Genomic DNA, 72,089 nt, shown 5'->3' on the forward strand with positions numbered 1-72,089 from the left:
TCTTTTTACTATTTTTTTGTGACTAGAGGGACTGCTACTAAAGACCCTATGTCACTGCACCCCTTTTCCTGGAGTGATGCTTTTAGTCACCCATATCACTTCCAGGGAAGAGCTGATTATTAAGCACCAATTTTGGTCCAAGGGTGATTCTATCAGCCTAAACACATGTTGTTGAGTAAGCAGGTGGCAGCTATAATTTATTTCAGGCTACATCATGGTTGTAGCCACTGTGACAAATCCTTCGATGCTTTTCCTTCTCCCATGGGGTATGGCCCTTCCCATGGGGCCAGGGTGATGCAGGCACATTCCAATAATCCCACTGGGGGTGATGCACCAGGGGAGGATCAAAAGGGGAAGGAAACCCCTTATGGGACATGGGATAAGTTTTCAGGGAGAATGCAGTATCCGCCCACTCTATCACAATCTCCCTCACCCTCTTACCCTACACACGGTAACATAATTCCCCACACTCCCATGTACCTCTGTACGGTCGAACATTCTACCTCCCTAACAAGTACTGAGAAGAGGGAGAGTAAGGAAGACCCATGGAACCATGTAAAAAGAAGAGCCCTGGAGCAATGAAGAACGCTCCATAGAACCAAGAACAACATTCTAGTCGATATGGACAATTTGTCTGCCAAATGGGTATAAAAAGTGAAGAAGGACTTAAGATGGAGACAAGCACTCCCTGGAGGAACCACAAGAGCCTGAGCAGTATGATAAGCAAAGGAAGCAGTGATGGCTAGAAGGGAGCAGGATGCTTTCAGTTTGACCCTGAGTGCATAAATCACTTGGTGAACTGACAGAGAGAATCCCCAGGTCTCCCTGAAGTCTGGAAAGTGCACAGGAAGAGAGCCGCACAGCCATAGCTCTCAACCATTTGTGTTGCAAAGGCGGGTGAAATCACCCGATTTTGTTTTTGGCGGGTGAGACGCCCATTGAAATGAATGGGAGTGCTGAAGGCTTGGCGGGTGAGTCAGCCTTTTACAAGGCGGGTGACACCCGCCAAAAGCGTGTGAGTTGAGAGCTATGGCACAGCCCAGACCAGGACCGAATCTGCAGAGCCACCTCAGACTGAAAGCAGCCCCCGAGAGCCGAATGAAGTTCCTGGTTGGCTGCTAGCACCCAGGAGATGTCAGCACCCACGCGGACCACAAAGCAAGGTACGCAGGTTACCAAACCGGCACTGGGGAACTGAGGAACTGAGGAACTGGTGGAAAGCAGAGAGCGCAGGAAGAAGCCTAAGTGATCGGATTGGGCACCTGAAATAAATAAAGAAGCAGAATCACTGGTCGTGGTGGTTAACCGTGCATGGCAGGATCGTGAACTAGGTTGGTTCAGTACTCACAGAAGAAGCACAGACAAAAGCAGTACCTGGCACAACAGTAAACCAAGCCTGTTGTATGGACACTCGAGAAGCATTAAAAAAGGAGTCATTCCCCCCCTGGTGTTGTGTGACAATTGCTGAAGTAAAACACGTGAAGGTAGCCATTTTCCCATGCGTTGTGAAGTCAAGAGGAACCAGGGGAAGGAAGTAATTCCCCCTGGCATTGTGAAGTCAAGAGGAACCAGGGAAATTGAGTCATTCCCCCAAGTGTTGTTGGACACTGAGAGTTTTGCACCATCTATCCAGAAGAAGGAAGACATTCTTCTGGACTCAGAAGAGACTTTTTTTCCTTAGTTGTTTATAAATGTAAGGGATGGAAATAGGACTTTGACATGACGGTGGACATTTAGGATTTTGGACATTCAGAGACACTCCTTAGTTTATTATTCCTGACAGGGAAACCCCCCTCTTACTATTAGGGATAGGTAGATTTTCCCTTTTCTTTTGAAACCAATACATGTGTATAGCAAACACTAGGCCACCTTTGTGAAAGTCCCATACTTGTGTACCTTTATACCACCTTTACATGGTAGCCATTCTGCATTCATGTTTTCAGCCCTGCTCGTGAACAGCTTGTTTTGTGATCTGCCTTTGTTTGCATTGACCTTGAGGCATGGGCAAAATTATCATGTTGCTGATGTAGGCTCACCCTTCAGAGCTGCCAGAAGCACGGAAACTGCTCTCCTGAACATCTGTGAAGATCTGCTCTCCAACCTTGACTCTAACATTCCCTCTGTCCTCATCCTCCTCAATCTCTCTTCTGCCTTTGACACGGTCAACCATACCATCCTGCTCAACCGTCTCTGTGAAAAACTGGGTATCACTGATCAGGCTCTGGCCTGGCTGACCTCTTTCCTCTCAGATCAACCCTGCCAGGTCCAACTTGGGTCCTTCCTTTCATATATCTTCCTCTCTACCTGTGGTGTTCCCCAGGGGTCTAACCTCTCGCTCTGGCTTTTCAACCAATAACTGGCAACTCTTGCCCACTGCATTGCCACTTTCTGCTCAAATTTCCAGTGCTACGCTGATGATACTCAACTCATTTTCAGGCTGCCCTCTCTCACCTCCACTCCCTCTCTCATCTAAGATTGCCTAAATGCCATTTAAGATTGGTGTGCAGGCAATGATCTTTGTCTGAATGCCAGCATGACGGAGATCGTCCTCATCGGTACACCTTCACTATCCTTTCCCCTCACTCTCTGGCTGGCCTCCCTTGGTCCACCTCCTACCCCCACCTGCAAGGCTAAGAACCTCGGGGTCATCTTTGACTCCACCCTTTCTTCTCTGCCCACATATCTGAGGTCTCTAAAAAGTCAAATTTCCCACTGCCCCTCCTCAGAGGTACTCTGCCTTTCCTCTCCTTCCCCCAGAAGCTCATGGTATCCCAAGCTCAGGTTCTCTCTAGCTTGGATTATTGTAACAGACTCTTTCTAAATCTACCTGCCTCTACTCTCTGCCCTCTGCAACTAATCCATAACAGGACTCCGAGACTTGTCCTTGGCCTCAAGCCCTGGGATCGTATCTCTCCAGCTCTGAAATCTCTCCATTGGCTCCCAGTGGATGCAAGGATTAAATTCAAATCCCTCTGCATTGTCCACAAGGCTTTCTGGGGCCTGGGTCCAAAATACCTTCAGCTATCACTCCGCAAATACCTCCCCTCTTGATCTCTTCGCTCCTCTACCTCCAACTCCCTCAGGGTCAGTTGTTTTCAAAGAAATGAGCTGGGGATAGATCTCTGTCTTTGGCTGGGGCATCCCTCTGGAACAGCCTTCCTATCACTCTAAAACTTGAGGAGAACCATCTCTGCTTCCGGAAGCACCTCTCACCTGCTCACCCTGCCACCCTCCCACATTGCCTCCGGGCCACCCCTTGCACTGGGGTCTGTATCTGTACCCATACAACCCCCCTTTTTCTTCCTGCATATATCAGACCTATCCTGTCTGCTGCCTTAAACCTAGCACTTGCAAATTGCTGGCTGCACTGCCACTGTTCGTTGCCTTTATTATTTATTTATTTATTTATTTATTGTTATTCATCTGTTTCTCCTCTGCTTCACACTTTCCACTTCTCCCCCCTTCCATGCACTTTTTCCCTCCCCCTCTCCCATGCACTTGCTCGTTCTCTATGTCACTGGCCCTAGTAAGAACACTGTTTTGTTCTCCCCTGTTCCCCTCCCTTGCCTTGTCGTGCTCTGAAACACTTCTGTACGAGTGCGATAAAAATAAAATATGAATATCAACATCAATACCCTGATCCCTGAAAGGCACTTTCAATTTAGTCTTATACAATGCAACATGGAAAACATACCACTCTACATTCTGTGTGAAAGTGCCTGTGTGTTTGGCCTTTTGTAAAGCAATCCTGATTGGCTTTCCACCAGTATGCGTGTGCTCTGCCTACAGTGTGCTAGATTGGATGGGTTTGACTGGCCCATCAGGGAGTATTTTGTTGGGGTTATGCCCACCATTCCTCAAATACATCCATAAGGTTCTGGAAGACTGATTCTGAGATGGGCTGCTGTAGCTTATCTAAATTGGGCCCAACTATCTGAGCAATTCATCCTTTGCTCTTGCAACCCTGCTTCTCCTGGCTGTTGAAATCTCTTGCTGGGCTTTAGCCTAACCTCCTCCAGTCTTCCTTGCTTGTCCAACTGGGTTTCTTTGCTGGACTTTTCCCTGCCTATAGCGCTGCATACAAGCTTCTTCTGGCTGTTGGAATACCTTGTTAGGCTTTAGTATAACTTCCTTTAGTCTTCCTTGCTGTTTGGACTGGCTTTCCTTGGACTCTTTCCTGCATATAGCGCTGCATCCCTGCTTCTCCTGGCTGTTGGAATCTCTTGTTGGGCTTTAGTATAACTTCCTTTAGTCTTCCTTGCTGGTTGGGCTGGCTTTCCCTGCAACACTCTTCCTCACCTGCAGTGATGCATTCCTGGTAACATAAAAATCTGGTCTTAGTGCGCAATCATAGGGAATCCTCCTGGCCTTGAACAACGGGTGGCTTTCTGCTGCTCCATCTCAGCTCTATTATGTGGAATGTTGGTTATCTCTAGCCATTGCCTACACAATGGGACTATGTTTTGGTGGCTAACGGGACCCTGTTGCTCCCCTGGGCAGACCTGCAACCTTTAGTGGGTCCTGGAGTGTGCTCCTGTTGCTGACGTATATTCTGCCAATGTATTCCATGCGTGCGCCTCTCTCCAGGTGTCTTCATTTTTGGACTTACCTCATTTGGATTCTTGTTGGGTTGTGGGCTCAAAGAATACCAACTAAAGCCCTCAACCTCCAGTAATTGGACCTAAACCTGGCACCAAAGTTTGTCTAAACACTGGCCATTCAAATGTAAAGCTGTCAGTGCTATAAGTACCTTCTACGGTCTGACACTGTAGTTTGTTCTATAATTAAGGGTTTGCCACCCCCCTTCTACAATTGATATGCATTCTTGAGAAGGAGCCTTGGGCTCCCTCTGTATCCCTCTGTATCCATCTCTTATAGGCCTGCTGATTCGTGAACTTTTGTTGGAATTGCCCAAGTCCCTCAGACCGGGCGCTCACACTGCTGCACCTCTGGGGTAAAACAGGAATTTACCTCACTTTTCTCCATAACTTTTCAGGCTTTTTGGGTTTGTACCACTAAATCCTACCTTACAAACTTTTAAAATCTTTTCGAACACTGTAAGAACAATTTGTAGGATCCTTTCCTGGCGTTACTTGATGCCTTCAGCCGGAGGTTCTGCCAGAAATTATTTTGCCCCATTTGTAATTCAGAAAACGATTCGAAGTGAGCCAAGTCAAATAGTCAAACAGAATTGTATGGTCATGTACAAACAAAATTTCCCAGAACCAAGTACCCAGCCCTACTTCTAATTATGCATGAAGTGTGGCTGGTGAACTGCTTGCACCCCTGAAGAAGACTTGTCTAATGTGCATGGAGTCGAAACATTGGGATTTCTGAATGAAGATGAATTAAAACTATGAACTAAGAATTGAGAAAAATGTGTTTGTGCGAGACTTTGTGTCCTCCAAAAAATTGACTGATTGATTACACAAATTATACATTCTTGAATGAGTCATCTGTAGGGGGTTTTCCGCTATAGGCATATCACATTTGGATCATTTGATTCAAAACCTTAAATTGTCATTTGAAACTTAAATGTTGTTATGTGTGTCTTCTTGTATGTGATGTGTGTGTCCTTAAAGGTAATTTCTTAGTGTAGGGTATTGCATTCACTTTTGTTTATATATGTAAATGCAATAATATGTTTTCTGGATTAAATATGCAATACTTGTCCGAATTGTTATACACATTCTTTAAGGCAGCTGTGTACTTCATATCTATTTGGAGGCCTCTTATGATTCCCTCTTTCAGAGGACACACTAATTTTAGAACATTTCTGGCCCTGGAGTTTCTGCAATAGAAAGAGAATCTTAGCTTGCAGCAGTGGTATTCTATAGATTCTTGTATATCGCTTTCCCATAGAATATAATGGTTTTACTGTAACCATCTGTGATCATGTACTTTCTAATTATTTCCTGGATTGCATTGGGACTTATTTAGACCTGGTCCTATGAATCTAATTTGTTCTAATGTTTTGTAGCACATTGGGCTGTTCCCTATGCTGTTTGAAGTCTGGTCCTCGCTCCCTTCAAGGAACCGTATAGGCCTAGTTCTTCTCTGTTATGGTAGTCCAATATATTTTGTTTCATAGAGTGAGGAGGAATTAATGCCTTTTTTTGTTTTTCTGTTTGTTTATACATACTTTCTTTTGTGGTATAATTATAAGTAAATTGTTTACATGTGTCTTGTTGTAATGTAGTACTACAAAATATAACTATATTAACAGTATACAACAAAGGTAGCAGGCGCCCCTCTCTCGAAAGAACACGGCATGATAACCTGTTCAGTGGTTTGTAACCACTTTGAGAGTTTGTTGTGCAGGTGGATGGAACTCATTGTACTTTGGTACCAGTTCATCCCCACCGACGACTGAAGGAAGATTGCTCTGGTATATTACCCATTGGCAGAGCTTGGTCTAGCTTGGTGGACTCCATGTTACTTCACTGAGGATAGGCCTCTTAACACCCCTCACTACTGGGCTATGGAGAGTCCTCCCTAACCATGAGAGTTTCCTTTCATAAATAACAAAGCACTCATCCCACCAGGGATGATGGCATCACACTTATTTGATGAAACTGCTTCTCGGAGCTGAAGCAGATGATTCATGTTCTCTCAACTTTTTGGGAATCACACTACCTCCAACTCTTAAAATCTATAGATACTATTTTGCTTTAAAAACCTGGGCTATAGATGATTTTTGGTTTCTGGCTCGTACATTCAACTTTTAGTGTTCCCAGAGAGTTTTGACTCGCCACATTGTTTGGGCTGCGCGGTGTATACCTCATGGGCAGCACATAGTATAGACAAGAATCCTTGGGCACAAGTACCACGGTCTCCTAGAGAAAGTCAACACTACTCTCTGAGCACCCATTCTGGGAGCAGGTCAAGGCCGGAGGAAAAACATAGTAAAATCCGAGCAGCTGCACATGGTTGCAGAAGGCAATGTGATTTTGATTTTAGCCACTGTGTTGCTGAAAGATGTCTGCCTCATTGCCCAACCCAGGTAAATACTACAAAGGTGTGCATACTCTGTGGTCAAAGATCCAGCCAGAGGAATTCTGCTGATTTTCACTTAAATCATTGATATTGATATTTTATTTGTATCGCGCTCATACACAAGTGTTTCAGAGTGTAACGAGGCAAGGCAGGGGAACAAGGGAGAACACAAACAACGAGCTTACTAGGCCTAGTGACATTGAGAACGCTCAAGTGCAGGAGAAACCTAAATAAGACTCTATGGCCTTCATTATGTTCTTGGCATTAATGATAATAGCCAATAGTATTTCAAATACTGTTTTTATTGTCTGCCTGAAGATGTAGACTTGTTTAAGTCATGTTATGTCAGTTTATATGATCTCATGTTTTCCTATGTCATTAGTATTATTAGTGTCATGTTGCCCTTTGCACAGCCAAAAGGTGACAGTGAGCACACTACACAACCCAAAAGAATAAATAATAAGAGTGAGCAGCACTCAGTTGATTGAAAGGGTCATATAGCTTGATGCAAAGGTGCTTCTGTTGAACCTAAGATCCTGGTGCTGCTCTTTTCTTTTTTAAATGGACAAGGTAACTCACAAGATCGAGAAGGGTAGAAAAGCCTGGATCATGCAGAATAGATCATAGAAGAGCCCGGCTATAGCCTAGTAGGAATCCTGCCCCCCTCCCCCACACCACTATTATCACCTCCAAAGACTCACAAATGAACTCAAGAATTGCCAAGAAGCCCGTTCCAGGGCAGTTTGAAACTGAGCACATTTGAAGGATCCTCCCACATTTCCCATCCATAGAACCTGCTCATAAATAGCCTCCGGGAGTGTGTAAAGGGGCGTTGGCTTTCCTGCTCTCATCTTCATGGGTTCCACTCATGCATGCTCCCAATGACAGCGTATGCAGCGGCCATCTTGAAAGTTGACCACCTTGAGCCAAAGACATTCATGCCTTATAAGAGCATTGTAAACAAAGGGGTTCAGGAATGTAAGTGCGTACAGAAGAATAGACACCTAGCTCATCTCTCCCCACTACCCTCTTTCCCTCACATTCACATCTGCCTTTTTACACAGTCTGTTGAACACAGTTTAAGGGATGTTTTCTCACTTTAGGTGATTTTGTGTTACTATGGCATGAAAGCCAACTCTGAGGTCAGGCACCACCCGTTCTCACAACACCTACCATTGATTAATCAATCTCATCCTTCATTACCTTATTACCTTTCTTCACCTACCTCTTCACGTTTTCTGGTCCCAACTCTCACCTTTTCATGGTCAACTCCTGATTCTGGAATTTCTGGCAGGTGACTTGTCACCCCAGAATAAGCTCTGGGTGCACCGGAAAGGGCATTTAAATACTTTATTTAAAGATGCTAGCACACTTTAATGACATTCTTGAGCACAACTAGGTCCATCACACAACCATCCACTGACTAACTCCAGTGCCACAAAATCTCTGCACTAGAAGCTGTCCTGGCAGAGGTCTTCTAGGCACTGCAGGTGGGTTTCAGTGACTCTTTCCGATCAACATTCGTTTGATCAACTACCAATGATTAGAGATGAGCTGCCAGTACCACAAGCAGACACTGCCCCCTTCATTGCCCTTCTACCTTCCATGTGTTTGCCTGTTTCCTTTCCAGCCTACCCATGCTTCTTTTATCCTTTCACCCCTTTGCCACATTTCCTTCCCATCACAGACCGTAGTCTTGCCCACCTCGGGCATGAGTAGAATATCTCACTCTTCACATAAAACATGGTGCTGTGAGACCACTGTAGTGGTGATGAGCTGAGAATAAATGATTTTTACCATGACATGCAGATGTCCACTTCCTCCCTCCCTTTGCAGTGCAATATGCAAGTGAGTCGTTACTTATACAACTGTGCACTTCAGCATATGGTATGGTAGCAGTATTTGCTGCCAGCTGTATCAAATCCATTTACATCTCCTCAAACAGGGATGGATATTGATTATGTTGGTGTGCCAATTTATATATGTGATTGGTAAAACACAAATCTAGCTGGAACCAATGGAGTGCTGTACATAGAGGATACACTCCTAAGTAGTCACTTTGTAATGTGATAATGGACAAAGGTTTATATGTAGAGCCCTTCCCGAGGCCTCATTACTGCAATGAGCTAGTTTCTCTCATGCTTATGAGATTACTTGGAATGCCCCTTACCTCCCCCCCTCTGTTCCTATCTGGGTGATATCCCCTGAACATTCCTTCATTCCCGCGACCACATCCCCTTTCCCTCCTCCACCCACCAACCATGTCTCTGTACTTCCCTCCCTGGCTCTCTCCTACTATGTTTGTTCAATGTACTCTTTTTGTTTCTTCTCCTGGATACAGGATTGTCCAGGTTCCCTTTGATTGTTCTCCTCTCTTCCTTGTGGAGAACCCAAGAAATCCCCCTGCTTCATCCTTCAACCACGCTCCCTGTTCCCCTCCACTCATCAGCCATGTTGCTGCGCTTCTATCAATATTCCTTCATTCTTAGAAAATAATTGCAAGATTTATAGCTGCTCTTCCAATGGGAGATTTGAGTCTTATAGAACTTGTTATGTGCAAAATCATGCTGCTCAAAGTAGGCCCATTGTCCGTGTCCTAGCGCAGGAAGACATGTAACTCTAGCGTTCATTGTACAAATACTATGCTCAAAGGTGACAGTAGAATAGAAGAGCGACTTTTGGAAGATTCCTGGAGGTCTGGCTATACAGAGGAGGTGTCTGATTGACATGTGACATGACAGTCAGGGGCAAGCACTTTGCACTTGCACTTTGTGTAGAGGAATACACATGAAGTGGGTAGGTGGACATGAGGTTTTCTAAGAAGACAAAGAGAGTGAGGCAGGGTAGTTTAGTTTTTTCTGGGGGTGTTGGCTGCCGAGTCTGAGAGCAGGAGGGAGAGATTAAAAAAAGGGAGAATTCTGAGGCCTGGGCTCTGTGCTGAGAACTGCAATGGCTGTCAGAGAGGGGAGGGGTGAGAAAGGAGCTGTTTGTGGAAGGGAGAGCTGCAGTGACTATCTGAGAGTGCAAGAGAGAAGCTTCCGGAGGGAGCACAGCAACTTCCATGTGAGCTGACTTGCCTTTGTGGACGAGGTGAGCATGCATTTCGGGAAAGATATTAATGTGCAAAGCAACTTATTAGTAAGGATCCAGGCCTTGGGGAAAGATAGAGGTGAAATAGATAAACAGATGATACGTGGATAGCTATTTGGTGTGTTTTGCTCCCCTGTCCAAAAGGCCAATTTAACATGCTTACAATCCTGTCAAAGTAGCTAACAATTTTCAAGGTCACAAATAGCAGTGCATTGCAAGCCAAACGGTAAAGTACCAGTGAAGTCTGTTACAGGGGAAAGGACGTTATCGCACGGAGGCCAGTGGCTATGAACTATATTTGCATTATTCAATTGAAAAATTAGAGATTGCGACTTGCACTTTCATTCTTGTATAATTGCAAATGTTACGCTGAGCTTATTACATTATGTGGGTTGCTTTGTTTTTCATGAACGCTGTGCGTTGAGATGAAAATCTCAATTGATTATAAAAAATATGTGAAATAATTGGAGTCGTGCTGGTCTGTTTCTTGTGAGCTCTATTTATTCAGGGCAATGCTTTTACAGATGCTGAGCTAAGAGGGTCTTTTTCCATGCTGCATGCAGTAAAAAAACGTTCACCAAAGCACTGTGTTCTGAGTGAAATCATTCCCCATGTTATAAACACGTAGTTTTTCAGGTGACCTGGTAAGTTTACTCTGGGTAATTACATAGCAAACCAATGTAGTAAGGTAGAGAAATTATGCACCTAGTGCAGCACTAAGTCTTATTTTTGTTTTCAGCAAATGATCCCAGTGTACGCCTAGCCGTGTGTTTTGTGGCAAGCTAAGAAACATCATAAAATACCCATCAATGTGCATATCTGGACCCATCTGTTAATGACATAGTGAGGGCTTATGAGTCAAGCTGGTGTTCTGTGACTAAGTACCATGTGTGTCCCTAAGGGAAGTGGGAGGGTGTGCAGGGGGTTGTGTGCTACCACCTGCATCATGATTTTAAGCCCAGAGGAGATGCATTGGGGATCCCCTGCTCCATGCCACTTCCCCACGTCTAATGCAGGGTACTGTCACTGGCTCCCTACTTAATGAAGCCCCATTTAAGAAATAGCCTTGCATGTGATACTAGTGTGAGTCCCGTTGATTCAGTAGAGAGTAATCCTGCTTTGAATGGATAATCCTGAAGACACTTCCAGGCTTGGGTGGCTTTCAGTATGGTGGGTCCCTCTTGAGGATACAGTGCTGAGGCTGTTGCCCAAGCAGTCTTTGCTCTATGCCAGTAAACCTTTGAGAATTCCTGAGTTGTTGTTGAGACTGGCCCCCCTTAGGCAGTTGCTGCGCTCCTCTGGAAATAATATGACTATACATAACCCATTGTATGAGATGAAGTTTCACAGTTGGGTTAAAAGGTATCAGGAACTCATACATTTCTATAGCACTGCACAGTATTCAGGCCCAAGGTCCAAGAACAGTCTTCTGATCCAGATCAGAGAGTATGTTCTTGAAACACATTTATTTGAAACACAATTGACTTAGTGGCAAGGGAAATGACAATCTGGAAGCTTAAACACGTGTAAACCTTTTTAAAGCAATGGACGGGTTTGCATTAAAACCTGTTTCAACACAAACGATTTTACTGCAAAGCATTTACCTAGGCCTTTTGCCACCAACAAGATACATTGGGGTTTGGGCAGTAGATAAAAAGGGGAATACTTAAAAAAAACTTTAAAAATTCAGACATGATTACATTAAAACCTGTAAGCAAAATACACTTCTTTATGTTCTTTTATAATCATCCCACATATCACAAATGGACATGCCAAAGAAATTAAGCAAGGACCTTAAAGAGCCAATAACTTTGACCAACATGTGTAGTATTCTTATTATAAACCAATTAAAAATAAACATTGTAAAATGTTTAAAAAAGCTAGTTTACAATGTTAGTACAATGACAAAATGTCCTCTTTTTAAAATAGCTGTTTTTGTAAAGTAGCACAGCCACCTCTCCTCATGATATCTGATATATGTTTTTTTTCTCTGGCCACGTGGCTGTCAGCAACAGTGAGGGTAGCTCTTGCAAATCCCTCCTGACTACATGACTCTCGAGCAGATAGAATGACAGAGAGAGATACAGAAAGAGGGAGATAGGTAAAGTAAGATAGAGAGTAAAACAGAGAGAGAGAGAAACAGAGAAAGAGAAAGAGAGAGAGGATGTGAGAGAGAGAAAGAAAGTGAAAGATAGAACGAGAGGATGGTGAGCACTAGATTGAAGTATGATTTCTTTGTACAACTAGTGTGTCATTATATCAAGTATGCAATATATATTAGCACTGCCACTCCATCACAATTGGTGTCACAGTGGGATCCAAAGAGTCAAATGAACAGGTTCTTACCCAGTAAATAAAAGTGAGTAACGTTCTCTTGCCCCGATCCGGGACCCACGAGTGCTCTCCTCGACACCCTGTGTGCCAGGGCGGGTGTGTCAGCAGGCCGCCCGCTCACGAAGACGCCGACTCCATTGGCGTATTCCGTGGCGGTTGCGAGATTGGCCTCGCTTCCCGCTTCCGCGTCACGTGACCAACGCCTCCCGCTCACGTGTTACTAAAGCACGATCACATGATGCGGGTGCGGGTCACGTGACCGGAAGATATTCGTAACGCCAGTATTTAAACACCCACATCATAGCACTCGGTACTTCGCAGCTGTTTTTCTTGGACACTGTTTGGCGCTTCGTCCGTTCATGTTTGGATTGTGTGGAAACTGACCTCGGATTGCATTACGGACTGTTATTGGATTTCCCTGACTTCTGGCTTTTGGATATTTGGAACTCTTGACACTGGGGGGTCCCGGAACCCCTTCCATAGGTTCAGACGAATCTCCGCTGTCACCCATTGGTAAGACCGTTCCACTTCTTTGTTGTTTGGTTTGTGGATGTTGTTTTGGCTTGATACTTAACCGGTGATTTTATTGCAGTGGTCCAGGGGTTCCCAGAAGTCCGCGGCTCCGGAAGAACATCTCCCACCTGTGGCCTCAAAGGTTGTACAGAGAGTGATTTGGACTCTCTCTGTGCGGCACTTGTGGACAGAGTTCTCTTCTGCCTACACGACAATCAAGACACAACAGTTATGAGCTGTTACTTGAATATCAGCCCAATTTGGCCTGTGTTACCGAGACCTGGCTAGTTGATGCTTCTCGCCCCTGCCTGGTCCAGCCCTTAGCCCTGGACAGTATAGCATTCTCTGGGCTGACAAACTCTCATCCAAGAGGGTTGTTGCCCTGATTTATCGCACTTCTTTTAACTGTGCCCCATTGCCTCTTGTGCACGATATCAAGATGGAGGCCCTCCTGGTTTGAGTTGTTTTCTCCCCCTGCAAATCTCTTCATATTTCAGTAATGTATCAGCCCCCATCTGTGGATCCATCATTTGTTCTTTTTTGGAGCTTATATCAGATCTAAAACTACATTTTTCTGAGTTGAACATCATTGGTGATTTTAATATGCATCCTAATGATTCTTCTGATCTTCAAGCGGCCCGTCTCATTTCATCGCTGATTGATCTTAATCTTTCCCAGCTGATTATGAATTCCACTCACCTTCTCGCAGCACAATTGATCTGTCCTTCGCACAATTAACTATGGTATCCGAATTCCCAGCCATTCAGGTTTCTTGGACAGATCACTTCATCATAACGGTGTCCATCAAGTTTCTTTTTTTCCCTGTCCCTTCTTCAACTGCTGGTCCCGGTCCCGCTGCTGGCACTCTATTGAGCCATCTGTCATCACCTCTCATATTACTGATGCTTGCAGTACATTGTCTATGACTGATCTCTCCTCAATTGCTGCTGCTTTCAAATCTACTGCTGACTTATTGAACCCAATTAGAACTGCTAAATCTCATAGTCATCTATCTAAACTGTGGTTCACCCTTCAACTGGCCAATTTACTTCTCCTTTGCAGGCAAGTGGATCGCAAATGACTCTTATCTTATTGCCCTTCAGCTAGATCATCTTTGCGTAAGACTACAGCAACCTATATGCATGCACATTTTGCTACTAAGTGGTTGTATGATCCCAGTCGGCTTGAAGCTGTAGCCAACCAGTCTAAAGAACTATTTAGGACCCTAAAGGCACTTTCTGCTGACTCTTCTTCTTCCCGTCCTGCTTGTCCTTCTCAACCTATTTGTGATTTTTTTCTTCTTTTTTTTTCGATAACACTTCCGGCTCCCAGTCGGAGAACATGATTGTTCCTTTGGCGGTAGTCAATCACTCACATGTCTGGTCCTCCTTTAGATCCATCTGCCATTGGTACTGCTACTAATAGTCTTACATCTGCCTCTGCCTCTGATGCTATTACCCTTTTAGTACTGAAGTAGGTTATGCCTGCTCGTGTCTCTGTTGTTGTTTTTGTGGTTAATCATTCTTTTTTGTCTGGCTCTATTCCTAATGCTCTTCAGCACACTTCAGAGATTACTCTGCTGAAAAAATCTTCCTTGGATCCCCTTCTTTCTTCAAATTTTCACAACTTCTTTTCCTTTCCTCATGCAACTTCTTGAATCACTGGTTACCACTCTGTTCAGCTCTTTTCTTGAGAATTCACCTTTTAAAATCCGTTTCAGTTAGGGTTTCGATCTGGCCGGGTTACCAAAGCTGTACTGGTCTCAGCCCTGGATGACCTGCTGTGATTTGCTGATCAAGGTGGTGTTGGAGCACTGGTTTTGCTAGACCTGTCCACTGCCTTCAACACCATTGGAAATTCTATTCTGCTCAGCAGGTTATTCTCAGCTGGTTTATCGGGCTCGGTCCTGGCCTAGTTTCACTCTTTTCTTTCTGACTGTTCCCAATCTCTTTCCCTTCCTCCTTATCCTTTGTCTCAGGTTCCCATCTCTTGTGGGGTTCTCCAGCGTCCTTCTCTTTCTCCTCTGCTGTTTCATGTCTATGTTCAGCCTTTGGTTGCACTTATCCAATCTTTTGGTTTCCATTGTTATTGATACACTGATGACACTCAAATCGTCATGCGTCTTGCTCTTGCTCAACATGATACAGAAGAGCATTGCCGCATGTGTCTGCAAGCTGTTAATACCTGTGTGAGTAATAACTGGTTATGCATCTATGGCGACAAATTGGAAGTGCTAGTGGTTGGTCTCCCTTCAGCTGCCTCATTATGGACCCTAGCCTTCTGGCCTTCCTCTCTTGGGCCTTTGCCCAAGCCAGCCGCTGTTGTTAAAGGTTTCGACTTTAAGCTCTCCTCCTCTCTATCTGTTGCGGTGCAGATGAGCGCAGTTTGCCAGTCTGGACATTTTAAACTCAAGCAATTGCACACAATTCTCCCTTTTGTGCCTATTCACTTGCATGCTATTGTTGATTATCTTCTTTTCTCGATTACTGGAACTCTCTCTCCTTGCGCAACCTGCTTCTCTTCTTCACTGAATCCAAACTCTTCAAACATCTGCTGCTTCTACTCCACTGTGTTCTCATATTAGTCTTATTCTTCGCTCTCTCCCCTGGCTCCCAATTTCCAAGCACATCAATTGTAAAGCACTTTCTATTGTGCATTGTGCTTTTTATGGCATCAGTCTGAATATTTGCAGACCAAATTTCGGCCCTATGGACCTGCCGCACACTTCACTCGGATGATACACTTTTAATTCAGGTGTCTCTGTTCAAAGTGGCCAGAAAGCGGGGGGGAGGGCTTGTGCTTTATGCATGGCTGCTGTTGAGCTGTGGAGCAAGCTTCCACGTGCTCTTCAGGCTACTCTCAATCATATATCTTTCTGCTGGCTGCTCACAAAATGGCTGTATTACCTTCTTGGGTTTGCTTTCTATTCCTGTTTTCAGTTCCCATCGCTATGGTGCCCTTGTCGGTGATAGTTTGCGCTCAACACATTCTGTTAACATAACATAGCATACGTGAGAACCCTTGAAGTTGGAAATATTGCCATAGTGACATTTAAAGGCAGGTGCATACCCCTGAAAGACTAGGATAGAGTAATTCACATGTACATCATGGCTGATCCAGCCAGCCCTTCATCTCTCTATGTCAATTTATTGAGCACAATTGAGTTCAGTCATAATATTATAGAGGAGAGTTCAATATAGACATGCACATTGAAAGAGCTTCAGCATTCAATAGAGAAAGTCATATTTGAAGCATTCAGTATGTGACTTTCATCGGTCCGAGGACACTTACATGTGCACCACTGAGTGCGGTATTAATACCCATGGGGGGAGTTAATTAATGCGTTATATGAGTAGCATTGATGATGTTAGCATTTCTTGTGGGATGGTTCGTGTCAGTCAAGCACCTCAAAATGGCTACTAGGTCTGGGGCAGGATCTGTTACATGTCCAGCACACATGATACAGCCTTTCTTATTTCTGAGGTTGCTTAAATGAGTCCCATCAAGGTTTTTAATTGAACAAAAGAGATATCGCATTGTAGGTATGCATGCATGAAGTTGTATACATGGCAAGCCCAGCTGCTGAGTGGCAGAGTGTTGTAAAAGAGAGGAGAGTACAGCAGGATGGAAATGGAGATTAGGCTGTAGGCATTGATGGCATAAGTGATGTTGGGGAAGTCTCTCACACACAGAAGTCTGTGATCGATGCAAGAGTGGAAAGCAAAGGTAGTGGATTCACATGTACCCGTGTAAGATCTACAGATCAGGAACATAAGCCGTCCTTTGTGAAGCACACACAAAGCAGACATTCCTTCTTCAGTTTGCTTACCCAAGTACTAGCAAGGTTGGTAATATTACTACTATTACACTATGTTGCTGGCACCATGGTTTTATCTGTGAAAGGCCAGCATGGCACACTCAGAATAACAGAAAGACATGTGCGCTTGGCTTTTGGCTCAATGAATTCACACTTGCCTGGTGGAGCCATTGGTTTTTTAGATGATAGGAACAACCTTTGTAATTGTTATTGAGGCTCTATGAAAGAAAGCAGGGAGATGGATATTAGAAAACAAGTATCGATTTCCACACTCTGGATTGAAACAATACAGCAAGTGACCATCATTTGAATTCCTTTAATGACCCAATGGTGAATAAACAAATCAAAGGAATCTGATGTATCATAGAGCTGAGTACCCCCTGGTGTTCTTTCCTAGAGAACCCCCTCATAAAACGACTACTACTTGATTTCTTTGCATGCATTTAAAACTATAAAAGCACTATAATCTGATATTTCCTGCAAACATTGAACGTTCCGCGGCAGCAACTGTAGATCCAGAATAGAACAACCGATATCGGTAACAGCCTTCCTCAGAAAACCCTCATCAAAGCACATATGGGGATATTTAAAATTGCCAACCATATAAAATGATGTTTTAATGGCAACAACCATGACTAGATGCCCTCTGGGTTTTAGCAATTCGGTGACATTTTTCAGGTAACTGCAGAAAGACGCTGTGTCAGTTGTTTGGAGCTCTAAACAGTGGGTCAGGAGCAGACAGTCGGCGTGCGGCAGGACCTCTGGATAGAATGGGTTACTTTTGGTGACATCGCATTTGCGAACCGGTCTCATCTTACTTCGCATCAACTTTTCCTTCTCGATACATGTTTCCCTGCAATGAAAGATATATTACATCACTATCAAAACGTTGCACATGTTCAGCAAGAGCTGCTGTTTGTAAAGTGAAGTTAGTGATCATGGCTGCTATGCACACAAAGCGCTATCTGAGGTTTCACAGTGGCCTCTTTAGTGACTTCAAGATTCCCTTTGGTTTTGCATATTTTAAAGGAACAATCTCTGTTGTATCATGAAGCCAAAGACAGCCATATTTCAATTGTGTCTGCCCTTCACCTCCCAGTCTTTCACTAAACATATTCCTGTTGTTTCTACTTTTCCTACTGGTTATTTGCAAGATTCCTAAAAGCAGTATTGATTTCTCTGCATATAGCATGCTGGATTACTTACTGGTAATATCCCTTACACTGGCTCATACCCTTCCACCTTCCAGTCCTTAATCCATGGATAAGATTCACAGCTGGAGTAAAAACCTCACCAGCTTCAGCCCTGGGGACAGTATTCATAAAGCACCCTCAAAAATAGGATCCTGAAAAGTGTTAAGGAGTGAATCAAGCCTCACCAACAGCGCATTGAAACTACACCTCTTCCTCATCCCCATTGTCAATTAATGAAGACATAGCAAGTAATAGCACATCCAAGTCATTATTAACCTACCTCCTCTAAAACAGTCAGAAATCCAGAATGCAAGGAAACATCCCAATTATCGATATCATTTCAAACACTCTGACTTATTTAATGAATTACAGAACGAAAGAACTGCTCAACTGGAAACAGAGAGCAATGGGTAACCTACGTCCAGGCTTTAAGGAGAGAAGAATTCATCAGGGCAAGCCCTTGAGCAGCATCGGAAATAAACCCCAACCAGGCCCCAAGAGTAGGATGTTCCCTTGGTGTAGCTCCGCAGGGAAGGGACTAGGCCTCCGAGCAGGTACACATTCCAAATAACTAGACAAATCCAGCTGCTGAGGGTAGGGAAGAAGATTTTCGATCGCTGGTGAAACAGACCACAAGTTGTAAATAGGAGGAATTGCTATCTGGTAAGGGTGTAACCCTCTTCCCCCTCCTCCAGTGTTTTCAATTACATTAAAAAGGTTATGCAAGGATCGAAGGAAGGAATATACTGGGGTGATGGAAATCAGGATGTTAGGAAAGACGGAAAGAGGTAGATGGATGGACAGCTGCGAATGAAGAAAGTAAGGAATGAAAAGGAACATTAGAAAAGAAATGAAGAAAAGAAGCAATTCATAAAAATGAAAAAATGATGGAAGAAAGAAAAGAGAAGACAAACAAAGGATAGTCGCAATGAAAGACGGGTGGAAAGATGGTCAACATGAATGTTCTGCTTCAGAATTGTTTCATTGCACGTCAAAGCTGTTAAAAGGTTTCCCATAGTCAAGTCCATTATCCATACATTGTACTGGCATCCACTGACTCCAATTGGTGTAGAAAGTAGAATGCCCCCAACAGTGATCTTTTGAGTCTGTTATTGATGCTTTTAAATAAGAGGCACTGCCATGCTTGACAGTGGGAAAGATAGCAGCCCCACAGGAGCCACCTAGGGGGTTATTACTGTGCTAGTTAAAATGTTTTTCCAAAAATATTAGTATTCTACAAGATGCCTGTTGGGAATAATTTATTTTTATAGCAACTTTCCCTCCATTTCTATGGACCCCCAAACTTTGTGCTTTTTATTTTGGAATCTGACCTGAACTTTTTACAGTGCAGTGAAGCCTTTCACTTCCCCTACATTGACTTTTGCTCATTGTTATGGGAAAACGGATAAGTCCTTCAGGCTGTCAGTAGTGAGAAACTTAGTTCCTCTCAGTCTTTTTATTTTCTCAAGGCAGAAAATACAGCTTTATTTCCAACACAGAAGTTCTCTTAATCTTTCGACTTTGTTGCTCTTGCTGGTAACATTTTATCATTGCACAAAGTACCTTGCAGAGCAGCGTTACGAGGCCTCTGTGCTTTATGGACTTAAATACTGTCTAAGGAACTTTTGCTGATTGTTCTATGTACTTCTGGACAAACCGATTGCAGCAGTAAACTTTGTACTGAGCCTTACCGTGTTTACCGTGTGTGGCTCTTGACTGTGGCTAGTGTCCAACGTGGCCATGTTACAAGGCCTTTTTATTGTTCCCTTGGCCATTTTGGACCCTTGCCATCTCCCTGGCCTTCCAGGGCGGCTATTTCCTTTTTGGGGCATACATTTTCCCAAAGGCTGCTTCTTTTGCAGGTCACATGTGTAGGCACACAGGAAGTGGGCTGGGGCTATCTGGTCCCAGTCCACACTACTGGTGCCTGGGTGACCGGTGTGCATGTAAGCATGAGGACCCAGTGGTCCCTGATTTGACCACTGTTGGTGTGAATGCATGGAGAGGATCTTGCCATTGGTGGGCTGGGTGCAAAACAAAGCATGACAAAGGACGATCCTGAGATGCACTTGTGGAGGTCTGGCCCCCGAAACCTGCTGCTGTCCCAGTGAAGCCCTGCTTTGTTCCTCATTTCAGCAGATAGGTGAAGGTGCTTTGAACCATTGGAGTGGTGGGCCCAATCACACTCAACATGTCCTGGTAACCGTGCATGTGAGAATGTTAGGAAGTGTCCCTGGGCCATCCAGTGGGCTATCCAGCTTGGACCTAGGTTAACATGCAGGAGCGTTGCTGTTTTGAGTTTTGACCCGAGAGTTTGGGGAGACCTGTCCAGCAAGGCACCCTTCTGCTGAATGTCATCATCCCAGCACCTTTGGTCCGCAAGAAAGGCAGCTGTACCATATCGCGAGAGCTGGGTCCCGTTGCATCACTGTACTGCAGTGCAGGTCGCTGAAGGTTGTTTCCCACATTTCTCCCAGTGCCCTATGACTTGATGCATTATTGCTTTCTTCTTTTCTCGGCAGAATCGAGTGTAGCAGCTCCTGTGCAATACCGGGCCTGTACCTGCACCCGCAGTGCTTGTGCATCTGGAAGCCGAACGGAGGGCGGGAAATCGTACCTCTGGTGACCACCTCTGTACCTGCCAAGTCTGGACCAAAATCTAACTAATGGTGGTGAGTAGTGAATTCACTTACGTGTAGCCCTTCGTTCAACCAAATACATTCATTCATTGAGGGCTAATTGTAGGCTGTGCTGTTGGCTTACGTGGTACTTGCTGCCTAGAGCTCTCTGAAAGTCAGGAAGAGCGGATCCTCACCTGACTCTTGGAACCTGTTTCACTTCTTCAGAATCCTTCTCCTAACTTTTTCCAGCTCCCTTAGAGGTACTTGCGAACTTTACGCCGGACCACGTGCCTTAAACATGCATTGAACATTGAGCACAAGGTTCCACTCATCTCAGGGATGGCCTCCTAAAGTATGGGTTGTCATATCTGAAGTCTGTCTGTGATACAAAAGTTTCTTACCTTCTTCCTTTGCAGGCATTAGTGGAGTTATTAACTTTCTTGCATTGAGTCCAGTGATTGTATATATATATGACATAGTGTGCAGGGTATTATACAAGTGCATTTCATTATTCATTTGTGTTATTGGGCCTATAATAAATGGTATGCTTGTGTATACTACTGTCTAATTGGAATTCATGTTGTTTTACTGTGTGTGCTCATTGAACATGTGATATGATATGATATGATATGATATGATGGGGAAGCTATAACGCGCCTGTGCACAAGTGCTTCTTGGCTCGACAAGGAGGGTGAACCAAGAGAGGACAAAATAACTATCTTACTAGGCCTTCTGTGCTTCAGATCGCACAAGTGCAGGGAGACCCCTGATCACCCTCACTCCTCCTGAGATTTAGCCTCGACTGCTCTCCAAGCTACCGTGAATTAGTCTAGTTATCTTCCCAGAAGTGTTCCCCTGTTCATCTAACAAGGGTGGACTTCTAAACATCTGTCCCCCAAGTCAGAGTTTAGAAATACATTCAATCAGTGCCACTGCTAGTTGCTTGAAGGATTTGAAATTCAATATATATATATCCCCATTAATCATATTTCTGGAATCTTTTTTCAAAACATCTTTGTGTTATATATAGATCTCTCATCATAATATACATTTCTGGAATTGTGCCTGGTTAAATTCAGAAATAAAATCAGTCGTCTATATTATTGTTAGGGCTGAATTCCATTTTTGGTGTTATTTACGCAATAATGTGAGGGCTCCCAAAGCATTTGCTGGCTTCCATAATTTCTTTTTACTATTTTTTTGTGACTAGAGGGACTGCTACTAAAGACCCTATGTCACTGCACCCCTTTTCCTGGAGTGATGCTTTTAGTCACCCATATCACTTCCAGGGAAGAGCTGATTATTAAGCACCAATTTTGGTCCAAGGGTGATTCTATCAGCCTAAACACATGTTGTTGAGTAAGCAGGTGGCAGCTATAATTTATTTCAGGCTACATCATGGTTGTAGCCACTGTGACAAATCCTTCGATGCTTTTCCTTCTCCCATGGGGTATGGCCCTTCCCATGGGGCCAGGGTGATGCAGGCACATTCCAATAATCCCACTGGGGGTGATGCACCAGGGGAGGATCAAAAGGGGAAGGAAACCCCTTATGGGACATGGGATAAGTTTTCAGGGAGAATGCAGTATCCGCCCACTCTATCACAATCTCCCTCACCCTCTTACCCTACACACGGTAACATAATTCCCCACACTCCCATGTACCTCTGTACGGTCGAACATTCTACCTCCCTAACAAGTACTGAGAAGAGGGAGAGTAAGGAAGACCCATGGAACCATGTAAAAAGAAGAGCCCTGGAGCAATGAAGAACGCTCCATAGAACCAAGAACAACATTCAAGTCGATATGGACAATTTGTCTGCCAAATGGGTATAAAAAGTGAAGAAGGACTTAAGATGGAGACAAGCACTCCCTGGAGGAACCACAAGAGCCTGAGCAGTATGATAAGCAAAGGAAGCAGTGATGGCTAGAAGGGAGCAGGATGCTTTCAGTTTGACCCTGAGTGCATAGATCACTTGGTGAACTGACAGAGAGAATCCCCAGGTCTCCCTGAAGTCTGGAAAGTGCACAGGAAGAGAGCTGCACAGCCATAGCTCTCAACCATTTGTGTTGCAAAGGCGGGTGAAATCACCCGATTTTGTTTTTGGCGGGTGAGACGCCCATTGAAATGAATGGGAGTGCTGAAGGCTTGGCGGGTGAGTCAGCCTTTTACAAGGCGGGTGACACCCGCCAAAAGCGTGTGAGTTGAGAGCTATGGCACAGCCCAGACCAGGACCGAATCTGCAGAGCCACCTCAGACTGAAAGCAGCCCCCGAGAGCCGAATGAAGTTCCTGGTTGGCTGCTAGCACCCAGGAGATGTCAGCACCCACGCGGACCACAAAGCAAGGTACGCAGGTTACCAAACCGGCACTGGGGAACTGAGGAACTGAGGAACTGGTGGAAAGCAGAGAGGCCAGGAAGAAGCCTAAGTGATCGGATTGGGCACCTGAAATAAATAAAGAAGCAGAATCACTGGTCGTGGTGGTTAACCGTGCATGGCAGGATCGTGAACTAGGTTGGTTCAGTACTCACAGAAGAAGCACAGACAAAAGCAGTACCTGGCACAACAGTAAACCAAGCCTGTTGTATGGACACTCGAGAAGCATTAAAAAAGGAGTCATTCCCCCCCTGGTGTTGTGTGACAATTGCTGAAGTAAAACACGTGAAGGTAGCCATTTTCCCATGCGTTGTGAAGTCAAGAGGAACCAGGGGAAGGAAGTAATTCCCCCTGGCATTGTGAAGTCAAGAGGAACCAGGGAAATTGAGTCATTCCCCCAAGTGTTGTTGGACACTGAGAGTTTTGCACCATCTATCCAGAAGAAGGAAGACATTCTTCTGGACTCAGAAGAGACTTTTTTTCCTTAGTTGTTTATAAATGTAAGGGATGGAAATAGGACTTTGACATGACGGTGGACATTTAGGATTTTGGACATTCAGAGACACTCCTTAGTTTATTATTCCTGACAGGGAAACCCCCCTCTTACTATTAGGGATAGGTAGATTTTCCCTTTTCTTTTGAAACCAATACATGTGTATAGCAAACACTAGGCCACCTTTGTGAAAGTCCCATACTTGTGTACCTTTATACCACCTTTACATGGTAGCCATTCTGCATTCATGTTTTCAGCCCTGCTCGTGAACAGCTTGTTTTGTGATCTGCCTTTGTTTGCATTGACCTTGAGGCATGGGCAAAATTATCATGTTGCTGATGTAGGCTCACCCTTCAGAGCTGCCAGAAGCACGGAAACTGCTCTCCTGAACATCTGTGAAGATCTGCTCTCCAACCTTGACTCTAACATTCCCTCTGTCCTCATCCTCCTCAATCTCTCTTCTGCCTTTGACACGGTCAACCATACCATCCTGCTCAACCGTCTCTGTGAAAAACTGGGTATCACTGATCAGGCTCTGGCCTGGCTGACCTCTTTCCTCTCAGATCAACCCTGCCAGGTCCAACTTGGGTCCTTCCTTTCATATATCTTCCTCTCTACCTGTGGTGTTCCCCAGGGGTCTAACCTCTCGCTCTGGCTTTTCAACCAATACCTGGCAACTCTTGCCCACTGCATTGCCACTTTCTGCTCAAATTTCCAGTGCTACGCTGATGATACTCAACTCATTTTCAGGCTGCCCTCTCTCACCTCCACTCCCTCTCTCATCTAAGATTGCCTAAATGCCATTTAAGATTGGTGTGCAGGCAATGATCTTTGTCTGAATGCCAGCATGACGGAGATCGTCCTCATCGGTACACCTTCACTATCCTTTCCCCTCACTCTCTGGCTGGCCTCCCTTGGTCCACCTCCTACCCCCACCTGCAAGGCTAAGAACCTCGGGGTCATCTTTGACTCCACCCTTTCTTCTCTGCCCACATATCTGAGGTCTCTAAAAAGTCAAATTTCCCACTGCCCCTCCTCAGAGGTACTCTGCCTTTCCTCTCCTTCCCCCAGAAGCTCATGGTATCCCAAGCTCAGGTTCTCTCTAGCTTGGACTATTGTAACAGACTCTTTCTAAATCTACCTGCCTCTACTCTCTGCCCTCTGCAACTAATCCATAACAGGACTCCGAGACTTGTCCTTGGCCTCAAGCCCTGGGATCGTATCTCTCCAGCTCTGAAATCTCTCCATTGGCTCCCAGTGGATGCAAGGATTAAATTCAAATCCCTCTGCATTGTCCACAAGGCTTTCTGGGGCCTGGGTCCAAAATACCTTCAGCTATCACTCCGCAAATACCTCCCCTCTTGATCTCTTCGCTCCTCTACCTCCAACTCCCTCAGGGTCAGTTGTTTTCAAAGAAACGAGCTGGGGATAGATCTCTGTCTTTGGCTGGGGCATCCCTCTGGAACAGCCTTCCTATCACTCTAAAACTTGAGGAGAACCATCTCTGCTTCCGGAAGCACCTCTCACCTGCTCACCCTGCCACCCTCCCACATTGCCTCCGGGCCACCCCTTGCACTGGGGTCTGTATCTGTACCCATACAACCCCCCTTTTTCTTCCTGCATATATCAGACCTATCCTGTCTGCTGCCTTAAACCTAGCACTTGCAAATTGCTGGCTGCACTGCCACTGTTCGTTGCCTTTATTATTTATTTATTTATTTATTTATTGTTATTCATCTGTTTCTCCTCTGCTTCACACTTTCCACTTCTCCCCCCTTCCATGCACTTTTTCCCTCCCCCTCTCCCATGCACTTGCTCGTTCTCTATGTCACTGGCCCTAGTAAGAACACTGTTTTGTTCTCCCCTGTTCCCCTCCCTTGCCTTGTCGTGCTCTGAAACACTTCTGTACGAGTGCGATAAAAATAAAATATGAATATCAACATCAATACCCTGATCCCTGAAAGGCACTTTCAATTTAGTCTTATACAATGCAACATGGAAAACATACCACTCTACATTCTGTGTGAAAGTGCCTGTGTGTTTGGCCTTTTGTAAAGCAATCCTGATTGGCTTTCCACCAGTATGCGTGTGCTCTGCCTACAGTGTGCTAGATTGGATGGGTTTGACTGGCCCATCAGGGAGTATTTTGTTGGGGTTATGCCCACCATTCCTCAAATACATCCATAAGGTTCTGGAAGACTGATTCTGAGATGGGCTGCTGTAGCTTATCTAAATTGGGCCCAACTATCTGAGCAATTCATCCTTTGCTCTTGCAACCCTGCTTCTCCTGGCTGTTGAAATCTCTTGCTGGGCTTTAGCCTAACCTCCTCCAGTCTTCCTTGCTTGTCCAACTGGGTTTCTTTGCTGGACTTTTCCCTGCCTATAGCGCTGCATACAAGCTTCTTCTGGCTGTTGGAATACCTTGTTAGGCTTTAGTATAACTTCCTTTAGTCTTCCTTGCTGTTTGGACTGGCTTTCCTTGGACTCTTTCCTGCATATAGCGCTGCATCCCTGCTTCTCCTGGCTGTTGGAATCTCTTGTTGGGCTTTAGTATAACTTCCTTTAGTCTTCCTTGCTGGTTGGGCTGGCTTTCCCTGCAACACTCTTCCTCACCTGCAGTGATGCATTCCTGGTAACATAAAAATCTGGTCTTAGTGCGCAATCATAGGGAATCCTCCTGGCCTTGAACAACGGGTGGCTTTCTGCTGCTCCATCTCAGCTCTATTATGTGGAATGTTGGTTATCTCTAGCCATTGCCTACACAATGGGACTATGTTTTGGTGGCTAACGGGACCCTGTTGCTCCCCTGGGCAGACCTGCAACCTTTAGTGGGTCCTGGAGTGTGCTCCTGTTGCTGACGTATATTCTGCCAATGTATTCCATGCGTGCGCCTCTCTCCAGGTGTCTTCATTTTTGGACTTACCTCATTTGGATTCTTGTTGGGTTGTGGGCTCAAAGAATACCAACTAAAGCCCTCAACCTCCAGTAATTGGACCTAAACCTGGCACCAAAGTTTGTCTAAACACTGGCCATTCAAATGTAAAGCTGTCAGTGCTATAAGTACCTTCTACGGTCTGACACTGTAGTTTGTTCTATAATTAAGGGTTTGCCCCCCCCCTTCTACAATTGATATGCATTCTTGAGAAGGAGCCTTGGGCTCCCTCTGTATCCCTCTGTATCCATCTCTTATAGGCCTGCTGATTCGTGAACTTTTGTTGGAATTGCCCAAGTCCCTCAGACCGGGCGCTCACACTGCTGCACCTCTGGGGTAAAACAGGAATTTACCTCACTTTTCTCCATAACTTTTCAGGCTTTTTGGGTTTGTACCACTAAATCCTACCTTACAAACTTTTAAAATCTTTTCGAACACCGTAAGAACAATTTGTAGGATCCTTTCTTGGCGTTACTTGATGCCTTCAGCCGGAGGTTCTGCCAGAAATGATTTTGCCCCATTTGTAATTCAGAAAACGATTCGAAGTGAGCCAAGTCAAATAGTCAAACAGAATTGTATGGTCATGTACAAACAAAATTTCCCAGAACCAAGTACCCAGCCCTACTTCTAATTATGCATGAAGTGTGGCTGGTGAACTGCTTGCACCCCTGAAGAAGACTTGCCTAATGTGCATGGAGTCGAAACATTGGGATTTCTGAATGAAGATGAATTAAAACTATGAACTAAGAATTGAGAAAAATGTGTTTGTGTGAGACTTTGTGTCCTCCAAAAAATTGACTGATTGATTACACAAATTATACATTCTTGAATGAGTCGTCTGTAGGGGGTTTTCCGCTATAGGCATATCACATTTGGATCATTTGATTCAAAACCTTAAATTGTCATTTGAAACTTAAATGTTGTTATGTGTGTCTTCTTGTATGTGATGTGTGTGTTCTTAAAGGTAATTTCTTAGTGGAGGGTATTGCATTCACTTTTGTTTATATATGTAAATGCAATAATATGTTTTCTGGATTAAATATGCAATACTTGTCCGAATTGTTATACACATTCTTTAAGGCAGTTGTGTACTTCATATCTATTTGGAGGCCTCTTATGATTCCCTCTTTCAGAGGACACACTAATTGTAGAACATTTCTGGCCCTGGAGTTTCTGCAATAGAAAGAGAATCTTAGCTTGCAGCAGTGGTATTCTATAGATTCTTCTCGCTTTCCCATAGAATATAATGGTTTTACTGTAACCATCTGTGATCATATACTTTCTAATTATTTCCTGGATTGCATTGGGACTTATTTAGACCTGGTCCTATGAATCTAATTTGTTCTAATGTTTTGTAGCACATTGGGCTGTTCCCTATGCTGTTTGAAGTCTGGTCCTCGCTCCCTTCAAGGAACCGTATAGGCCTAGTTCTTCTCTGTTATGGTAGTCCAATATATTTTGTTTCATAGAGTGAGGAGGAATTAATGCCTTTTTTTGTTTTTCTGTTTGTTTATACATACTTTCTTTTGTGGTATAATTATAAGTAAATTGTTTACATGTGTCTTGTTGTAATGTAGTACTACAAAATATAACTATATTAACAGTATACAAAAAAGGTAGCAGGCGCCCCTCTCTCGAAAGAACACAGCATGATAACCTGTTCAGTGGTTTGTAACCACTTTGAGAGTTTGTTGTGCAGGTGGATGGAACTCATTGTACTTTGGTACCAGTTCATCCCCACCGACGACTGAAGGAAGATTGCTCTGGTATATTACCCATTGGCAGAGCTTGGTCTAGCTTGGTGGACTCCATGTTACTTCACTGAGGATAGGCCTCTTAACACCCCTCACTACTGGGCTATGGAGAGTCCTCCCTAACCATGAGAGTTTTCTTTCATAAATAACAAAGCACTCATCCCACCAGGGATGATGGCTTCACACTTATTTGATGAAACTGCTTCTTGAAGCTGAAGCAGATGATTCATGTTCTCTCAACTTTTTGGGAATCACACTACCTCCAACTCTTAAAATCTATAGATACTATTTTGCTTTAAAAACCTGGGCTATAGATGATTTTAGGTTTCTGGCTCGTACATTCAACTTTTGGTGTTCCCAGAGAGTTTTGACTCGCCACATTGTTTGGGCTGCGCGGTGTATACCTCATGGGCAGCACATAGTATAGACAAGAATCCTTGGGCACAAGTACCACGGTCTCCTAGAGAAAGTCAACACTACTCTCTGAGCACCCATTCTGGGAGCAGGTCAAGGCCGGAGGAAAAACATAGTAAAATCCGAGCAGCTGCACATGGTTGCAGAAGGCAATGTGATTTTGATTTTAGCCACTGTGTTGCTGAAAGATGTCTGCCTCATTGCCCAACCCAGGTAAATACTACAAAGGTGTGCATACTCTGTGGTCAAAGATCCAGCCAGAGGAATTCTGCTGATTTTCACTTAAATCATTGATATTGATATTTTATTTGTATCGCGCTCATACACAAGTGTTTCAGAGTGTAACGAGGCAAGGCAGGGGAACAAGGGAGAACACAAACAACGAGCTTACTAGGCCTAGTGACATTGAGAACGCTCAAGTGCAGGAGAAACCTAAATAAGACTCTATGGCCTTCATTATGATCTTGGCATTAATGCTAATAGCCAATAGTATTTCAAATACTGTTTTTATTGTCTGCCTGAAGATGTAGACTTGTTTAAGTCATGTTATGTCAGTTTATATGATCTCATGTTTTCCTATGTCATTAGTATTATTAGTGTCATGTTGCCCTTTGCACAGCCAAAAGGTGACAGTGAGCACACTACACAACCCAAATGAATAAATAATAAGAGTGAGCAGCACTCAGTTGATTGAAAGGGTCATATACCTTGATGCAAAGGTGCTTCTGTTGAACCTAAGATCCTGGTGCTGCTCTTTTCTTTTTTAAATGGACAAGGTAACTCACAAGATCGAGAAGGGTAGAAAAGCCTGGATCATGCAGAATAGATCATAGAAGAGCCCGGCTATAGCCTAGTAGGAATCCTGCCCCCCCCCACACCACTATTATCACCTCCAAAGACTCACAAATGAACTCAAGAATTGCCAGAAGCCCGTTCCAGGGCAGTTTGAAACTGAGCACATTTGAAGGATCCTCCCACATTTCCCATCCATAGAACCTGCTCATAAATAGCCTCCGGGAGTGTGTAAAGGGGCGTTGGCTTTCCTGCTCCCATCTTCATGGGTTCCACTCATGCATGCTCCCAATGACAGCGTATGCAGTGGCCATCTTGAAAGTTGACCACCTTGAGCCAAAGACATTCATGCCTTATAAGAGCATTGTAAACAAAGGGGTTCAGGAATGTAAGTGCGTACAGAAGAATAGACACCTAGCTCATCTCTCCCCACTACCCCCTTTCCCTCACATTCACATCTGCCTTTTTACACAGTCTGTTGAACACAGTTTAAGGGATGTTTTCTCACTTTAGGTGATTTTGTGTTACTATGGCATGAAAGCCAACTCTGAGGTCAGGCACCACCCGTTCTCACAAGACCTACCATTGATTAATCAATCTCATCCTTCATTACCTCATTACCTTTCTTCACCTATCTCTTCACGTTTTCTGGTCCCAACTCTTACCTTTTCATGGTCAACTCCTGATTCTGGAATTTCTGGCAGGTGACTTGTCACCCCAGAATAAGCTCTGGGTGCACCGGAAAGGGCATTTAAATACTTTATTTAAAGATGCTAGCACACTTTAATGACATTCTTGAGCACAACTAGGTCCATCACACAACCATCCACTGACTAACTCCAGTGCCACAAAATCTCTGCACTAGAAGCTGTCCTGGCAGAGGTCTTCTAGGCACCGCAGGTGGGTTTCAGTGACTCTTTCCGATCAACATTCGTTTGATCAACTACCAATGATTACAGATGAGCTGCCAGTACCACAAGCAGACACTGCCACTTTCATTGCGTTTCTACCTTCCATGTGTTTGCCTGTTTCCTTTCCAGCCTACCCATGCTTCTTTTATCCTTTCACCCCTTTGCCACATTTCCTTCCCGTCACAGACCATAGTCTTGCCCACCTTGGGCATCAGGAGAATATCTCACTCTTCACATAAAACATGGTGCTGTGAGACCACTGTAGTGATGATGAGCTGAGAATAAATGCTTTTTACCACGACATGCAGATGTCCACTTCCTCCCTCCCTTTGCAGTGCAATATGCAAGTGAGTTGTTACTTATACAACTGTGCACTTCAGCATATGGTATGGTAGCAGTATTTGCTGCCAGCTGTATCAAATCCATTTACATCTCCTCAAACAGGGATGGATGTTGATTATGTTGGTGTGCCAATATATATATGTGATTGGTAAAACACAAATCTAGCTGGAACCAATGGAGTGCTGTACATAGAGGATACACTCCTAAGTAGTCACTTTGTAATGTGATAATGGCACAAAGGAGCCTCATTACTGCAATGAGCTAGTTTTCTCTCATGCTTATGAGATTACTTGGAATGCCCCTTACCTCCCCCCTCTGTTCCTATCTGGTGATATCCCCTGAACATTCCTTCATTCCCACAACCACATCCCCTTTCCCTCCTCTACCCACCAACCATGTCACCACTTCCCTCCCTGGCTCTCTCCTACTATGTTTGTTCAATGTACTCTTTTTGTTTCTTCTCCTGGATACAGGATTGTGCAGGTTCCCTTTGATTGTCCTCCTCTCTTCCTTGTGGAGAACCCAAGAAATCCCCCTGCTTCATCCTTCAACCACGCTCCATGTTCCCCTCCACTCATCAGCCATGTTGCTGCGCTTCTATCAATATTCCTTCATTCTTAGAAAATAATTGCAAGATTTATAGCTGCTCTTGCAATGGGAGATTTGAGCCTTATAGAACTTGTTATGTGCAAAATCATGCTGCTCAAAGTAGGCCCATTGTCCGTGTCCTAACGCAGGAAGAAATGTAACTCTAGCGTTCATTGTACAAATACTCTGCTCAAAGGTGACAGTAGAATAGAAGAGCGACTTTTGGAAGATTCCTGGAGGTCTGGCTATACAGGGGAGGTGTCTGATTGACATGTGACATCACAGTCAGGGGCAAGCACTTTGCACTTGCACTTTGTGTAGAGGAATACACATGAAGTGGGTAGGTGGACATGAGGTTTTCTAAGAAGACAAAGAGAGTGAGGCAGGGTAGTTTAGTTTTTTCTGGGGGTGTTGGCTGCCGAGTCTGAGAGCAGGAGGGAGAGATTAAAAAAAGGGAGAATTCTGAGGCCTGGACTCTGTGCTGAGAACTGGAATGGCTGTCAGAGAGGGGAGGGGTTAGAAAGGAGCTGTTTGTGGAAGGGAGAGCTGCAGTGACTATCTGAGAGTGCAAGAGAGAAGCTTCCGGAGGGAGCACAGCAACTTCCATGTGAGCTGACTTGCCTTTGTGGACGAGGTGAGCATGCATTTCGGGAAAGATATTAATGTGCAAAGCAACTTATTAGTAAGGATCCAGGCCTTGGGGAAAGATAGAGGTGAAATAGATAAACAGATGATACAACGTGGATAGCTATTTGGTGTGTTTTTCTCCCCTGTCCAAAATGCCAATTTAACATGCTTACAATCCTGTCAAAGTAGCTAACAATTTTCAAGGTCACAGATAGCAGTGCATTGCAAGCCAAACGGTAAAGTACCAGTGAAGTCTGTTACGGGGGAAAAGACGTTATCGCAGGGAGGCCAGTGGCTATGAACTATATTTGCATTATTCAATTGAAACATTAGAGATTGCGACTTGCACTTTCATTCTTGTATAATTGCAAATGTTACGCTGAGCTTATTACATTACGCGTGTTGATTATAAAAAATATGTGAAAAATATGTGAAATAATTGGAGTCGTGCTGGTCTGTTTCTTGTGAGCTCTATTTATTCAGGGCAATGCTTTTACAGATGCTGAGCTAAGGGGGGTATTTTTCCATACTGCATGCAGTAAAAAATCGTTTACCAAAGCACTGTGTTCTGAGTGAAATCATTCCCCATGTTATAAACAGGTAATTTTTCAGGTGACCTGGTAAGTTTACTCTGGGTAATTACATAGCAAACCAATGTAATAAGGTATAGAAATTATGCACCTAGTGCAGCACTAAGTCTTATTTTTGTTTTCAGCAAATTATCCCAGTGTACGTCTAGCCGTGTGTTTTGTGGGAAGCTAAGAAACATCATAAACTACCCATCAATGTGCATATCTGGACCCATCTGTTAATGACATAGTGAGGGTTTATGAGTCAAGCTGGTGTTCATGTGTGTTCCTAAGGGAAGTGGGAGGGTGTGCAGGGGGTTGTGTGCTACCACCTGCATCATGATTTTAAGCCCAGAGGAGATGCATTGGGGATCCCCTGCTCCATGCCACTTCCCCACATCTAATGCAAGGTACTGTCACTGGCTCCCTACTTAATGAAGCCCATTTAAGAAATAGCCTTGCATGTGATACTAGTGTAAATCCTGTTGATTCAGTAGAGAGTAATCTTGCTTTGAATGGATAATCCTGAAGACACTTCCAGGCTCGGGTGGCTTTCAGTATGGTGGGTCCCTCTTGAGGATACAGTGCTGAGGCTGTTGCCCAAGCAGTCTTTGCTCTATGCCAGTAAACCTTTGAGAATTCCTGAGTTGTTGTTGAGACTGGCCCCCCTTAGGCAGTTGCTGCGCTCCTCTGGAAATAATATGACTATACATAACCCATTGTATGAGATGAAGTTTCACAGTTGGGTTAAAAGGTATCAGGAACTCATACATTTCTATAGCACTGCACAGTATTCAGGCCCAAGGTCCAAGAACAGTCTTCTGATCCAGATCAGAGAGTATGTTCTTGAAACACATTTATTTGAAACACAATTGACTTAGTGGCAAGGGAAATGATAATCTGGAAGCTTAAACACGTGTAAACCTTTTGAAAGCAATGGACGGGTTTGCATTAAAACCTGTTTCAACACAAACGATTTTACTGCAAAGCATTTACCTAGGCCTTTTGCCACCAACAAGATACATTGGGGTTTGGGCAGTAGATAAAAAGGGGAATACTTAAAAAAAACTTTAAAAATTCAGACATGATTACATTAAAACCGGTAAGCAAAATACACTTCTTTATGTTCTTTTATAATCATCCCACATATCACAAATGGACATGCCAAAGAAATTAAGCAAGGACCTTAAAGAGCCAATAACTTTGACCAACATGTGTAGTATTCTTATTATAAACCAATTAGAAATAAACATTGTAAAATGTTTAAAAAAGCTAGTTTACAATGTTAGTACAATGACAAAATGTCCTCTTTTTAAAATAGCTGTTTTTGTAAAGTAGCACAGCCACCTCTCCTCATGATATCTGATATATGCTATTTTTCTCTGGCCAAGTGGCTGTCAGCAACAGTGAGGGTAGCTCTTGCAAATCCCTCCTGACTACATGACTCTCGAGCAGATAGAATGACAGAGAGAGATACAGAAAGAGGGAGATAGGCAAAGTAAGATAGAGAGTAAAACAGAGAGAGAGAGAAACAGAGAAAGAGAAAGAGAGAGAGGATGTGAGAGAGAGAAAGAAAGTGAAAGATAGAACGAGAGGATGGTGAGCACTAGATTGAAGTATGATTTCTTTGTACAACTAGTGTGTCATTATATCAAGTATGCAATATATATTAGCACTGCCACTCCATCACAATTGGTGTCACAGTGGGATCCAAAGAGTCAAATGAACAGGTTCTTACCCAGTAAATAAAAGTGAGTAATGTTCGGAAGGGGGCCGCCCTGTGCCACCCCCTAAGGGCTTTGGACTGAGGCGAGATGCATTCGAAGCATGGGCCAGGGTGGAGGTGGGATGGTGTAAGAACCATCTCCCAATGTAAAGGACCCCACTTAAATGTAATCAAATATAATCAATTCACACAGTACGGCGCAGGGCACGAGCAACATTGTTGTTTTGCGTTGATATTAGTAATCATAGGTAGAAGGTAAAGCATTCGTGGATAATGCAGCATTGCATGCATTAGGCCCAAATTGCGAGACGAGGGAAAACTCCAGCCATGCCTGAGCCCCCATGAGGACAGCCCGCCCCTTCCAAACACCACAACACCTATTTAATGTTCTAACAGTGTTGCATAGATGTGTTTTTTACTCAAGAGGGATGTGCCCTAGAAGGTTGTGATCGCCGACCGGCACCTGATGTGCATGTTATCTCATACTTGCCAAAGTATGATCTTAGTTATAGCCCATATAATTGACTAAACAAAAAGATCTCTGAATTCCATGGTACCAGCTGCCCTTTGATCACAAACCGCAAAGTAACAGGTCCTGAAAAGTTCAGAGGACTGACAGGATACATCGCTGAGCGACAATCGTATGATTTGTATTGCAAGGTGCTGGGAGGGATAAATTATAGTTCAATACGAGGGTGGAGACCTTGGAGCCGGATGGCATGGAGGTCATGGAGTGAAACGTGTATGTGAGGGTTACAGTGCCCCAGAACCTCCTTTGTGCTCGTCTTTAGGCGTGCCAGGTGCACAGAATAGTGATAAAGTAGCATTATGTTAGGAGTGTAGTTCATTTGTTCTTTGACCTTCGATGAGAGAAGAAGATGATCCCCGCAGCACCCACATGATGCAAGACAGACAGACTAGACGGATCATGTATAGTTGCACACCAACCAGCCCGCAGGTTTCTACTGTATATGTTGCATCATTAACAACAATGTTTTTCTTCATAAGATTCTGCTTGTACTACTTTTCAGCAGAACGTTCTTAGCAGCAGAGTTCTGGGCTGTTGCTCTCATCTGTGTGTGAGGTTAAAACTTGTTACCCTCACAAGAATGACTTGGGCCTTTCCTCCCTAGAGGGTTATATTCTCTCTGGTGTGAGAGTTCAGGCACTTGCCTTCAGTAATAATAATGAAAACTATTGTCAGTGAAGGTATAACTCTTCATCAATTAAAGTGAGCATACTATGTCCCCCACTGTGTGATTCCAGTAAATCTTCCAAATGGATATTTACTTGTTGTAATTAAGTATAGTAATTGTGATGCATCGAGGGACAGGGCCTCCGTATCCTTGTCCTTTACTGTTTTTATTGTGTGTTCTGTCGTGTTTTCCGCACAGGAGTTCATGTGGGACTCCTGGCGGTGCAGCTCTTCCTATCTTTGGTTTGGTGTACAGACCCATGGGATACCCTAATGGCACCCAGGGGTGGGCATGCAACCCTGTACCCCTAGTGTATGATTCTGGGCACCTGTGTGTGACCCACAGAGCAGGGTATGTGCTGGTGGCAGCTCCATGCTGAATTTGACAGTTGATCTGAGTATCCTCTATTTTGGGATACCCAGGCCCTGGCTTTGGAATCAGTTGATTCCTGATAGGAAACAAGATGGCCCCTGTGGCCTCTTGCTTTCTATTGTCCGTTACCTTGTTTTCCCAAAGTCCTGGGAAGCCCTGACTCTGTTCCTTTCCCCTGACTGACTGTTAGGTGGAAGTTCCATATATGGTGTTGTTGTGAAGTCCAGGCCATACTTGATGGAGCCTTCCCAGTGACTGTATGTTGTGGGTACACCCTGTGGGTGGGACCTGGCTGAATGGAGTATGTGACCAATATGCACTTCTTGTTGTGGATCTTTAGTTTCTGGTGTTTGACACAATGACCGAGACAGCCCTGCCCGAAACTGGTATGAATGCAGTGTGGAGCGTTGAATGGCTGTGTACTTGTCCCAATACAAATAACTTGTTGGATTGTCTGGAGAGAGGTGAATGGCCAGAATGCACTATGCACCTGACTGGCTGCCTGCCTGCATGAATGCCCTTCTGAACGATTGGTTGCAGGAGTGTGACCCAGCAGAATGAATGGAAGATCAACTAGTATATATGGGGGCCTCTCACTGCTAGAATTCGTGTTCAGAAGCTGAAGAGAAACTGGAGTTAAAACTGAAGCTTAACCTTGAACCCTGCTGGAAGAGAAGTCTTGCTGCTGCTCTACTTCATCGATCTGAAAGCTGCTGTGTCTCCAAGGACTGACCCAGAGAGGACCTGTTTAGGTGCCCTCTTCCCGAGTAACGAGGGACCATTGTGCACTGCTAATCTTTGCCAGCGCTCCCTGGTAGACAGACCTGCGACAGGCTGCCGACCGGAGACGGAGACTGCCGCGGAATCGCAAAGAGAAGTTCCCGGACACTGTTGTCCATCACCGTCGACGACCGTTGTCGCCGACCGGAACCGCCGTGCTCCCTTTGACTAAGTAACATTTGATCCAAGGATGTCTCGCCTGCACCGTCGACCGATTTGTCCCGCCGGAGAAAGTCGAGGTTGCTGACGCGCCGAGGAGCATCCGCCGGTGGGTTTCCCGCCACCTAAAGACCACAGAGACGTCGATGACTCTACGCCCTTGCTGGGCCACAGTTCTTCAAACTCTTTGCGGTCCTGAACTATCGTCACCAAGGTTCCCCACGCGGCTCTTCCTTGCAGGACAGCAACGCTCCATCGTCAACCGCTAGGAACGAAGCTACCACCTCACCGTCGTTGTTCAACCCTTTCCCTCGTGGGATCTCGACGATCCGTGGCTCCTGCCTTAAAGGGGGCTGCGCAAGAAGGATCCGTTGACGACCCGATGTCGGACTCTGCGATTCCAGGTACATTGGGGTTGTAGAGCTATTTTAGAAGGAAATAAGACTTTTGGGTACAATATATGGACTGGGCGTGTACGATATATCTTTATTTACAGGTTGCCCAGGAGGGGGGATCTCCACACAGAACTGTGTCTAGGTAACGGGGCCAGTATTCTGCCAATTGTTCTAACGAACTGCTTTTCATCCTATGTCTAATGTTGATTACCTTTATTAATTGATCTGTGTGACATTTGACAAGAGTATAGTTGATGCACTTTAATGAGATCTGATAATAAGTGTGGTACCACTTAGAACTGTATATATTTGCCATTATAGATTAACTAAGCACAAAGTGAGTTATTGTGATTGTATATAACCTTGAACTTAATTATATAAAAACTGTGTTTTCACTAATACAGTGTGCGGACCATCCTTTGTGGGTGCTTGGGGACTAAACTGTACTTACGAACCAGCCTGCATCACCTCCTGAGAAGCTAGGCCTTGATTGCTCGTCCATTGCTACCAACAATAGAGAATCTTGGCTGGGGTCCTCTGTGCCTCTCCTCTACCATATAGAGAGCAGACGTACAGACCCCCCCTCCAGTCTTTACAGTAATCAAGCATTTTCACTGATAATCATTCATCAGCCTCTTAAAGGCATGCACTATGAGAAGGCCCATAAGATAACCAACAGCTAAATATGACCTTCCAACGTGGGAAGTTTACTTTTGCTGAAGCTTCGGTGGGATTTGCTTGAGAGAAGAAGAAATTCATTTTGTGAAGACTCAAGCACGATGGAGGATACCTGGAATTTGTTACTTAATGAGATGAAAGTCATGGCCGATTGAAGCAGAAAGACATCCCCTTTTGGGTCATTGATTGAAGTCTTGTTAAACGTTGTTTGGAATATGCATGTCTCCTTCTAATTCTTGAAGCTGTCTATCACCATTCCAGCTGGCACTGAATACGTAAGAGCCAGGGGGCTTCTGCAATCTTTGTTGACTGCAGCTTGGCTCGTGCACCATCTCCTAAGCACTCTCAATAAACTGTAGGCTGGAAACCGCCAATCGATTTAATGAGTGGTGGATTGTGCTGATGTGATGAGCTGGAAGGCAATGTTACATGCAAACTGGGGCTGGTGTTGGTCCGCTTCACCCTCCCGGTAAGTATCTCCTATTTGAAAACAATTCCTCATCTTGTTTGCAAGCAGGGGTATACTGGCCCACAAGGAACTCTGGAGATTTCCCAGTGAGTCTCTGCACCATGGGACATTTTTTCCCAGATGTTCTTGTGGGAGAACAACAATAAACCATTTTGAAAGGGATTGAGTTTGATTGCATGGTGTAATATGGGGACAGTTTGAAAAGCATTTCCAGTGCCACCTTTGTTTCCCAGTCCACCACTGTTTGCAAGTTTCACAATGAAAGGAAATGAAAGGAAAACCCATGTCCAATGGAGGATGCCAGCTGAGAGGGTAGAGCAGGAGCTACTGCTGGTGAACAACAAGGCTGCACTGTGCATTTTATTTGTGGAATGGATTACTGCCTATGACATGACATTAGTGCCCTGATAGAGAAATCAGGCTTTATCGGTATGTTATGGCCTTACTGTCAGTAGGCAGAGCAGAACCTGGCAGAAGCGCTCACTGCCGAAATAGAGACCATAGCAAATCGCTTTCACATCGGGGATACCTGCATGGCTGCCGCCAGTGCGGAGCAGGTAGATATGGTTGCATTCTACCACCACCCATCAGTGCCCTCCGCCAGCTAGTAAATTGGCAGCTATTTCTGCTGCTTCATTTGTCAATGGTGAATGGAAGGGAGGCAGATGCAAAGCTACCCCCAGCAAAGTCGGTGGTCGCTTTGACTCTAAATTAAGAAGTGCCCGCAAATTGGGAAAAACCTCATACAGCCAACTCCTATATGAGGTGCTTACAGTCTTAGGTTTTGTCCATGGTGATTGTTTCAATTAGTCCACGTGTCGAGTGCTTTTTGTAAGTGCAATGAGTAGCAGGTAGTCAGTCAGTAATCAGTCAGTGTCACATTGCTTTCCTTTTTCAAGGTCATATCCCATAGTGTATAGATTATGTATGGATTCTACTATCACTATATGTGAACTGTTGTGAACTATATGTGAACTGTTGAGTGTGTATTTATATAAGCTCTCAAATTGATTGTGTAGATGTGCAATTCATGTCATATTGTGTTGAGTGTAGTATGAAACTACAGAATAGGTTAGTGTGAATTTTAGTGGAAATAATTAGGAATAGTGATAGGCAATGTACACAGGAGAGAAAGAAAGTGGCAACAAATTAGAAGAAAAGTGAATGAACAAAAAGGATATTATTGGCAAATTTGGAACCAGTTTGGTCCATTCATGATCATTGTATTCATTAAATGCAGATAGGTGCATCACTGCTGATTGTATACCTGTTGCCTTCATTGTCACAAACAACCTGAAGTGCATGGCTCATGTCAGGGGCATCTGCTTCGTTCTTTCGCCATTTCTCTAGCGCCTTGAAGCAGCTATCAGTCACAGTTCCAACAATGATTTCTGTGAAATGTGCACAGGCTGTGAAGCAGTAATGCAAGTCGGGGGGGAAAGACAGCTGAATCAAAGTGTTTCCTTTCACATCACCTGGTTGTAAAATAAAAAAAATAAAAAATCAGACCTTAAGTATAAAGCAAGTACTTTCCCTTCCAACACACGTGACCGGATGAACATCCCTGATCCTGTCATGCTTATCAATTTTATTTTTCTTGCTGTATCCACCATTGAATTGCACATTTCGTCATGCCATAAAAGATCACCATTGCACAATTGCATACGACTTGAAAGAAACAAATGTTATATGTAGAAAATAACATATTTAAGCAATAGGCCCTGAGAAGGGGGCATTACCACTTCAGCTAATGCCCCAGGGCTCATACTTACAGGGGTAATGCTCTGTAACCCCCTGCGAGGAGCTTATTGATATTAGCACCCCGGCTCCACTGCTCTTGAGCTCGACTGCGCTTTAAACAATAAAATACCATTTCAAAAATAAAATGAAAACACCCAGTCATCATGCCACTCAAACTTTCCCCATTATAAGGTTGCTGCCTCCTGTTTACCTGCTATATTACCTTTTGTACTCTACTTTGTGACCAAAAGAGTTTCTTTCCCTTTATGTATGTAAGAAAATAACAGAACATGTAAAGACGTTATCCTTCCATTGGTGGATGAAAGACCCTCACCTACACCCGACCCAACAGTGCTTAGCATCTTTGATTTGGCTACTTATGATAAACACATATGTTGGTGTCAGGACCCTTTCAAACGAATGAGTATAGTTACCCCATTCTCAATGATAATGTAGTGAGGGGCAGATGGGCAATGAGACTAAGGGCCTCATTGCACGGATGGCGCTCAGGGATTACCGGCACCGGTAAGGGCACCGGTGCCGGTAATCCCTTACCGCCCAACTACGAGGTCCCTTTGCTGGTCCCTACCTTAAAGGCTGGTTTTACCAGCCGTTAAGGACGGGACCCACAAAGGGACCTTGGTGGCAATTACGGTACCACAATTTGCGGTACCATAATTGCCGCCTTCCCCATTCCCATTGAGCCCTCTGGGGGCTCAAATGGGAATGGGGAAGGGCCAATGGTGAATGGGGAATTATGGCCCTGCCAACCTTGGAATGGGGCGGTAATTCCGCCATTCACCATGGCAGGATCGGTAAATTACCAGCGGCAACCATGGTGCTAGTAGCGCCATGGTTACCGCCTTCCGTGTATTGAGGCCCTAAGTGTTTGTACTAGTTTTTATGTGAAGAACAAGGATGGTACAGTCGATCAGAAATGACCAACAATAAGACATTTGCATTTGATAAAGGAATTCCCAGGATGGGTGCCTGTTTGATATTTGAAAGATGAGAGCAAGTGGGGATGCAGTTTCTGACATTAACATAGTAAAGGACAAGTATTCCTAACCAAACACGAGCAATGGACACAAATACAAAATTACATTATTACCAAGCGATGGAGGGAGTTTGAGGGTTAACGAGGAGCAATGAGGTAGTGGGTACTCCCTCTTTGGCCAGAAAGCGAACTTTAACTCGATCTTTGAAGAGTTCCACAGTGGGAATGGCTTTGATTGTGATTTGTAGAGTGGTGAACAAACCATGGACACATTTTCAGAATGTTGGAAGGTTACTACGTGCTGCAGAGTTATTGGTAGTGCTGATTTGTCACATTCAGAAGTTGCTATCAACACTTACGCCTAGATTGTGATCCTTGGGAAAAGAAGCAAGACGTACAGTTAGGAAGGCTATAGCAGTGGGAGGGATTGCATTAGAAGCTGGGAGAAAGATGACTTCCATTTTTGAAGAGTTCAGCATGAGGCAGTGGAGAGCCATCCAGAGGTAGATTACAGTGAGACATTTGGTAATCCATTCTGAGATAACTGAGATGAAGGGGGAAAGGGGAAAAGATTTGAGTTTCATCAGCAAAGAGATGGTAGTGAAATCCAAGAGTCAATATATATGTCTGTCTAGGGCAGAGGCATAGAGAATGAGGAGCGGAGGAGTACTCATCTAATGGGGTGGTGTCAATGGTTTACAAGTTCCACGAGATTTTAAAGGAGCAACCTTCCAGATAGGAGGCAGTCCAGGGTAGAGAAGATTTGCATAACCGAAGGGCTCAAACAAAGGGGGATAGGGGACAGTGTTAGAGGCCGCAGAGAAGTACAAAAGTATGAATGTTGATAGAGTTTTGAGTGCACAGCATCAGAGAGGAAGGTGAAGACATGCACGAGTGCAGTCTTAGTAATGCGTCTACTTTGGAAGCCAGATTGAAGTGGACCTTCAAGACCATTATTCTCATGGTACTTAGTGATCCAGTTGAAAACCACATACCCAAGCACCCCTGAATAATAGGATAGGATTGAAATTGTGTAATAGTTTGCCTGAATGATTAGGGCTCCAGATCATTTCATCAAAAGGGCTAGGACAGTAACAGATTTGAATGAGGCATGGGACATGGCAACAACAAGTTAAATAGAGCTCAGCGAGATAGAAGGGCAAGATGGGTTTCTGCTTTGAAGGATGGGTACTAGTTTGGTAGGTGAGGTAGGGTAGAGGTGGTACAGACTGGAAGGAGTAAGGCGAGAGATTGGAGACAGAAGCAGGGTGGATGATGGAGAGATAGGATTGGTGCAAGAGTGTCATGGTTTTTGAGGAAAGGTAGTCATCAGAGATGGAAGAGGCATTGGTTATTGGCTTGGAAGGTATGTGCAAGGCATGGATAGTAGATGCAAGTTTGCAGAGGTGATTGCAAATGGAGGAGGCTAGGTTTATGAAGTATGATGATTTGGCCAAGTCTGGTGCAGAGGACAGAGCTGTGAGGGAATTTTAGGAGCCAGATGAGTGAGGCTCAGACTTTTGTCCCAGTATTGCAGGTCACTTCACAGATTTATTTTGAGGGTCTGGCTCTTAGAGGTGATCACGGCGGTTGGAAGGTATGATTGTGTGTGCAGGATAGTGTTGTTCAAAGGGAGCCATATGTTAGGGTTATAAGGGAGGGAGACAGAAAAGAACTAATCAGATCCTCAATAAGGAATAGGAGAATCCAGACTGAATTTGTCATTGAAAAAGGAAGAGGCGGATTAGAGGGAAGAGGCATTCAGACATTAAAGTCAACAATATATTGACCTGACGGAGTGGGGTCAAAGAAAAGCTCAGAGAAGAACAGCAAATTAGAGAGAAGGACAAGATGAAGAGCGTTCTCGGCAGAGTGGGAAGGATGGCCATGGTGGGAGAAGATGGAGTGGACAGATAGGAGGGGTTAAAGTTAGAAGATGGTGGCTAATGACGGCTTGATACGGTTAAAGCCCCCTCAACATGGCAAGGGGAGCTCAGAGGGAAGTGACTCAAGAAGAAGTCTCAGGTCAGGAAAGAAGACGTTTAGATGCCCAGTGGATCACTAGAGAGCAGAACGTTGAGAGGAGTAGTAGGGAGATGTTGAATGGTGGCATATTCAGACGATCCAGAGGTGATATCAAAAGGTTGCAGGGGCCGTTTCATGGCTTTATTTATAAAGATCCTCACTCCTCTACTCTTCTGTTCAAGGTCAGTAAACGCAAATGAATGGGAGCCTGTAAATATAAATGGCAGCCGGGATCCACCTGTAACGGTAAGTGATAGGAGAACATGAAGAGAACAGGGGCTGGACTCCACTTTCACAGAGTGGGGCTCCCAAGTTCATGTTGTGGTCTATGGCAATAGCACCTAAAGGAAAGGGTGACATGATGCCTCTCTAACATTCTGATGATCTGTTTGCAAGTAGGCCATAGACAACTGAAATGACATTATATTTCTAGTCAAAAACACAAACAGTACATTCCTTTTGTAAACCTGCAAAAGGAACGTTTTATGTTCCTATTATCGTCTCTCGAGGAGGTGGCCTAGCCATCATCGCCAAAACTAAGCTAGATGTAAGACTCACCCCTCACCCGGAAATAACATCATGCGAACTCCTCTCAGCCAAAATACCTATCTCTAACAATAGCACACTAACTGTTCTCTTGGTATATAGACCACCAGGCCCACTAGGCAACTTCGAGGAAGACTTATCTAGCCTCCTTACTAACAACATCAAAGACACTACCCAGCTCCTATTACTAGGTGACTTCAACTTGGGTTTTAATGATAATGAGGACAAACAAGCCCACTCCATCCAATCCATTATAGTCGATCATGGCCTGACTCAGAACATTTTTGCCCCCACGCACATAAAAGGACGGACCCTAGATTGGATAGCCAACCGAAACTGTAACACCACTATCTCTAAAATCCTGCCACAAACATGGACGGATCACCACCTCATCAGTTTCTCATTAACTATAGAACTGCCTAAACCAATTAACCAGGATATAGTACCAGCCATGCCAACCAGACGTAAAAAAGATATTACTTCGGAAAAATTGCTCCCTCTCCTCCTACCAGCCCTTGCTGTTAGCGATACTAACCAGGACCCTAACATACTAGTTGAAACATTCAAAACGCCATGTCCAATGCGTTGGACATAATAGCCCCCATCAAACTTCGTAAAAGCAAACGAGAATCTCATCTCAACTCATGGTTCACCCCTCACCTCAAAGAACTACGAATCCAAAAGCGCAAACTCCAAGCTATCTGGAGGCATACACCCTCGGCTGAGAATAAAACCATCCTTAACAACTTTGCCAATAAATATAAGAAGGAAATAATCCAAACCAAAAAAGACACATTCAATGAGAGAATTAGCAAGGCTAATTCTAATTCTAAAGAACTCTTCTCCATCCTCCGGGAAATGGAAAACCCTATTGCTCCCGTAGACAACGTCCCCAAAGATAAACAGTGGTGCACTAGCATCCAAAATGCCCTAGCTAACAAAATTGCAACTTTGCAAACCAAAATTGCAAAGAAGAAAGCATCCTTGAGCCCTACTAAAGCCCACACTATCCACTCGACTAATTCACACCGAACAGCCACCCAATACAATTGCCAACCTTTCAGTTTTACCAACATATCCATCCTAGAAACCGAAAAGGTGATCCTATCACTAAAGCCCTCTAACTGCCAAGGTGACAACTGCCCTGCACAAGTCATTAAGGACGCAGCACGAGATTTAGCACCCTTCATCTCTAAACTAATTAATGCTTCATTTAAATCTAGCATTGTACCATCTAACCTCAAAGAATCTTGGGTACTACCCCTCCTTAAAAAAAGACCCTCGATCCAGCCATCCCTACCAACTATAGGCCAATCACCACAGTCCCATTCCTCCTCAAAATCATTGATAGAGTAGCCTACCTCCAGATCCAAAACTATCTGGAGACAAACCAACTACTAGGTTCTCGCCAATCTGGTTTCAGACCATTACATGGCACTGAAACAGCCCTTATCGATCTCAAAACACAAATCGAGGAGCTGAAGGATAAAGGTAAAACAGCTATGCTCCTCCTCCTTGATCTATCAGCGGCCTTTGACCTGGTGGACCACGCAGTGTTATGCAACCACCTAGCGTCTGCCGCCCATTTCTCAAGTGAAGCTATAGCCTGGGTACAATCCTTCCTAGCCAACCGTACGATGAGAGTGTTCTCCCCTTTAGCCTCAGCGGACCCAATACATATCACCTGTGGCGTCCCACAAGGTTCATGTGTCTCACCTACCATGTACAACATCTTCACTAAGCCACTCTTCGACAAATTGGACAGACTAGGGGTAACCTATACCAACTATGCGGACGATACGCAAATCCTCTTACCACTATCTGGCAACTTTGTCGAAGACACAGCTCTAGTAAATAAGATCTACCTCATCATTCAGGCATGGATGGCCTCCCACGGCCTCTGCCTGAATGACGACAAAACTGAGATACTGATCCTGGGCTCCGACTCCAACCTTAGAAAACTTAGCCCAAACTACCGTGCCTTTAACATTGATGGCAACATAATCAAAGTGGCAACAGAGGTAAAAATACTAGGTTTCTACCTCGACTCCACGCTATCTCTCAAAAAACAAGTTAATTCCCTAGCGTCCTCCACAGCTTACACCTGCAAATTAATCAGGGCCTGCGGACCCTACCTCTTGAAATCTAATTGCATCACCCTAGCCAATGCCTTAGTAATGTCAAAACTGGACTATTGCAACGCCCTCTATGCAGGAGCTAGCAAAACTGCCATAAACAAAATGCAAATACTTCAGAATAATGCTCTTAGAGCAGGTCTGGACATACCCCATAGAGCCCACATCTCTAACATCAGAAAAGGCCAGCATTGGTTAAAAATCAGTGATAGAGTTCTTCTTAAGACACTATCCCTCACCCACAAAGGCCTGAATAACAATGTGCCCCCATATATCTCGGCCAGACTGACAAGAAAATCCTCCACTCAACACACTAGAGCCGCTAACCAATTTCTGCTTGAAACACCCAGATTCAGACTATCCAAAGCGGGTGGGGCAAGCTTCCCAGTTAGAGCTGCTCACGCCTGGAATGCACTGCCCACCGCACTGAGAGCCCACCTACCCTACACCAGATTTAGATGCAAAGTGAAAAGTTGGCTTTGGACCAACGACGACTTACTATAGCGTTAGGCCAGGACCTATCAAAATTTTTACCAAACTAGGAACTTGTACTTCACTTATCCAGCACCGAATGCACTCTGTATACCTGCTCTGTAATTTCTTCATGAACTGCACTCCCTGTATGTATTCCATGTATGTAACCTAAGCTCAAGTATTCTTATGACTGCTGCGCCCGGCTACCCCTGGGTTTTGTGCGCATTATCAAATAAATAATACAATACAATACAAACAGGCGTGTGCCAACAGTTTTCTCCGACATTTTTTACCCAAGTACAACAACATTCAAAACCCTCAACTGGCAAGGTCACAATTGGTCAACCATAACCCCCACCTCCTCCACTAATGACATGAGGAGGTCATAGACACACCATGAAGTCAGAACATGATATAAATGGGAGCCACTGCAACACTCACCCTGGGAGAAATCATTTCAGATAGTGGCTTCAAAGTTAATGCTATAACTGTTTTCCCCTCTTAGTTGGGCATATCATTATGAAACATTATAATACACTGTTCATCATCACACACTTAGCCCTTTGTCCAAGACATTGCTGGCTTCAGAACTGTGATTTTAAGCATGTTGCTTTACCCCTAACCGTAGCCTAGTAACAGAGTCCTTATTAAGAAACAAATCTAGCACCAACAAACAATTAAAGTGAGTTTTGGTAAGAAAAGCAATCATTGGCAAAGACAAAAACGTTTTCTTTTGTGTAGGATTTGCCAGGCATGGCCACGATGGAACTACCTGGCAATAACAAGGCAACAGAAGGCACATTCTGTGAGAACCTGAACATATGATGCCAGAGCCTGGTAAATGCCTAGTCAATACCCTTACCCAAGAGAAAACGTTTGGCTTTGTCAGTGATTGTTTTTAACAGCAAGGAAAATACGCCAGGGCAAGAATATTGCTTATAAATCAAGTAGCTGAAGGAGCACTTGATTAAAACATTTTGATTACATTATGTGCTATTTTACAGCTTTAAATAAGCCATTAACTTTCAGAAACGTCCTAGAAATAACCCGGGCTGTCCTTATGCAGCACAAAGTTTGATATTACTGCATGATAGAGCTAGATCCAAGAGATCCTAGGTGGGTATGAGGGGCACTCAGTATACAAAAGTTTGGATATTATTGACCTAGAGCCTCCCAACTCTAGACAGAAACAATGCTCCAACTGAAAATTGTGAGGCCAGAGGGACTGCCGATATTCACAGGTTGCCAGAATTTCAAGGGACTGAATCGGGATTTTTGAATTAAAATATTTAATTTCTCCAGAAGTTCATCCAGGACCAATGCACAGTTTCATGAATCTTAAAATCCAGCTAGAATGTCCATAGTAGTTGGCTAGCAATGCAAGCATTTACCAGCAATGGCATTCACATGAGCACTGGGGTGAGAGCATTCACCATTAGCATAGATACTGACATTGCAATGATAATAATGTTTTTTTTTCAGGACTGTTAAAATAAGTATTGAGCAAACTGAAGCAGACATGCTCCCAGTGTTATTTTCTTCCATCTCAACAGTTTGGACTAACTGAGTTTTCTAGACATTGTCACATATTTTATAGGCCTGCGACAAAGAAATATCTGGTGGCCACACATGATCAGATAGTCCTATCCATTTATCTTTGAGCCCACTATCATTGCCAATTGTCTGGAGAAAGAATTTGTGGACTTCACACGTAGCTTATGGAAGGGCCTAAAATCTTCTTCTAGGTAGATGTCCAGTAGAATAGAAAGCGGCCAAATCTTTACCCCTAGGAATGAAGGGAGGATGTATATTTTCTCAGCCAGACACTATGGACCTTACTTAGATCATGTTTCCACTGTAATTTGGTGGCAGTATTCCAAGTCTTGCAGAACACGATTTGCACTTAAGTGCTTGGTATGTATCGTTAAGTTAACTGGCTTCAGGACTGTGACTTGTGGAGTGGCTGTCAATTTATCCGCCCTTCCTACATACACGATCCTTCTGCACTTTATCCCTATCTCGCTTAGTTTACATATCAGTGCCTCGACACAGGATGTTTCTGAATGCGGCACCTCACAAAGCACCAAACATAAGGAAGTAATCTCTTTCATAAATCCATGCCCAATAGACCTGGAGTAAGTTGTTTGGGGAAAATGGAATTACCAGAATGGCTGGATGATTCTGGGTTTTCCCAAATCACTGAACATTTTAGCCACCCAATCCTGAAAAAGGCATCTAGATAATTCCAACTCTAGAGACAAAAAATACTCAATCGAAGGAGAGTTTAAAAATTAAATATCATGGCCAACTGACCTCTTCAGTCGAGTGGGTATCATTTATTTTTTCTTCTGCATTACCACTCCTTACCTGGATAGGAATATTTGTACAAAATGTCGAATGTGGCGGTGTCACGAACACTGCAACAGGTCTATGGTGGAAATTGTGACCTCCCCAAGGAACCTGCACATATTCAGGTTTTTACAGAATTCTGGGGACTGTTTAGGGAAATTTGAATGCTAATGTTTCACTTCTCTTGAACTGCATCCAGGACTAATGCATAGTTACATGGATTTCTACAGAGAATTTCCCTATTATTTGGCCACTAATGCAAGCATTTCACAGCAATGCCATCAGTATTGACATCAATTCAAAGTGCAGCAAGGCCACCACTAGTAGCAGACGGGCCCTCTTCAAGACCATTCACATTGCATTATATCAAGCATCATTAGCTTAGATACTGGCCTCATAATGACCACAGGGATATCTTCAGGACTCTTACTTAAAGTGAATAGCAAACTTTAACTCCAATTCCCCAAGTTTCATTTCTTCATGACCCCCGAGGGTTTTCTAAACCCTGGCACATAATTTAGAAGCCCGTTGCCATGCTCTCCATCCTGCTTGCAGTCAGACCTAGAATTCACAGCATCAAGGTACATGTCAATCGCACTCACCCGAAGAGAATATTTTGATCAAAGCAGGCAACAGCCCACGTATGGTGTCATCAAAAAAGGCACTTTCTTTTATAAAGTACGTATCCGACATCATCTTTGCATCAAAACATGTGTCATGGTATTCTTTGAGGCTCAAGCCAGAGGTCTCTTGCTCTAGTGAAGTGTTCTCCATCTTGAGATCTGCAATGGCCCATACTTGCCTGGCACCTATATATAGCACGAAATCTGCATTGGAAATCACATCTTAAATATGTTGGTTTATGCCCTAGGTTGCGGCTTGATTCTAAATTCCTTTCAACAGTGTGTGCTGATGTTTGCCTGCCGTTGCGGCTTGTCTGATGATAATGAGCTATTTGCGTTCTTTTTGTCTGCCCAGTGCAGATATGGCACCCGTGACACAAAGCCATATTTACCAACCATCAAAGGGAAAATCTCTGTTTGATGTTCAAAAGGGGATCAGTTTTAAAGGAAAACAAACACCTGCTCTGTGCCTAGTCCTTGAATAACCTGGGATAACATGTCCAAAGAGCTCACTTGCACATTATACTCCTTTATTTTATGTTATGCTATGCTTCGTTATTGGTGTTTATACTGTGAACTGGTGCCATGTCTATGGTCTGTTGGTCCTATGGGATTTGTAGGAGAGACGGAATGCACTTGGTTAGCAGGAATTGGGACATGGGAGATAGCTTTGCTAGTGTGTTGGTGCATGCAGGTCCGGAGCCACAGGGTTCAGCGAGCTGGTATCTATTTTAGGTGATTGGTATGTTAAATGTTAAATGTTAAAGGTATTTGTACCACGCACCGTCACCAACGGAATTGGTCCCCAGGCGCTCTGGCGGATCTGTAAATGATAAGGTGGGGTGGGGTGGGTTAGTAAGGTGAAGAGGGAGTAGGATAGTGAGAGGAGTGGTGTTCTGTTGGCAGCTTCAACTCGGTATACACCAGATGCTGAGCTTTGGTGCGGGTATCGGGTCTGTGATAGGCCGCGTGTGCTGTTGGTCCAGTTTATGTGTTGTTGCAGTGTTGTGAAGTGCGTGCGGCTTGTTGTGCGAGAGATGGTTGTGTGAGTTTGGGTGAGATAAGTATGCAGAGTTTGAGCTTATATTGGTTAGTGGGTTACCTGACCTTTGGCATGCTAGCCTTTGCAGTTCTGTCCCAGTGTGGCACCAGTTGACCCCCACAACTCTATCTGGATGCGGCGTGGGCCAATGTCCAGAATTCTATCTAGGTGTGGGCAAGCCAACATTCACAGTCCTGTCCAGATGCGGCGCAAGCTAGCGTCCAGAGATCTGTCCAGGTGTGGGCATGCTATCATTCGCAACCTCATCTGGATGCTGCGCAGGCTGGTGTTCACAATTCAAGTGTGGCACACGCCAACATTCAAGTTTCATCTAGGCGCGGGCTTGCTATCCTTCAATCAGTCCCATCTAGATGCGACACAGGCCAGCGTCCACAATTCTATGTGTGGCCTGTGCTAGTCTTCAGGTTTCGCATAGGTGCGGGCATGCTAACGCTCGAAGTCCTATCTAGGTGCAACGCATGCTTATATTTCACAAATCTATCTAGGTGTGGGTATGTTGGCATTCAGCTTTCACCTGGGTGCGGGCATGCCAACACTCATGGTCCTACCTAGATGCGACGCAGGCCAATGTCCACAACTCCATCCAAGTGTGGCCATGCTAATATTCTCAATTCTATCTAAATGCATCTGCCGGTCTGGATATGGTGCGTACGGTACGTGCAAGTGGGCGAGGAGTCACTTGAGGGCTTTCGTCTGTGTCTAAGTATGTGTTCCGTCTCTGGAGCCTTCCTTTTGTGGCTATTTTCCAGGTTTCGAGGGCACTTGATGTGTCTGTATTCAGAAGGGAGCTTTGTGTGCCCATATGCAAGGAAATGGATGCTGGGCTGTGTTATATAAGATGATGGAGAGATGTACAGTTTAGGGTTCATTGTGGGAGCTTCAATTGACATGATTGCACGGGTTAGTCCCTGTACGTAGTATAACGTGGGGAGTAGATTTTGATCAGCTTAGTGAGCAGGGTAAAGTCAGAAGAAACCTGAATGGGTACTTGCAGTAGTTGCAACCCCAACAACGCTCTAAACTATCCTATCTGCAATGCCAAAGTGGGGAACACCCAGGAGTGCATCACAATGGGGATATAATTGGGAGCAAAATCAAAAAGGAGGGTGCCCATGGACTGCAATGAGGTCACCTCTTTTACTTGTTAGATGCATGGGAGTGTAGCCAACACCCACTATCTGATGCTTACCCGGGGACAGAGGGTAGGATTCCCTGGCTATCACCAATTGCTGTGGGTAGAGGGGGAGAGGTCAATATATTGTCTCACTATAGACTGCTGAGCCTGCAATGCCATAAATGGAGACCTGTATGAAGAGTATTCTGGCCATCCTGGGACTTTGCATTGTCATGGATTGTTAACATGTGAAACCGCCCCGCTGACACCACAACACCACATCACTGAACAACAGTGAGCAAGAGTAGGAACTCTTCCGGTGTCCAGCACCAGAGCGGGATTCCCCAAAGAGGAAATCCATCAAGGACCCGGAATGCTGTAGAGATGAGTATTGCCAAGATAAGCAAACAGCTTCCTGCGGTCAATTGAGAGACAATACTTTTTTTTCTTTTTTCTTTTTTTTATTTGTACATGGTTTCAAAAAAACCTTCACAAAAAAATTGCTTAGAATATGAAAATAAAAGTAAATTCATAACCCCATCAGACAATGTTAAAACAAGGAATAGCCTTACATTTTTGCTAGCATTATAAACTACGCCATCATATTCCATTTCTTTTACAGTCCACATATAAACAATTCATTGATAAAACTCAATTTTAAAACCCCTGCAAGAGATAGACTCTGGCCGCCTGATGTCTTTCCTATGCTAATCGAGCAGTCCATCCTTGACCCCTTGTTAAAGGAGACAAAAAGAGGAAAGCTTTCAGATGGCAATATTACATCTTTCTAAAACATGTACGACAGTAATTGTTAGAACTGTTTCATGCCCAGAAATCAATCTGTCCCAAAGCGACTTTGAGATCAGTCCCTCTTCTCTATCCACAAATCTCCTGAACAGGGCTGTTCGAACAGGCCAGGTTCATTTGCATTCTATTAATATGTGTTTTAGCCTTTGGTTTACGGGGTTGGCGCATATTTTGCACAATTTGCGAGCTTCTTCGCCTTGCCTTTGCTTAGCCAGAAATTCCCCAGTGTGGGTTAAGTTCAATCGTATTCTAAGGAAGTTCTTTCTGACCTGCCAGTCTGGGAATTTTACCAAGTATCTCAAAAGATACCCCAGTTTTTTATCCACCAACAAGAATAGGTTTGTGGGAACTGTGTGTCTCAGGTTTTCGATTGTTGCAATCCATCCACTAAATTCCACTGCCTTTTTTACTTTCAGAGGGTTGGAAATTAATGTCTCGAGGATTGAGTCCGGCTTTGCTAGAGACTCCTTAACCCTTCTTTCCAATTAGTTAGAATCTTAGATCTAGAATATACAAGGTGAGCCTTAATCTCACTCTAGAGCATACCATTTTGTGTGGTAACAATCTGCAGTAAAGGGATATCAACTTCCAGTCTGCTAAGGAACCTAAAGATTTTAGACCCAAACTCGAGGACGAGGTGCTCATTGGGAGTCCTAGAACTCTCTTCCATAAGAGGCCCTCCACTTTTCTCCAGTTTGTGTACCTGAGCAATGGTTTTGCCTCTAGACCATATAAGATTACTGGAATAGCTCTCACCACATAGAATTTGATATGGGGAAGAATTGAAAATGTGCAATATTTGGCAAGTAACTTTTTCATCTGGGGAATAATCTGCTGAATTTTCCCCTGCACATCCGACTCTACTTTATAGATGGCTGGTGATGGATATACTTTGTATCCCATATACGTCAATTCTTCCACACTTGGTATGACTTGGCGCTCCAGTGCCCAATTGGAATAGTGGATCTTTTTCTGTGCATGGCTGACGGCTACAATCTTAGATTTTCTGGATTGATAGACAGCCCATTTATCCTAGCGTATTCACCAAACTTTGTTACAAGCGCTGCAGTCCTATTGCTGTTTTGTCCAGCAGGACAATATCATCTGCGTAGGCCAGCCAGTGGATCCTTCTCCTATTAATCTCTGGACTCGCCAATGCAGATGATTCCAGAAAGATGCCCATGTCTGCCAGAAACAATTTGAAAAAAAGGGGAGCCCCCCAAGCACCCCTGTCTAACGTCTCTCTCCACCTTGATGAGATCTGATAGGTGTCCCTGGTCATCAAGACGCACTCTCAGAGAGGTGTCCCACACAATACTCCCACACACACATTCCTTCCTCTCTGCCATACAAATACTCACAGCATTGGTGCTGGAATGGATTTTCATACTGGCACAAATGCTGTGGATTCCTATGGGGTCCACCCTCTTTATACAACAGCAAAGAGCAGCCATACCTTATAGGGGTCCAGTGTAAACGATACCTGCCATGATACATTGGTAGGCAGCATTTACTCATTTTACACAGTGGAGTGCAAGAGTGCAGGGCAAAAGGTGGCATACATGCTTCTATGCCACCTTTTACCTTGCCCATTTGCACTCTGTCGTGAAACTGGACAAAATCCGGACGTATGGACCACTATGTGAATGTCTGCACGTAACAGGTCTATGCCGCCAAATACCACAGGACTCCAAAATGAGCTGTAGATGGAGAAAGTAGCATGAATACATCCTGGGAAAAGAGGTGCATTATACCCTTAAGCAAAGGAGGTTTTCTTAAGAGAAGAGGTTGTAAAGAGGTGTGTGTCTAGTATCGTAGAGGTGGCAGGAAAGATGAAAAGTCAGGGAAAGGAAGCAAACCCAAAGTCCCAAAGCGTGAACCTGAGAGGGGTGGAGGCATGTGATAAGGCATAAAAAGGATACGCACGAAAATAAGATCAAAGGTGAGAGGGAGGCAGAGATGATAGGAAGGATTGCTAGGAATAAGAGAAAGGCGATAAAGTTGAGAAGGAGGAGAGAGAACGTTTGGGCTGGTAGGCAGTCATGCAAAGACCCTAAGACGGAGAGCTTGTGAGAGTCAAATCGGAAATCCAGTAAGAGGCTAAAGTGGTCCATGTTTGTTTGTGACTCTGGGTCCCACTCTTCATCTGTCTAGTACTCAGTACCTGATGGAAATTAGGAAGCAAGTAGTGGTTTGGGCAAAAGCAGATGGACTTCTTCATTAGAAGAAAGCTACACAAGACCCAACTAAGATTCAGGGCTAAGGATAACTAGAGGATGTGAGCAACACATGGCGTAACCGGCAGGTCACTTTGTTTTAAGAGTCATTTTGCATCATTGTGATCCCTGAAGCTATCCTGACGCTTGATTATGAATCTTTTAATTTGTTCCAAAACCTTTCTAAACACCAAGAAAATACTGTTAACTTCTCATTCCAGGTTATGTCATTTGTGGAATCCAATTTTCCATCATCACAGAGTACAACTACAGTGACGAGAAAGCACAGAACATACTATACCGTGGTCGTCTAGAAGGAAATTACAGCTGAGAAAATCATAGAGGGCAACACATAGAGGCAAATGAACAGTGGGGAGCAGTTTACCGAGGGCACCTGAGGACTAGGTCCGTGCAGTGCAGTAAGCCCCTAAGGAGTGGTCCTTCACAATGTACCTTCCAAAGCACAGTCATCATGGTATGCCCTTGGAGTTGATACAGGGTGTCTCCCTAGATTGACCCAACACCTCATAAGATAGTAGAGCCCTGTTGAGGACACAGAGATATCTAAGCTCTGTGGCTGTGTTGTGGCAGCTCCAGACACTGTCCAAGGAATACACATAGCCTATACTGTGTTCTGGGGATAATATTTGGTGGGGATCTCTACCAGTGAGCTGCACTCGCATCTCAAGCTGCTATCCAGGAGGGAAGTGCAGCATGAGGCTTAGTCTTTGGAAAGTTCTCAATAGTTAATAAGCCCTCTGGATCTACTGAGCAGTTTGCAATGCTGAGGTATACACCATTGGCTGCCATCATCATCTGCATTACTGCCTTTAATGCATGTCTGTCAACTGACTGGAGGGTTACCTTCCATTTTATGTAGTGCAGTTTTCACCTATTGTTGGTTGAATCTGAGTGGTGAAAGGCAGTGGGCTATTATGGATAAGTTAATGACTAAGTAGTTAGTCTTTTTGGGTAGCCTAAGTGGCCCTGGATCGTGCAAATTCCCCTTGGCAGTGAGTCCCAGAGTGTGTTTGTTAGGCTATGGAAAGAGCAGCCTTCAAGCCATCATGTGTATAGTGTATAAACATTGGTAATTCCAAAGATTGTGTACGTGTTTTAATGAAGGTAGTTACATCATCCAATTCCAAGCTCCCCAGGGCTGGTCACGGTGGTAACGGTGGTGGGGACTGGGGTTAAGGCCCATGCTGCCTCAGACCAATAACTTGGGCTATTTCCAACCCGTTCAGACTCCAGAATGGTGTTTATTGCATCATTATCAGTAGGTAAAACAATGCAAGTGCTTGAAAACGAGCAATCATACAATCTTTTCAATACAAGTACATACACAATTAACAAAAAGTTCATTAATTCTTTCATGTTGCATTTTTCTGTTCCACAAAAGGGTGCACAACGTTGATGGGTAAGAGTGAAAAATCTACAGCAAGTATTAAGAAGCCTCAAAGAACCTAGTTTACCTTGTGATTACTTTGAATGCTGCATTTTGATTTGTTGCTAATTGGAAAAAGACAGACATTAATTTCATCATTGAGACCAAATCAAAACAGCTGTCTTAGATGAACATCCAAAGCTTTTTAAAATGTCACCATTGCTTTCAGAGTCTCTACTACTCCAGAACGCTCTCAACCATGAAACTTCTAAACATTTTGAAAAAAAGAGCTAACTTATTGTTTGCCTTCATCACTATTTTACATTAATCAGAAAAACGAAGGCCTATGACTAGTACCCCCACCTGGCTATTGATGAAGAATCAATGTAGATCAATGATTTCTATTTCAGCACTTTGAGAAAGGATATCACTCTGCAAGAGCACTATCCAGCGGAGACTTCTTGCCAAGGCCCAAGTCATTGCATCAGAGGAAACATCACACCCCAAAGCAAAGTAATCCTGTAATGTGAAATATAGAAAGCTGGCAATGCTCTATTCACAAGAGCTTAGAAATGTATATCCTGAGTGGGGTGAGGTCTATAATAAATGTGTTAACCAATTTTTAGAAAGCTTTTTACCCGAATATTAAGGTTTATCTTGAAGAACTCTAAGGAAATATTCTTAAATATAAATTATACATTTATTATATATGTTTCCCATTAAATAAGTAAGATTTTGGGTTGTAACAAATTGGAGTTTTGTAGCTAATTGTTCTAAAGCAATAGTATAGTTTGGATATTTGAAAAAAATTGAACAAGGTAGAAACATATTGTAGGTTTTTTTTTTCTTTAACTATTAAAGTTGTTGTTTGAGCAAGTTAATTGGTTCTTCGGGATTTCTTTTAAGGCACCGCAGCCTGGGGTGCTGAACTCTCTTTTTACTCCCTCAGCATGGGATCGTTTCCTCGCATTGCATTCAATGAGAAAATCGTAGCTGTTGTTTCATTCAAAGGGAGGGAGGATTCGATTTGCGAGAACTAATCCTTTCACATTGAGGGCACAATGTCCTCAACCTGCAAGAGGCAGTCCATACCTGGGAGGAAAGCATCATTCATAATTTGAATTCACAGAACGTCAAGTGCCGCATAAGCAGCAAATACAATTCACCTGCCAGTGATTTTTGCCAAATTTGTTCAGATATCCCTTACTCTCCCCTGTAACTGGTCTGTTGACATAGGGTTAGGTAGCATTAGGGTGAGCTTATGTGCAAATTGGTGCTCATGTAAAGAATAGCTATAAGGGCTGAGGACACAGAACAAAAAGTGCGCAGCAATCAATCTCAGCCTATATTCCCACTGTCGTGTCCATAACCTCTACCTTACCCTCAACCCGGTTTACCTAACTTCCCCCTACCCATCCAATCATCGAGACCCTAACCCTCCTTCCCTGCTCTGGTCAAGGAAACCTGTGTAAGCTCTAACTTGCGTACTCCGCGACCATGGTGGGGGTGGTTGGTACAACGTCGCTCCTGCGCCTTGGATCTGGGTATCGTGACACCGACCGACCCTCTCAGGTTCAACTTGGGTCCTTCCTCTCTGCTATCTTTTTCTCTACTTGTGGTGTCCCCCAGGGGTCTAACCTCTCTCCCTGGCTGTTCAACCAATACCTGGCACTCCTGGCCCACTGCATAGCTGCTCTCTGCCCCAACTTTCAGTGCTACGCGGATGACACTCAGCTCATTTTCAGGTTACCCTCGGCCTCCTCCTCTACTTCCCTCATCTCCAACTGTCTGTCTGCTATCCAGGAGTGGTGTGCCGCCATTGACCTCTGCCTTAATGCCAGTTAGACTGAGATTCTCCTCATCCCCACACCCACTCCCTCCTTTCCTGTATCTCTCTGGCCAGCCTCTATTGGCCCCCTTCCTGCTACCACCTGCAAGGCTAAAAATCTTGGGGTCATCTTCGACTCTACACTCTCCTTCTCTCCTCACATCTCTGATGTCTCTAAGAAGTCAAACTACCAGCTACACCTCCTCAGAGGTATTCTTCCTTTCCTCTCCTTCCCCCAGAAGCTCACTGTCTCCAGAGCTCTGGTTCTCCCCAGGCTGGACTATTGTAACAGCCTCTTTCAGTTGATGCTACTAGGAAGACAGTACCTAATATAGGGTTGCCACCTATTACTGCCAAAAATTCAAACACAATGGGCCCTGAGAAGGTTAGACAATCTAACGCTAAAGGAATGGCGTTCTTTCACCCCTGGTCAAAAACATCACAGACCTATTTTCACGATGCAACAGGAGAACTATTGGATGCAGACATATTGGTAGGTGTAGGGGACAGCCTCTCTCCTATTGGTACTCCAAATCTTGCTAAATGGTCTCAAGAGAGAGGGACCCTGTGTAACACCCGGAATGGCATGACAGAGCCAGGGAGTCACCACGCTACGTGCTGGTACGCAGCGGTCAGAAACCACAGAGAGGCCCAAGAATGCTGAAAGCCCTGCAACATGAAAAAAACCTGGACCAATTTGAAAATGCATATACGAGTCCAACCACCGTTATCCCGTTAGTATACATATACTGTTAATATGCTAAACTGGCACACACTGAGCGGCAGTTACAAATGGTGTACAAATCAATTTTTCCTGTTTTTGCTTTGCTTTATGCAAACTTGACACACTTCTGCTTGAAATGGAGATATGCATTTTTTAACTTTCTTAAAAAGGCTTCCAAATTTTTTTTAGAAAAGCACAGCATTACATATGTTTATTTGGAATATATGTCACAGTTTTGAATTGTGAAGTTTAGTCATGTTTTTTCCTTTGCATTCTGGGACTTGTAGGTGCACCTGTATAATGGGTGAAGTGAATTGGAACTGAAAGAATGCAAAGGAAAAAAGAAAGACTTAAGAAGCATCCATTCATTGGAATTGGCGATGTTGGGATGCATGCACGTGCTGCCAAGATATGCAACTGTTAGACATTAAATGGAATTTCAAAATGGTGTACAGGTCTATTTCATTTGGTGTTGCCTTACTTTATGGAAAAGTGACACAGTGCTGCTGTACATGTACATATGCATTTTTCAACTTTCATGAAAATGCTTGTAAAAAGAAACATTTTGAAATACAGAGCATTTTAATTGTTTGCTGCTTCATGTGATGAATGCTGCACTGCATGGTATTTGCTAAAGTGGTTCAAAAAGACAATATGCTTATTGAAAATGTTATTACAGGGTAAGTAGCAGGAACCCTGTAAACATTTATATACATATATATTTGTGAAAGAGTTCAAGACATTTTTTTTTTAAATGTAAGCATACCTGTATTATATTTTCTTAGATGCAGATCTCAGTGAATCTGGAAATAGAAATGTTTGCCAGTCGCACAGTAGTTTTTGATGCAGATGTGTTTTATTAAGAGGAGATATGTACTCTGAGATTTGAAGTGCACATATGAAGTGTTGAAGAGAGATGACAGGGTTAGGTGTAGAGGTTTTGGATGTGATTGCTGGCTGGATTTGTGGCTAAAATGGAAGTGGAAAAGGTAGAACGGCTGTCCTCTGCAAGCGGGTCCACGGACACCGTGGCAGTCCACGAATGGAACGACCCACATCGGGGACTTTTGTGGATGCCTACCATGGAAAGTGGACTGTGGGGAGTAGCCTATCAGATTTGCTGGGTGTGGTGTGCTAGAACAGAGAGGGTACTAGGAGATGTGTTTGCAGGAGTTTTGAGAGCAGTGATAAAGGCTATGGTGGTGTCTTTGAGAAGGCAGACTGTGTGGATTCTGGGGACTCTTCAATTCAGTAATTGAAGGTATATGCTGATAATCAGGGTATTGTTGTAAATATAGGAATGGCAGAAGTGTACGTTTCGTGGCATGCAGTTTTTGGTTTGCTTTCATGCTGTGATAATTTGTCTCACTTCAAATATCCATATATTGTAATTGTCCATTGTGTAGGGGACGGTTTGGGGGTTGTGACTCCAATGTCTTTGTAAGTTGCACTGAAGGAGTATCCGGCAGATTATTTTTCGGGAAATAAATCAGAGACACACTTTTCCAGTCCTCAAAATGAACAGTCAAGACAGATTATCAATAGAGGTGTTTCTACTTTTTTGTATGGTTCTAGAATGTCATAGTTTTAGAATAATAATATAATTTCTCAGGGTGTGAATTATTTTTTTTTGTCTGGATGGAATTCACTTAAAAAATATTGGAAATGCAATTTTCCTTTATAATGTAAGGAATGCATTGAAGAGGTTCCTGCAAGGAAAAAAAAACAACATAAAAGAAAAAAAAAGAAAAAAAAGGTGTCTGTTTATCTGTTTACAACCTCCCAAACCACCACTGAAGATCTGTGTCTGCAGACACTGCGGTAGTCTGTGGACAGCATGTGCCTCATCCGGGTCTTTTGGTGTTGCCTGACATGGAGAGGGGACTGCGGAGGCCGTGGACAGTCGTGGTGTCTGCAGCAATCGGAGGATCATCCAAGAGGGTTCCCTGGGTGTGGTGTACAGGAAGAGAGGGTAGGAGGAATTTTGTCAGTAGGACTTGTGAGAGGATTGAAAATGGCCATGGCAATGTCTTTCAGCAGGTAGAGTGTTTGGATTTTGGGGGACTCTTGTGTCCAATGGGTGAAAGTCTATGCTGAGCACTGTGGAATAGCCACTTATCTTGAATTTACTGAATTGGAAGTGTTCTGGTACAGAGTGCGTGGCATGAAGAGGGTGGACTTGCTCCCATATGGTTCAATTGAATCATCCAAACATTGTTATCATTCATTGTGTTGGGAACAGTTTGGGAAATGTGACTGTAATCTTATTGCAGTTTGCAATGAAGGAGACATTGGGGAAATTGAAAGAAATGTTCCCTAATTCCAAAATAATTTTTTCTCGAATTGCCCAGAGACAGATGGATGCGTTCTAGTTCATTTGGTGCTCAAATCGAAAAAGCGAGGCACCACGTCAATAAAGTTGTGTGTGCTTTTGTTTACATGTTGGAATGACATTCTTTCATAATGAGTACATTAAATTTGATAGGGCCAACATATTTCGGCGAGATGGAGTCCATCTAACTGATGTGGGTAATCAAATGTTTGTGGAAAACATTCAAAATGCTTTAAAGCAGTTTTTGGGAACGTGAGAAGAAATAATGAAAATCAGTGAAATGTTTCTTACTTCTGTTTGTAAAATCAAAAATTCTAAAAAAATATAAAAGCCAAAACAAAAAACAAAAAAAAAACATTTCTTTTAAGAGCCACCATTTTTTAAAGCAAAACAATTATAATGATTCCAATTGCAACCAATTGCGACCAGGCCTGAAATATTTAAATGTCCAGGAACCACTGCGCTGTCCGCAGACTTTGTGGGATGCACAGGGGGCTGCACATTTATTTTGCACATCTACTTTTTAACTGTGAAAGGTGGCTCCTAAAGGAACTTTTTTTAATGTTTTCAATGGTTTTGTTTGCCATTTTTTCTCAGGACAAACAGGGTAGGGTACGGTACGGGAGGGAAGGGGTACCAACCACAGGGACGAAGGGGCAGGTGGAGAGAAGAAGATGTTGGGCAGGTCTTAATCAGGTGGGTGGCAGTGTTTCTCATGCTCCTTGACCGCATCCTCGAAATCACTCCAAAACTGATCCCTCTTACAGATCGGAGCATCACAGTACATCCATAGCACTGTGACCCTTGAAAGGTAAGGGTCAATAGCATTTTGTATGACCTGAGAAACCACCGCTGGGATTTTCTGCCCAAAGGAGTATCCTTTGTGGTGACAAGAGCCGAGAAACCTATTGCCATTCTGAGAGCACTCTGGTGGGCTGGTTTTGTGTGGCACCTCATGGAAGTAGTCCTGTAGGAGTGCAACCCAGGTTTCCCTCGACTGAGTACAACTTTGCACTGAGTGCATCGAACCTTGTTTGCATGTGCCTTTGGAACATTTTCAATGGTGGTGAAAAATTGTCACACCCAGGACTCACTTGCTCCCCTTCATCCTCTTCTTCTTCTTGATCCTCCTTCTCTGTATCACTGCGCCTGTTCCCCTCTTGAGGCCCTCCAGGTTGTTGAGGTGGTGGAGGTGCTTGGGAAGCAAAGATGGCCATAGACATAGGAGATGCCATTGCAGCAAATTTACGGAGATTTGGAAAGCAGGTGCTCTATCCTGGACAGCTAGATTGAGAATTCGGAAAAGTAATGGGTGGGTCCCTTTTGAAAATAGGCATTGGAAAGTTGTAAAAAGCTGCCAGAATAACGTAGAATGGGCCTGCAAGCCATCCAAGGGTAATGTATGTGCTTGAAATACCCTAGATTGGCTGGAAAAACACTTTTAAACTGTCCGAACATCCTGCCTGTCCGGGGACATCCCCATTTTGAGCTCCAAAGCCTCAGACAGTTGCGTGGTCCGCGGACTCATAATGGGACTTTTAAAAAAACAAGGGAATACCACGCAACAATGCAGAAAACATTTGTAGTGCAACAAATATATTTATTTTAAAAAGGGTTGGGGTAGCGGAATGGGAAATATAAATGAGAGAATTATGCATTTCTATGGAACAATCATGAGGGGAGGAAGGGACCGAGGTTTCATCAAATCTTTTTTACATATAATGTTCAGAATTGCCTGGGGATGACTGCTGGTGACAACGGGTAAAGGTGGGACACTGACAAGAAACAATTTTAATCACAAGTTCATTCACACTATTAGTTAGTGTATCCAATATTATTGACAAGTTCTTCATTTGACTATTTACATTTGGGGATGACGCTTCTGTTTCTGATTGTGGGGACTGAAATTGATGCACCTGGGGCATGCTTTCGTCATGAACACTATGTACTGTAAGAGAAATATTTATTTTAGTATAGTGTGTACAAAGTACATTATTTGTTGACAGTAAAATATGTATTGCATACCATTGGATATGTTATCATCACTCATTTCATCACTTGGGAAGTTCTCTTCTGTTTGACAACATATGTTTATGTAATGAAAGCTAATAAAATAAAAATAAATGCAATACACTTACTATTGAAAAGAATGTGTTGTCCAGTAAGCTGCTGCTGTTTTTCCAGAGTTGTGGTGGGGAGATTATAGGAAGTGTACAGTTATGGTTTGTGATTGGTGCATTACATTGCATTGTGTGTTACCTCAAAAGAAAAATGTATTTTTGAACATACTTACATGTTGTAAACATTACTTGTGACTTTAGGTACATCTGTTTTTTGGTTGATGGTTACATTATTTTGGATCTCCCTATGATTTTAAGTCTTGCCTATCCCATCCGTGGACTACAATGCTGTTTTGCGACCTCCAGTGCTGCCACATTGGGTGGGGAGTACAATATAAGGGGCTTGTAGCACAGGAAAGGTGCACCAGCAAAATCCTATGAAATTCACTGAAATAACTTTGTTAAAGGGACATTATGGTTACAAGTAAAACCAAAAAACCTCCAAAATCTACCAGTTATGGTAAGCTAAGCAACCATAACTCGCGCCACCACCGTGCACTTCTAAGACTAACACCCAGGACATCAAAGATGACATCACAAATGTCATTGATGACATCACTGATGACATCACATATGCAATTCATTTTGATGAAAAATCCCTACACGGGTTGAGTTTATAACGTTGGTAACAAGCTATCAGGGGTAATTGGTAGACCTATCATGAACTACTTAATCTATTAAAGAATTTACTCATCTAAACAAAACATTATATTGGAGTGCTATTGTTAATACAAGAACCTAATTATACATAAACATAGGCAATGGCTGCAGCATGCACCATAAAAGTATAATATTTATAATCTTGTAATTTTGGATAGTAAAATAATGACTGTTACCTTATCTGAGTTTGGACTAATGGTAAACATGTAATAACTAGCTAACAATTGAAGGCTTACAACACACTTGTGCTAGTACAACCAACACATATAAAGTCTCACAATGCATACAAATCAGAGGCACATACAGGGAAACTAAGGTAAGGAAGAAAGAAACAACATCACCAGAAAATGTTAATAACATTAAAGTTGATCTTAATGCACACAAATGAATTGTGTGTTTGAGACCTGCTCATTGCCCCATGTATGTGCACCATGAGCTGAGATCAAACCCTAAGGAAGGTACTTTAAACACATATAAACAAGGTTAATGGGTAGATATGTAGCAGCTTTTAAACTTTGGAAATTCTCATTGACAGTAAAAACAATAAACTAACCTAATAAAGTCAGTAAACAAAAACAAGTTGCTCTGATATGTGATGTCATCAGTGATGTCATCAATGGCATTTGTGATCTTATTGTTGATGTTCTGGGTGTTAGTTATATCAGTGCACAGTGGTGGCGCGAGTTACGGATGCTTAGCTTACCATAACTGGTGAATTTCTGAGGTTTTTCGATTTTACTTTTATCCATAACGTCCCTCTAACAATGTTTTTTCACTGAATATATATATATATATATATATATATATATATATATATATATATATATATATATATATATATATATATATATATATATATATATATATATGACATTATGGTTATGTTGCGCTACTAAAAACCTATCAAATTCAGTGAAAAAACTTTGTTAAAGGGACGTTATGGTTAAGTTGCTAAGTTGCGCTACTAAAAACCTATCAAATTCAGTGAAAAAACTTTGTTAAAGGGACGCAACATTGTAGCTATGGTTAAGTTGCTAATCCCATAGGAAGCACTTTTTGGGTGGCTTATAACTTTGCTCCCTCTGGACGAATCTTCACCAAACATTGCAAAATAAAGTATATGGCCCACTCTGATTTTATTGTGCAAATGTTAGTGAGGTCAGGGGGGGCAAAGTTATAGGGGGGTCTCAAATTTTCTTTTTTCCCATAGACATAATGGGAAAAAACTTTGCGCACGGCTACAGCTCAAACCGCTGGACGGATTTCTACCAAATTTGCGGCAGGAGAGGTGGCTTAGTCTCGAAAGTGTGCTTTTGTTAATTTGGTTAAATCCGTCCTGCAGTTTTTTTTTTAAATGGCCCAAACATAAGGCAAAATAAAATAGTGATATCTATGTCCGCTCTGCGGACACACTTCCCTGTTTGCGCCGTGGACAGGACACGATTGGTTGATCAGCTTGCGTCTTTTCCATGGACATGAACGTGTTCGCCAATTGGCTGGGGTGAACCATGGGGCGCTTCACTTTGCTTCGATGCGCCCGCCACCTTGGATCCGCCGACAGCGCGGTGGCGAACAGAGGCAAAATGTAATTTTGGGGAGTGTGTTGGTGCATAGGAGTGCTTGGGGAGGGTTGAGGAGTAAGAAATGGGTCAAATATTGTATTTCTTTATTAGGTAGCTGGTGCCCTTGATGTGTTCGCACAATTTGCTCAGTTTATGTGTTTGTTTTTTAAATCATTGGGTCTGTGGGAAAAAAAATCCATGCTGCATTAAAAAAAAACTTCTATGGTGTGGTACACTAAATTTCCTTCATTTATTTACTGTTTATTTCTTGTTTCTTGCTAATCTTCTATCTGTGGCTTGTTGTAGATTTGTGGGGCAATTAGATACCTGTTGGCATATTCTAACTGTATATTTATTGTTTGATTTTAGTAGTATTTGTTTATCTGTTTGTTTGTTGCAGATTTTTGGGGTAGTTAGATATCTGTTGGCATATTCTAACTGTATATTTCTTACTTGATTTTAGTGGTATTTATTTATCTGTTTGCTTGTTGCAGAATCTTCGGCGAGTAAGATACATGTTGGTGTACTCTAACGGTGCACAGTTTTGAAGTTGAAGTTTTGCTTATGTTCATACACAGATTACGTATAAAATATTGGTTTGAAGAATATTAAGTAAGCGTTTACAAGATTTGCTGGCAATCTCTACTTTAGAGTAATGGTACTATCATTAAATTCAAACCATCCACAATTCTTTTTTTATATATGCAGTGTAGTGACCTGCGTTGGTTGTGACTCCTGCGTGGTAGATTATACCTATTGTTGTGAAGGTTTTCTTATCAAGTGATACTTGAGCATGTGTGAATCCAGTCAATTTACAGTTGTTTTTGTTACCATCTGCATTGTAATGTAAAAGCATTACTATTACGTATTTACTATGTGTCTGTATTTGTAAGGTGGCACGATTATCTGAATTGCAGTTAGTACATAATCTGCCATGGTTTGCATTTTGTACAAGATGCTGAAATGGAATGGATTGACAGTTAGGTATGGATACATACACAAAGCGTTCATTAAGGACTTCTTCCTGTGCCACATGGTTGCTGAGAGTGCATGTATGTCTCCACATGTATGAACTCTGAAGACACAAAAACACACATAGGTGTGTTTTTGTTTTCCAATACTTGTAGTAAGTACATTAGAAATTCTTGTGGATCTTCTTGTGAGTTTATAGTGAATTTGACAATTCCAGCACAGTAGTCCAATTCTTGTCTTATTCCATGAACACTGTAAGTGTTGTCAGGATTGTTGGTTGCATTTCTATGAAGGACTAACATTTGCAAACACAACTGGTATGTACTGTGTAAGTAAATGTTCTCAATAATTGGTGGCAATTGGACTAGAATATTTATTGCTACTTTTGCATAGCAATTTAGAGCAGTTATATTTGAAAATTTGAATGGCCCAGATAGTTCTATGTGGAAGTCATTTGTTTGAAGGTTGTATTGCTTTTTTGAAGAAGTAGTTGAGTTACTTTGACCACTAGATTCTTGTTTGATTGTGGTACTTGATGAAGTATTAGTTTCTTTATTTTTTCTTTGGAGGAATTGTAGTGATATCCTGTATCGTTTCAGTTTGAAGTAGTTTTCTTTTACAATGTTTTGCTTCTTGTGGAACAGGATAGGTTTTTAGATGGGGGTGCAGAGTGAACGTAGTTTATTGTAATCTAGAATGCAAGGAATATCAGCATTTACTTTACTTGCATCAAAGTTGATAAGAAATAGCCCGTCAAGTGTATGCAAGCGTGATAGTGCTACGTAGCTCATGCCTTCTTTAAAGACTGTGCTACCAATATCTGTTAATCCTTTATCTAGGGTAAGATCCTGTGATTTGTGAATGGTGACTGCGTATGCTAGAGTTAGTGAAAATTGTTCTCTGCATACATACACGTCTTTGAAAAGAAGGAATCAGGCTGTTGAGCGTCCTATCCTTTTAACTTCTGATAGTTTGTCAAAGTGAATATTGACAAATTGAATGTTGTTGTCACATGGGTATGTTTGAAAGGCAACAACTGTACCAAGTGCTCCATTAACTAGCCCTTGCTCCACGTCAAGGTTACGTTTAAACATTACTCTACAGTTTAAAGCTAATTTTAATATTTTCTCCAAACCAGCTGTGTTGGAGAAAGAGTTTTCTAGGGTATTTAGTCTAGTTGTGGCTTGTTGACACATGCGTAGTGTCATACCATGTAGTCCAGTTTAACTATTGAGCAAATTTCAATTATTGCTTGCGTTTCTTTTTTCAACTTTGTGTCAATGAATTTGGAACAGCTTGCAGGAGTTGGCATCAAGGACATACAATTGACATTTGTGTACTAATTGTTGCATCACATCAGTAGCACATGAGTTATGACCATAGAGTGTAGGGATGTGCCTTGTTTTTAATATTGATTGTGCTTCTTGAGATAGTACACTAACTCTAATACTTTTTAAAATGTTGGCGTATGTGAGGTCTGCAGACAGGCGCATATTTTCAGTTCATTCTCTGTATTGGAAATGTTGCCAAAGGTTGACATTTCCTATGCTGCCAAGAGTTTTACGGCACCGTTTGTGCCCTAAGGTTCTGAAATTAGGTTCAGCTTTCACTGGTGTCAATTGAAGAATATTTCCAAAAACAATAATGCGTTTTCCTCCAAAGAGCTGGTCGTAGCCTGTTTTAAGGACCTCTCGTAATCTGAGGTGAATAAAAGCCAACATTAGATTGGAGACCATGCTCACCTCAACTATTAGCAGCATTTTCATTTGTTTGAAAACTCCTCGTAGTTCTATTGCAGCTTCTGTGGAAAGTTTGTAACAGTCTAATTTGTTTTGGTGTTCTACTGTAGGGAGTAGTAATCGGTGTAAAGTGACACTGCCTATGTTGTAGGCAGCGAAACCTGTGGGGGCAGTCACAACAGCTGACAGTTTGTTGTTTGTCAATTGTTGAAGGAACTTGCTGATGATTTTGATTAAGAATGTATTGCCTGAACCAGCTTCACCACTCACATATAGCAGTATAGGTTTGTAGTCTTGGCAGGTACAGTTTTTATTTTCATGTTCCACATCATGTTCAATTGTTTTGTTATTTCTTGGAAAATGCTACGTTGTTCATTGTTCAGTTGTGATTTCAGTACAGCAAAGTCTTCTATATCGTGTTCATACTGACACATGGACAGTAATTCATAGAATTTAGCGCACAAGTGGCGCATGCGTCTGGCGCACAGTGTGCGCGTGCGATTGTCTGCGCCAGCCGCGTGCGCTAAAATCCATTTCCGCGCACAGTGTATTCATGGATTTTAGCTACCAAAACCAGCCGCGGTGCACAGTGGCGCAGCGACACTACAGCAGCGCCAGTTACGCCCCCAAGAATGCCCCTCGCGCAGGGAAAAGCAATCAAAATCCCCAATCCAGCGCAAAGGGCTGCGCTAACCCTGCACCAGTATACATGGCCGCCACACAGCACACGGCAAGCGGGGAACGTGTATTACTGAGGTGCGTGGGAAGTTTCACACCCGAAAGGGCCTGTGCGAGTGGAGTACGTGCATTACTGGGGTTCGCGGGAAGTTTCACACGCGATAGGCCCTGTGCGAGTGGGGTACATGTATTACTGGGGTTCACGGGAAGTTTCACACACGAAAGGGCCTGTGCGATGGAGTACGTGTATTACTGGGGTTCGCGGGAAGTTTCACACCCGATTGGCCCTGTGCGAGTGGGGTACGTGTATTACTGGGGTTTGTGGGAAGTTTCACACGCGATTGGCCCTGTGCGAGAGGGGTACGTGTATTACTGGGGTTTGCGAGAAGTTTCACACGTGATAGGCCCTGTGCGAGTGGGGTACGTATATTACTGGGGTTCGCAGGAAGTTTCACACGCGAAAGGGCCTGTGCGAGCAGGGTACGTGTATTACTGGGGTTTGCGGGAAGTTTCACACGCGATTGGCCCTGTGCGAGTGGGGTACGTGTATTACTGAGGTTCACGGGAAGTTTCACACGCGATTAACCCTGTGCGAGTGGGGTATGTGTATTACTGGGGTTCGCGGGAAGTTTCACACACGAAAGGGCCTGTGCGAGTGGGGTACATGTATTACTGGGGTTCGTGGGAAGTTTCACACGCGCTTGGCCCTGTGCGAATGGGGTACGTGTATTACTGGGGTTTGCGGGAAGTTTCACACGTGATTGGCCCTGTGCGAATGGGGTACGTGTATTACTGGGGTTCGCGGGAAGTTTCACACATGATAGGCCCTGTGCGAGTGGGGTACGTGTATTACTGGGGTTTGCAGGAAGTTTCACATGCGAAAGGGCCTGTGCGAGCAGGGTACGTGTATTACTGGGGTTCGCGGGAAGTTTCACACCCGATTGGCACTGTGTGAGTGGGGTACATGTATTACTGGGGTCGCGGGAAGTTTCATACGCGATTGGCCCTGTGCGAGTGGGGTGCGTGTATTACTGGGGTTTGCGGGAAGTTTCACACGCGAAAGGGCCTGTGCGCGTGGGGTACGTGTATTACTGGGGTTCGCGGGAAGTTTCACACGCGATTGGCCCTGTGCGAGTGGGGTACGTGTATTACTGGGGTTCGCGGGAAGTTTCACACGCGATTGGCCCTGTGCGAGTGGGGTACATGTATTACTGGGGTTCGCGGGAAGTTTCACATGCGATAGGCCCTGTGCGAGAGGGGTATGTGTATTACTGGGGTTCGCAGGAAGTTTCACACGCGATTGGCCCTGTGCGAGTGGGGTACGTGTATTAATGGGGTTTGCGGGAAGTTTGACACGCGATTGGCCCTGTGCGAGTGGTGTATGTGTATTACTGGGGTTCGCGGGAAGTTTCACATGCGATTGGCCCTGTGCGAGGGGGGTACGTGTATTACTGGGGTTCACGGGAAGTTTCACACGTGATTGGCCCTGTGCGAGTGGGGTACGTGTATTACTGGGGTTCGCGGGAAGTTTCACACGCGATTGGCCCTGTGCGAGTGGGGTACGTGTATTACTGGGGTTCGCGGGAAGTTTCACACGCGATTGGCCCTGTGCGAGTGGGGTACATGTATTACTGGGGTTCGCGGGAAGTTTCACATGCGATAGGCCCTGTGCGAGAGGGGTATGTGTATTACTGGGGTTCGCGGGAAGTTTCACACGCGATTGGCCCTGTGCGAATGGGGTACGTGTATTAATGGGGTTTGCGGGAAGTTTGACACGCGATTGGCCCTGTGCGAGTGGTGTATGTGTATTACTGGGGTTCGCGGGAAGTTTCACATGCGATTGGCCCTGTGCGAGGGGGGTACGTGTATTACTTTGGTTTGCGGGAAGTTTCACACGCAAAAGGGCCTGTGCAAGCAGGGTACATGTATTACTGGGGTTCGCGGGAAGTTTCACATGCGATTTTGCTGTCAGAGCGGGGTACTGTATCCATGTGGTGCGCGGGGAGTCCTACACGTGAATTGGCAGTGGGGGTCCTCCCAGGTGTCCCCTCTACCCCCTCCACGGCCCCTGCAGGCAGCCCACATTCACAGGGGACTACCCTGCACCCTTGGTCATGTCCTGCAGGCAGCCCATCCACCATGGGCATGCCCCCCAGCCAAGCCACATGTCACCTTGCAATATGATCACCAACTCATGTCCCCCTGCACCCTCACCCCCCAGCAGTGAGGGGCACCTGCCAGCAGGCCCCCACACATGTCCCCCTGCACCCCCACCCCCCAGATGTGAGGGGCACCTGCCAGCAGGCCCCCACTCATGTCCCACACATGTCCCCTTGCACCCCCATCCCTCAGCAGTGAGGGGCACCTGCCAGCAGGCCCCCACTCATGTTCCACACATGTCCCCCTGCACCGCCACCCCCCAGCAGTGAGGGGCACCTGCCAGCAGGCCCCCACTCATGTCCCCCCACCCACTCACCAATCCAGCAGTGACATGCACATCTCATGACACAAACCAAAAGTCAACTATGTACATCAACACATGTCCGTCACACACACACACAGGTTGCCATTGATTGAGTAAACCCACATGTCAACATGCATGAACCCATTGAGTGAATCACACACATTGAAGTAAAAGATCAAAATGTATTAACATGAAAACCAATTGAAAGTACTTAAAGCATAAAATAATGGCAAACATGAAATGAAAATGCATGTCGAAATAAAAAAAATTAAAAATCCTCAAAAAAATCCAAGTAATCCAAAAGAAAAATGGCCAAAACTCTCTGTCCACCAAACCAAATCCAAATGAAACGCAAAAAGGTAAATCCATTGATCCATGGTGAAATGAAATTAAAATGTCCAAATAAATCCAACGCCCAACTATGTACAATACAATTTTCAAGGGTCCATGAGCCCAACGAAACAAATGAACCTACCTAACAAAAAATCTATTTACAAAAGTGTGGGGCATAGTCCAAAAGCCCCAAAATAAAAAAAAAGGAAACCTAACACTATAAACTATTTACAATGGCGACGGGCAAGTCCTGTGGCTCACTCATTGATGTTTTCGGTCAGGGCATCATCGTACTCCATGTCTATTTGCTGGAGGCGGGCCTCTGTCCTGGCCCCGAGGTCTCGCAGGGAGGCACTCATGGCCTGTTCCAACTCCCTGCGAGTCGCCTCAAGGCACTCTGCTCGCCTCAACGCCCGACGCATGGCGAACTCCGCCCTGACCATGGTGAGCCGCGCCTCTTCCGCCCTCTGGCCAAACCGCAGCCACGCGGAAGACACATCCATTCCAGGGTCCTCCTGCCCTCTGGCTGATGCCTGCCCCCTGATGTTGATGGCCCCGAGCTATCATTGCTCCCACCTAGAGCCTGCTCCTGCTGCTGTCCATGTGCCTTGTCCGATGATGCCTGCACATCCTCCATCAGCTGGTCTCCAGTTGTGGTGTCGACCCCTGCTGGAGCCCCGACTCCCGACTGTGGCAGGGATGGGATCTCCACCAAGCTGGCTGTGTTGTTCAGCCCATGTCCACAGGGGGCCGTGGTGGAATCTGGGCCGGACGACGGCAGGGAGAAAGACTGGCACATAGTCTCCACAGAGGAGAAGAGGTCCGCCAGGGTGCGTGTCACATGTAGGAACCCACCAACCAGGGCCCCTCCCAACAGTGCCACGTCGCAACGCTGTTCTTCGTGATGGCGTGCGTTCTCTGCCCAGGAAGAACGCACGTCATCACGAATGTCACACGTGCGCAACGCGACACCAATCAGGATGGAGCCCATACGGTCATGGGACCCCTCGTCCGCAGGTAGTGGAGAGGAGGATGACATGGCACTCTCCCCTACCTGCGGACG

General features: G+C 44.0%; 1 protein-coding gene across 1 annotated transcript; it reads right to left on the reverse strand.

The window, feature by feature from the left end:
• Positions 1 to 17,046: 17,046 nt before the first annotated feature.
• LOC138489585 (nicotinamide N-methyltransferase-like) lies at positions 17,047 to 49,199 on the reverse strand. Its single transcript, XM_069617293.1, has 3 exons — positions 49,007 to 49,199; positions 39,406 to 39,613; positions 17,047 to 17,603 (listed from the first exon to the last, which is right to left on the reverse strand). The coding sequence occupies exons 1-3, from the start codon at positions 49,176 to 49,178 to the stop codon at positions 17,171 to 17,173; spliced, it is 813 nt and encodes a 270-aa protein (XP_069473394.1). The 5' UTR covers positions 49,179 to 49,199; the 3' UTR covers positions 17,047 to 17,170.
• Between the last annotated feature and the right edge of the window lie 22,890 nt (positions 49,200 to 72,089).

This window comes from Ambystoma mexicanum, chromosome 9, assembly GCF_040938575.1.
Source record: "Ambystoma mexicanum isolate Mex_15411 chromosome 9, UKY_AmexF1_1, whole genome shotgun sequence".
NCBI classification, from domain to species: Eukaryota; Metazoa; Chordata; class Amphibia; order Caudata; family Ambystomatidae; genus Ambystoma; species Ambystoma mexicanum.

Bases quoted from the DNA above. Each gene is read 5' to 3' on its own strand.
- LOC138489585 (XM_069617293.1), bottom strand. From the start codon at position 49,178: ATGGAGAACACTTCACTAGAGCAAGAGACCTCTGGCTTGAGCCTCAAA. The intron at 39,614-49,006 runs GTGAGTGCGATT...TTTTACAACCAG, and splicing joins GATCAAAATATTCTCTTCGG to GTGATGTGAAAGGAAACACT. The intron at 17,604-39,405 runs GTATACAATCAG...CTTTCATTGCAG, and splicing joins TGTGACAATGAAGGCAACAG to GGAAACATGTATCGAGAAGG.